This window comes from Alosa pseudoharengus, unplaced genomic scaffold (genome assembly GCF_046254945.1).
Source record: "Alosa pseudoharengus isolate Yale_2024_CS ecotype anadromous, Long Island Sound unplaced genomic scaffold, YU_APseudo_1.1 YU_APseudo_1.1_scf_25, whole genome shotgun sequence".
NCBI lineage: Eukaryota > Metazoa > Chordata > Actinopteri > Clupeiformes > Clupeidae > Alosa > Alosa pseudoharengus.
The window spans coordinates 3,099,780-3,171,868 of record NW_027468696.1 but is presented as its reverse complement, the minus strand read 5'-3'; the positions used below and the strand labels follow the sequence as shown (position 1 = coordinate 3,171,868).

Genomic DNA, 72,089 nt, shown 5'->3' with positions numbered 1-72,089 from the left:
AATTGCCAAAAGGTCCTTCTCGGCAGCCATCAGAACAGCCACGCATTCATATGGTTGTAACTGACATTCGCTGCTAGTCAACAAGTCATGCCTATGACAAAACACATCAACTGTATTAACAAATAATATTACAGAGAGAGGACTACCAGTTCTGTAGTGTAATAATTTGCATGGGGTACAAACACTTCAACTAACCTCTTTTGGGTGATGTTTTTGCTCACCAGCTTAGAGGTGACTTTTTTCAGAGAATCAATGAAGGCAATAAAGTCCTGGCACTGTTCCTGGAGTGTAATATTCTCCATCCTCAGATCTGATAAATTAGCGTGGTAAACCAGGAATCTTTTCAAGCTCTTCAGGTAGTTCAATTGTGTTGCCTCAGAAAGGTCACGCAGGTACTGTCGGAGCTTCTCTCTGTCATTGACAAACTCCAGGGATACTTGCTCAGGGTTGACATAGTAGAGATACCGGGAAACATTTTCAACCTGAAAATAAAAGCAACAATGTTAAATTACCTTCTAATCATGACCGTTGCTTCATCTTTTATTAACTTTCTAATGAATGTGCCTAATAAACACAGAGTGTGTATTGATGATCCTCACCTCCTGTTTGTAATTTTCTTTTAGGAGATCTATCCTTAGGTGTTCGGCAAAGTCTTTCAGCAGTGGATTTTCCAGTGGATGTTTGTTATAAAGCTCCTTCTTAAGCATGAGTTGCTTGGTCTTCCGGGAATAATTCACATCTCGGCCACTGCAATGTGGGATAAGACTTTTGTTATAATAGTGCATTATTATGATTTAATGTGAACCACACTGAAAAACACAAATCACAGATAAGTTGTGAAAACTGAGACTCTCACCATTGAAACAACTTTCCACTGCTGTCAGATGCCACTTCGGCTGACTTTCCCCGGTCTCTGGTGGATGGTCCGGCCTCAGAATTAGTCTGCCTGGTAGATGGTCCGGCTTCAGAATTAGTCTGCCTGGTGGATGGTCTAGCCACAGAATTAGTCTGCCTGGTGGATCGTCTAGCCTCAGGTGGGGGGACACCATTCTTAACCATGTCACGACGCTTCAGCTCCTCAATCAAGCTTAAGGAAAACAAGATATTTGAAAATAAGGTAAATTAACTAAAGTCTCAAACATCTAAACTCAAAGAAATAGTAAAAGGTGACTGTGATGGAAGAAAACATAGTTTTGAGTTTGGAAGCATGGTATGAAGGCTTTTCACACACACTCACACAGCAGAACAGAGCTATCAACCAGAACAATAGGAGGGTCATTAACCAAACAAAGCATGCGGCCATTGGGGGATTGGACATGAGCAGTGACATGAGCTCTGACTAAAGCAGTTACAATCAATAATCAATGACCTATTCACATAAGACTGAGAGAGGTGATAATGGAGCAATTCACTGAGATGCATTCCTACATGGCAATTAACTGAGATACATTCCTACATATATACACAAAGCATGTGTTAAGGCTTTCAAAAACAAGCGGAATGTGATAACTCTGACTAAACAAAAAGTAATGTAGAAGCCACCAACCTTTGGACTGGATCTTGAGTTTTCCTAACTTTCTGAAGGGTGCAATAGTACCATACTCGATCCAGGACTTCAGCAGCGTCCAACTTGGCCTTTTCAACCACTGCCAAACGGTCTGCTTCAGTGCTCGTTCTCATGCAGGATCTGCACAGGTGGACGGGCAGGTTATCTTGGGTTTTACGACAAAATGGGCAGAACAGAGAGTGTCCCTTTGACACTTTTCTTGGAGCCATTTCTCAGGATTGAGTGAAGCAGAATCTTCAGGTGAAAGCCTATGGAATAAATGCTTCTCAGTGTAGCAATGAAAATTGCTTTTTTTTGGCTTCAGGTGAAGACCTAAGGAATAAATGAAAAATGCAAAAAGGAAAAATCTTCTGTAGCAATGTAGATCTCCTGCACAGTATGAGAATTCCCAAAGTGTCATGCTTCTATTTATGCTTCTGTTTACAGGTTAGCCCCACCCATTAGCACGTGTATGGTTCACCTGTTGAAGATGGGTGGAGCTACACACATGTTGGCTCCACCCACAGGTTAGCCCATCTGCGGAGGGCATGCTTGAGGGACAGCACTGAAGCTGCCATTGCTGAAGTGGATGAAAAGGCCAAGTTGGACGTTCGGGACGTCCTGAAGAATTGCAGAACTTTACATTTTGGAGTCTTTGCTGAAATTATGGAATGGCTTCCACATTACATGTTGTTTAATCAGAGTTGTTCCAGTGTCCAGTGTTACCCACAGTGTGGCATGTCACATGCTTTGTTTTGGTTAATGACCCTCCTATTGTTTTGGTTGATAGCTCTGTGCTGCTGTGTGAGTGTGTGTGAAAAGCCTTCATACCATTTTCTGTAGCCAGTGTGGCAAGAGTTTCTGTCAAGCGGGACATCTCAAAACTCACAAACATATTCATACAGGAGAGAGGCTGTATAATTACACTAGGTGTGGCAAGGGTTTCACTCTCGAGGGAAATCTCAGAGTTCACCAAAGAATACATAGAGAGGCCATATACTGTAGATGCAATCAGTGTGGCAAGAGTTCCTCTCAAGAGGAAGATCTCAAAAGACACTAAATACATACAATATATGTATATATAATATACTATTTTGATCCTGTTAGGGAAATTTGGTCTCTTCATGTATCCCAATCCATGAATTAATGAAACACAGTGAACACACAGTGAGGTGAAGCACACAATAATCCCAACGCAGTGAGCTGCCTGCTACTGCGGCGCTTGGGGAGCAATCAGGGGTTAGGTACCTCAAGGGCACTTCAGCCATTCCTACTGGTCAGAGTTCGAACCGGCAACTGGTTACAAGTCCAAGCGCTAACCAGTAGGCCACGGCTGCCCAGTAGGCCACGGCTGCCCACAGGAGAGAGGCCGTAGAAATGCACTCAAGTGTGTTCTTGATTATAATTGACTGAATCACGTTTTTTTGCTGCTGCAAAACTGCAACCCCCCATGTTCACCACATTTCATTCTATATTACTGTGCTACGAATTGAATCAAAAGTCAAGAGTTTCTACATCTCAACGTTTCTTTCTTAACGACTTGTTGCTATGTTTAAATGTTATGAAATCTAGACAGGGTTATGTAGTAAACGGAACCGTTTTATAAACGCAATAACCCCTACTAGAGGTGTCACAATCTCGGTTTGAAGACAAACAGAAATGACATCACAAATCTTGAACTTTGAAATCAAATCATCAACCAAACTAAAACCTCTTCCTGTTTCTCTGAAATCACAAATTCATTCATTCACATCAGTTAACGCTAACATAGGCTGCTCAAATTTGAAATGATTCAAATGAAGTTCTAGACAGAGTCCAACAAAAGTGTAATATTCTGTGAACACTAAAACACTAGCTTTGTGTCTCTTCGGATTGTTCTGTGAAAATCAGATTATCATTCCGTGTGATTTCATGTTGCTACTGCAATCACATCTATGTTTATGCCTGTTCTGTTCAGTAGCTTGGTAGGAATGGTTTTAAAATAAAAGCCAAGCAAAACATAACTGGAAATAGGACAAAAAAGTAAACAATATAATACATGCATTGATAGTAATATATTTTTTAAAAGATGGAAAATTGAATCGAATCATGACTTTAAAATGGAAGATTAAATTGAATCAAGGTAAATCGAATCAAACCGATTAAATCAAATCAAACTAAAGTATGAACAATCTAAACTCAAATAGTATAAAGGGACTGTGATGAAACAAAACTTGGAAGCAAGGTATGAAGGCTTTTCACACACACTCACACAGCAGAACAGAGCTATCAACCAACAATAAGAGGGTCATTACCCAAACAAAGCATGTGGCCTATGGGGGGGGGGGGGGTGGACATGCGCAGTGACATGAGCTCTGACTAAAGCCCTAAAGTACCTATTAACATAAGACTGAGAGAGGTGATAATGGAGCAATTAACTGAGATACATTCCTGCATGGCAATTAACTGAGATACATTCCTACATAATCCTCTAGTTAGGCCTACTCAGGTAAGACACCCAGCATGTTTTAAGGCCTTAAAAAACAGCTGAATGTGACAACTATGACTGAGCAAAAAGTAATTATTATTATTGGATAAGTGGTCCTTGGTCTGAAAAGGCTTGGGAAACACTGGCCTAGGCCTATAGGTAAGTAGATATAGTAAAATGAAATTGAGAACCAAATGGCTGCATCTATAGGCTAGGCATTTTTTTACCTATAATTCTCATCCAGGACTGCAGAGGGCGATAAGATTAAGGCATTAATTGAATACCGAAAGCGTCAATCTATTAGGTATAAGGAATGTACATTCTGAATCCAGGCAGGATATTATATATGAGATAGTGCATTTGGTAAATAGGTTAACCAATTCAGGAGTCAGCATCCTTCTGGGGTGGGTTCCAGCCCATGTAGGAGTAGTGGGGAATGAAGTGGCAGACAAGTATGCTAAACAGGCAACAAAACAAGACAGTATAGGTATTCAGGTACAATATAGCAAAGCTGAAATTAAAAACATGATTAAAGCTAAGAATAAGGAAATATGGCAATATGTATGGGATAATGTAGTTACAGGCAGGCATCTGCATTCAATTCAAAAGAATGTAGGATGGAGTAGGAGTACCAGCAGAAACAAACAGAAGGAGGATATTGTGTCAAGAATGAGGTATGGGCATACAGGGTTGAACAGCACACTAGTTCTAATGAGAAAGCATGCTGATGGTTACTGTGAGTGTGGCATTCAAGAAACCGTAGAACATGTCATAGTACAGTGTCCTAAATTCCAACAGGAACGACAGACACTTATAGAGCAGCTAGCACAAGAAAAAATAAGTCTGGACATAACAGATATACTGCAAAGAAATTCTGGGGAACAATGTTTTAGATGTGTTTTTCAATATTTGAAAACAACAGGTTTATTCCATAGAATTTAGAGGGATGTAGTATTCAGACCCACACTCCTATTCAGAAGGTGGCGGTAATGCACCTAAAAGCTGTTTGTCAACCGCCAAAGAAAAAAAGAAGAAGAAGAAGAACGCGTCAATCGCTGACGCTGAAGCTTCAGAGAGCATCTAAACAAATCCACGTGTCTGTCGCCTTTCAACTATGGAAACCTGAACATTGGTCAAAGAAGATAACTGAGGTCATTCGTACACAAAATAATGCAGAAACTGACAGGCGATACACTGAGCTTTGCCTCGAGCCCCGAGGGTTTAAAGTTACAACACACCTAATATTGTTGAGAATTGCTCTAAAACTTAAACTGTTTACCATGTTGTTAGTCGCTTTGGCTAAAAATGCGTCAGCCAAATGTAATGTAATGTAAATGTAATGTAATGATAGCTCTGTGCTGCTGTGTGAGTGTGTGTGAAAAGCCTTCATATAATTTTCTGTAGCCAGTGTGGCAAGAGTTTCTGTCAAGCGGGACATCTCAAAACTCACAAACATATTCATACAGGAGAGAGGCTGTATAAATACACTAGATGTGGCAAGGGTTTCACTCTGGAGGGAAATCTCAGAGTTCACCAAAGAATACATAGAGAGGCCATATTCTGTAGATGCAATCAGTGTGGCAAGAGTTCCTCTCAAGAGGGAGATCTCAAAAGACACCAAATACATACATATAGTATAAAATAGTATACACATACATATAGTATAAAATAGTACATATAATATACTATTTTGATCCTGTGAGGGAAATTTGGTCTCTTCATTTATACCAATCCATGAATTAATGAAACACAGTGAACACACAGTGAGGTGAAGCACACAATAATCCCAACGCAGTGAGCTGCCTGCTACTGCGGCGCCTGGGGAGCAATGAGGGGTTAGGTACCTCAAGGGCACTTCAGCCGTTCCTACTGGTCAGGGTTCCAACTGGCAACTGGTTACAAGTCCAAGCGCTAACCAGTAGGCCACGGCTGCCCACTAGGAGAGAGGCCGTATAAATGCACTCAAGTGTGGCAAGGACTTCAAAGTAAAGGGACATCTCAAAAGACACCTGTTTACACTAGGGCTGTCAATCGATTAAAAAAATGAATCAAATTAATTACATACTCTGTGATTAATTAATCTAAATTAATCGCATATATAATTTTTGCTGTGAATATATTTTAAATATTTTAATTCAAATGAATCATTGAATAATCAGCATTAGTGACATTAAAGTTTAAAAACTCTTTCATTATTATTTTCACTGTTCAAATGATGGCCATAATAATCTATGATATGACGTAATATGATGAGGAAATCAATTCAAAAGTGCTTCGGGAAGAAAATTTTTTTTCATACAGGCATTTCAGGCCACAGATATAACCCAGGGGACACAATGAAAATAAATTAACACTCCCTTGAATGTCAACACTATTTCTTTGCATTGATGTGCGACTTTAGAGTGGACAAACTCCGTTGATATGCAAATTCCTTGCTGCAGACATTGCAGAGGGCTTTATTCTAATCAACACTTCATTTTTATCAACATCAGGCCGTTTTTTAAAAGTAAATGTTCCAATCAATGATCTAGGCAGCACATTTTTCTCTTTCCTTCATTTTACAGTCTAATGGTTACTGACTAGAATGGCTCGGGGTCAAAGGTCATACGGAATCGGTTAATCTGCGTTATTTTTTCTAATCAGTTATTTTTTCTCAAATTAATTAATCGAAATTAATCAGTTATTTTGACAACCCTAGTTTACACAAAAGAGAGGCCGTACCACTGCAGTTAGTTTGGTAAGAGTTTTGGATGCAACACCAACTTGTTCTTGATTATAATTGACTGAATCACGTTTTTTGCTGCTGCAAAACCTACTGCAACCCCCCATGTTCACCTCATTTCATTCTATACTACGTGCTACGAATTGAATCAAAAGTCAAGAGTTGCTACATCTTTATAAACGCAATAACCCCTACTAGAGGTGTCACAATCTCGGTTTGAAGTCAAACAGAAATGACATCACAATCTTGAACTTTGAAATCAAAGCTAGAATCGACGATGCAGCCACACCCCAAATGTCACGTCCAGCATGCATGTCAAGAGGGAGAAAACAAGCATACAATCGATGCTGAAGTGCAGCACGGCAACATTATCTACTTAAACTTTACGCTGTAGCCACTTAAAAAATGCATCAACCAAACTAAAACCTCTTCCTGTTTCTCTGAAATCACAAATTCATTCATTCACGTCAGTTAACCCTAACATAAGCTGCTCAAGTTTGCAAATGAAGTTCTAGACAGAATGAAGCTCTGAGCACATACGCAGCACGCAAAACGCTTACTGCCAAAAGGAAACAACATTAAGAAAGCCGGATCTCAGTGCAAATACCGTGTCCTATCTGATCACAGCCTAAGTTAGCTATGTTCTCTCCCTCTCTCTCACCTTGAATCATATTGCGATGACTCGAGCAAGGCTTGTTCAAAACATTTAGCTTTATTTATAGGTCAGGAGTGGGGAATACAGACGACAATACATGGCTCACACTAGGGCAGTCAACAACACTCATACAGTACACAGAAAGGGTGGTCACACTCATACTGACAAGAAGGGCTACACGAGAGGCAGAATTAAAGATGGTTACACGCTACACTAAAACACATCCATAATGTTAGTCACTTTTAAGCGTGATGCTTAGACCACTGGTCTAATCCTATTCATGATCTAGGCTAGAGCTAAGTGGTATCGCCAGACTCAGCGAACAGCTGGAAGAACTGGAGTAAGATAAAACTCAATTTTTTAATTTTTACATTACGTTGGCATGTGTCAGGTAATCGGCCAAGAGGTCTGTGTAACACCTGCTGGAAGTCTGTGGAAGGGCCGTAAGGGCTTGAAATGTTACCAATAAAAAATGCTTCAATGGGAGCACTCCAGTGTGAGGATCTTCACTTTTTGTTTGAACCGTATCTTCGATCCTGCACGCGTATTATTTGGATGCGCGTGATTAAACCGTGCTCATTCAACCCATGTAACCGGCCAACATTGACTTCTCAGCTTCCGGCCAGCTCTCAGCTGCTGTCTGAAACGCTCTCCGCGCCATCTGGCTGGTCACTGACGGGAGGTTGTATCTAAAATGCAAGTTTAAACAGTATGTTAGAAATGCATCAAGACATCTCATCTGAGGCACAATGAACAACACATGGGCAAATATATAAGAGGGCAAATGGTTCACTTACTTTGAATGCAGCCGCAACAGGTCATTGGATGGGTTGTGAATTGCCCTCCCTGTTGAGGAGACAAAGAACCTGTCTTCCACGTCAACATCTTTACTCCTCTTGCGTTTCTTGTTGGATCTAAGGAGCTGTGGACGCACCCGTCTATGGTATAGATCAAACCACTGTTGGCAGATGAGAAAAGGTAATTAAGATTAATTTCTGCTGTTGAACACACAGCTGACTAACCCACAGACAGGCAGGTTACAGATGGACTGCTCATCTAAGAATACACTGTCCCTGCTTCTCCTATACAGGATTTCACTCATTCTTCAAATGACATTTGCTTTGGTTTATCCATTTTCTCTGAGGAAATGTGATATCTCTGAATTGAACTTACGCGCGCCTCCTCCTCTGACAGGGCAAACGATGCCTCTTCCTGTGGTGCTGTCTTGTGCTCGTGTACGTCAATGATGTAACGTGATTGATGTTCTCTCCTGGCAAGCCACTCCGCCACAGTCATGTGTGCCACCACGCCCGGTTGTTGGAGGTGTTGCAGAATGATAACAGCCTCGAGGTAGTACACCACAAAGGTGCACTCGGCCAACTTCAATGAGGCAGAACAACTGTCCGACAGTTTGTTCATAATTGCCAAAAGGTCCTTCTCGGCAGCCATCAGAACAGCCACGCATTCATATGGTTGTAATTGACGTTCGCTGCTAGTCAACAAGTCATGCCTATGACAAAACACATCAACTGTATTAACAAGTCATATTACAGAGAGAGGACTACCAGTTCTGTAGTGTAATAATTTGCATGGGGTACAAACACTTCAACTAACCTCTTTTGGGTGATGTTTTTGCTCACCAGCTTAGAGGTGACTTTTTTCAGAGAATCAATGAAGGCAATGAAGTCCTGGCACTGTTCCTGGAGTGTAACATTCTCCATCCCCAGATCTGATAAATTAGCGTGGTAAACCAGGAATCTTTTCAAGCTTTTCAGGTAGTTCAATTGTGTTGCCTCAGAAAGGTCACGCAGGTACTGTCGGAGCTTCTCTCTGTCATTGACAAACTCCAGGGATACTTGCTCAGGGTTGACATAGTAGAGATACCGGGAAACATTTTCAACCTGAAAATAAAAGCAACAATGTTAAATTACCTTCTAATCATGACCGTTGCTTCATCGTTTATTAACTTTCTAATGAATGTGCCTAATAAACACAGAGTGTGTATTGATGATCCTCACCCCCTGTTTGTAATTTTCTTTTAGGAGATCTATCCTTAGGTGTTCGGCAAAGTCTTTCAGCAGTGGATTTTCCAGTGGATGTTTGTTATAAAGCTCCTTCTTAAGCATGAGTTGCTTGGTCTTCTGGGAATAATTCACATCTCGGCCACTGCAATGTGGGATAAGACTTTTGTCATAATAGTGCATTATTATGATTTAATGTGAACCACACTAAAAAACACAAATCACAGATAAGTTGTGAAAACTGAGACTCTCACCATTGAAACAACTTTCCACTGCCGTCAGATGCCACTTTGGCTGACTCTCCACGGTCTCTGGTGGATGGTCCGGCCTCAGAATTAGTCTGCATGGTGGATGGTCTAGCCACAGAATTAGTCTGCCTGGTGGATCGTCTAGCCACAGAATTAGTCTGCCTGGTGGATGGTCTAGCCACAGAATTGTTCTGCCTGGTGGATGGTCCCGCCTCAGGTGGGGGGACACCATTCTTAACCATGTCACGACGCTTCAGCTCCTCAATCAAGCTTAAGGAAAACAAGATATTTGAAAAAAGGTAAATTAACTAAAGTATGAAACATTTCAACTCAAAGAAATAGTAAAAGGGGACTGTGATGGAAGAAGAGTTTGGAAGCAAGGTATGAAGGCTTTTCACACACATACTCACACAGCAGAACAGAGCTATCAACCAACAATAGGAGGGTCATTAACCAAACAAAGCATGTGGCCTATTGGGGATTGGACATGCGCAGTGACATGAGCTCTGACTAAAGCAGTTACAATCAATAATCAATGACCTATTCACATAAGACTGAGAGAGGTGATAATGGAGCAATTCACTGAGATGCATTCCTACATGGCAATTAACTGAGATACATTCCTACATATATACACAAAGCATGTTTTAAGGCTTTCAAAAACAAGCGGAATGTGATAACTCTGACTAAACAAAAAGTAATGTAGAAGCCACCAACCTTTGGACTGGATCTTGAGTTTTCCTAACTTTCTGAAGGATGCAATAGTACCATACTCGATCCAGGACTTCCGCAGCGTCCAACTTCGCCTTTTCAACCACTGCCAAGCGGTCTGCTTCAGTGCTCGTTCTGATGCAGGATCTGCACAGGTGGACGGGCAGGTTATCTTGGGTTTTACGACAAAATGGGCAGAACAGAGACTGTCCCTTTGACACTATTCTTGGAGCCATTTCTCGGGATTGAATGAAGCAGAATCTTCAGGTGAAAGCCTATGGAATAAATGCTTCTCAGTGTAGCAATGAAAATTGCTTTTTTGGCTTCAGGTGAAGGCCTAAGGAAGAAATGAAAAATGCAAAAAGGAAAAATCAGTAGCAATGGAAATCTACTATAGCAATGTTGTCTGTAGATCTCCTGCACAGTAAGATAATTCCCAAAGTGTCATGCTTCTATTTATGCTTCTGTTTACAGGTTAGCCCCACCCATTAGCACGTGTATGGTTCACCTGTTGAAGATGGGTGGAGCTACACACAGGTTGGCTCCACCCACAGGTTAGCCCATCTGCGGAGGGCATGCTTGAGGGACAGCACTGAAGCTGCCATTGCTGAAGTGGATGAAAGGTCAAGTTGGTCGTTCGGGACGTCCTGAAGAATGGCAGAACTTTACCTTTTGGAGTCTTTGCTGAAATTATGGAATGGCTTCCACATTACATTTTGTTTAATCAGAGTTGTTCCAGTGTCCAGTGTTACCCACAGTATGGCATGTCACATGCTTTGTTTTGGTTGATGGCCCTCCTATTGTTCTGGTTGATAGCTCTGTGCTGCTGTGTGAGTGTGTGTGAAAAGCCTTCATACAATTTTCTGTAGCCAGTGTGGCAAGAGTTTCTGTCAAGCGGGACATCTCAAAACTCACAAACATATTCATACAGGAGAGAGGCTGTATAAATACACTAGGTGTGGCAAGGGTTTCACTCTGGATGGAAATCTCAGAGTTCACCAAAGAATACATAGAGAGGCCATATTCTGTAGATGCAATCAGTGTGGCAAGAGTTCCTCTCAAGAGGGAGATCTCAAAAGACACCAAATACATACATATAGTATAAAATAGTATACACATACATATAGTATACAATAGTACATATAATATACTATTTTGATCCTGTGAGGGAAATTTGGTCTCTACATTTATCCCAATCCATGACTTAATGAAACACAGTGAACACACAGTGAGGTGAAGCACACAATAATCCCAAGGTTAGGTACCTCAAGGGCACTTCAGCCATTCCTACTGGTCAGGGTTCGAACCGGCAACTGGTTACAAGTCCAAGCGCTAACCAGTAGGCCAAGGCTGCCCACAGGAGAGAGGCCGTATAAATGCACTCAAGTGTGGCAAGGACTTCAAAGTAAAGGGACATCTCAAAAGACATCTGTTTACACTAGGGCTGTCAATCGATTAAAACAATTAATCAAATTAATTACATACTCTGTGATTAATTAATCTAAATTAATCGCATATATAATTTTTGCTGTGAATATATTTTGAATATTTAAATTCAAATGAATCATTGAATAATCAGCATTAGTGACATTAAAGTTCAAAAACTCTTTCATTATTATTTTCACTGTTCAAATAATGGCCATAATAATCTGTGATATGACGTAATATGCTGAGGAAATCAATTCAAAAGTGCTTCGGGAAGAAGTTTTTTTTCATACAGGCATTTCAGGCCACAGATATAACCCAGGGGACACAATGAAAATAAATTAACACTCCCTTGAATGTCAACACTATTTCTTTGCATTGATGTGTGACTTTAGAGTTGACAAACTCCGGTGACATGCAAATTCCTTGCTGCAGACATTGCAGAGGGCTTTATTTTAATGGTACAATTAGCAGTGTATGCTATTCGTACCCTGGTGCGCACTCTGTTGTTACATAACAGAGTGTGAATAGCTCAGCTGTGTAATAGACACTCTGAATAAGGTATGCTGTTTGCATCAATGTACAATTAGAAGTGGATGCTATTCGTACCCAGGTATTTATAGTACTGCATGCTATTTACACCCTGGTACATGAACTAGCTAATTGTTGCAATCAAAACTTCCGTTTGACAACCGATTTCTTGTTCAAATTGCGCGCCTTCTCTCCAGAGACGTTGGTACACATTCACACTCACTCCGCCAAAACGCATCACACGGGAATCGAACCCAGGTCTTCCGCGTACCAGCCCTTGCATGTGACCACTGCATCTGCTTAGACAAGAAGATAAAGTTTGCAGGTAAACATATAGTTTATAGGCCTGAACGTCATATTCACGAAATTTCTGTTAGCTAACAAACTGACGGTTGTATGTGTTCACTGAACAAAGATTATTAACACAACTTTTCCATCTCAACTTTAATTTGAACAGATATTAGTGCTGAAACCGTTCAGAATTCTTCACTTTCTGCTGACGAAAAAACGAATGTCGGCCATGTTTTTTGGGCACGCAAGCAACATGTTTTTGTTGTTATGTAACAGGGTGTGAATAGCCCAGTTGTGTGGCCAAGGCTTTAATCAACACTTTATTTTTATCAACATTGTTTTGAAACGGATAGTTCTAGTTCTTGATTATAATTGACTGAATCATGTTTTTTGCTGCTGCAAAACCTACTGCAACCCCCCATGTTCACGTCATTTCATTCTATATTACTGTGCTACGAATTGAATTAAAAGTCAAGAGTTGCTACATCTTTATAAACGCAATAACCTCTACTAAAGGTGTCACAATCTCGGTTTGAAGTCAAACAGAAATGACATCACAATCTTGAACTTTGAAATCAAAGCTAGAATCGACGATGCAACCACACCGCAAATGTCACGTCCAGCATGCATGTCAAGAGGGAGAAAACAAGCACACAATCGATGCTGAAGTGCAGCACGGCAACATTATCTACTTAAACTTTACGCTGTAGCCACTTAAAAAATGCATCAACCCAACTACAGTAAAACCTCTTCCTGTTTCTCTGAAATCACAAATTCATTCATTCACGTCAGTTAACCCTAACATAAGCTGCTCAAGTTTGCAAATGAAGTTCTAGACAGAATGAAGCTCTGAGCACATACGCAGCACGCAAAACGCTTACTGCCAAAAGGAAACAACATTAAGAAAGCCGGATCTCACTGCAAATACCGTGTCCCATCTGATCACAGCCTAAGTTAGCTATGTTCTCTCCCTCTCTCTCACCTTTAATCATATTGTGATGACTCGAGCAAGGCTTGTTCAAAACATTTAGCTTTATTGTGGGGAATACAGACACCAATACATGGCACACGATAGGGCAGTCAACAACACTCATACAGTACACAGAAAGGGAGGTCACACTCACACTGACAAGAAGGGTTACACGAGAGGCAGAATTAAAGATGGTTACACGCTACACTAAAACACATCCATAATCTTAGTCACTTTTAAGCGTGATGCTTAGACCACTGGTCTAATCCTATTCAATGATCTATGCTAGGATAGAGTTAAAAGTGGTATCGCCAGACTCGGCGAACGGCTGGAAGAACTGGAGAAAGATAAAACTCAATTTTTAATTTTTACATTACGTTGGTATGTGTCTGGTAATCGGCCAAGAGGTCTGTGTAACACCTGCTGGAAGTCTGAGGAAGGGCCGTAAGGGCTTGAAATGTTACCAATAAAAAATGCTTCAATGGGAGCACTCCAGTGTGCGGATCTTCACTTTTTGTTTGAACCGTATCTTCAATCCTGCACCCGTAATATTTGGATGCGCGTGATTAAACCGTGCTCATTCAACCCATGTAATCGGCCAACATTGACTTCTCAGCTTCCGGCCAGCTCTCAGCTGCTGTCTGAAACGCTCTCCGCGCCATCTGGCTGGTCACTGACGGGAGGTTGTATCTAAAGTGCAAGTTTAAACAGTATGTTAGAAATGTATCAAGACATCTCATCTGAGGCACAATGAACAACACATGGGCAAACATATAAGAGGGCAAATGGTTCACTTACTTTGAATGCAGCCGCAACAGGTCATTGGATGGGTTGTGAATTGCCCTCCCTGTTGAGGAGACAAAGAACCTGTCTTCCACGTCAACATCTTTACTCCTCTTGCGTTTCTTGTTGGATCTAAGGAGCTGTGGACGCACCCGTCTATGGTATAGATCAAACCACTGTTGGCAGATGAGAAAAGGTAATTAAGATTCACTTCTGCTGTTGAACACACAGCTGACTAACCCACAGACGGGCAGGTTACAGATGGACTGCTCGTCTAAGAATACACTGTCCCTGTTTCTCCTATACAGGATTTCACTCATTCTTCAAATGACATTTGCTTTGGTTTATCCATTTTTTTTTCTCCGAGGAAATGTGATATCTCTGAATTGAACTTACGCGCGCCTCCTCCTCTGACAGGGCAAACGAGGCCTCTTCCTGTGGTGCTGTCTTGTGCTCGTGTACGTCAATGATGTAACGCGATTGATGTTCTCTCCTGGCAAGCCACTCCGCCACAGTCATGTGTGCCACCACGCCTGGTCGTTGGAGGTGTTGCAGAATGATAACAGCCTCGAGGTAGTACACCACAAAGGTGCACTCGGCCAACTCCAATGAGGCAGAACAACTGTCCGACAGTTTGTTCATAATTGCCAAAAGGTCCTTCTCGGCAGCCATCAGAACAGCCACGCATTCATATGGTTGTAACTGACATTCGCTGCTAGTCAACAAGTCATGCCTATGACAAAACACATCAACTGTATTAACAAATAATATTACAGAGAGAGGACTACCAGTTCTGTAGTGTAATAATTTGCATGGGGTACAAACACTTCAACTAACCTCTTTTGGGTGATGTTTTTGCTCACCAGCTTAGAGGTGACTTTTTTCAGAGAATCAATGAAGGCAATAAAGTCCTGGCACTGTTCCTGGAGTGTAATATTCTCCATCCTCAGATCTGATAAATTAGCGTGGTAAACCAGGAATCTTTTCAAGCTCTTCAGGTAGTTCAATTGTGTTGCCTCAGAAAGGTCACGCAGGTACTGTCGGAGCTTCTCTCTGTCATTGACAAACTCCAGGGATACTTGCTCAGGGTTGACATAGTAGAGATACCGGGAAACATTTTCAACCTGAAAATAAAAGCAACAATGTTAAATTACCTTCTAATCATGACCGTTGCTTCATCTTTTATTAACTTTCTAATGAATGTGCCTAATAAACACAGAGTGTGTATTGATGATCCTCACCTCCTGTTTGTAATTTTCTTTTAGGAGATCTATCCTTAGGTGTTCGGCAAAGTCTTTCAGCAGTGGATTTTCCAGTGGATGTTTGTTATAAAGCTCCTTCTTAAGCATGAGTTGCTTGGTCTTCCGGGAATAATTCACATCTCGGCCACTGCAATGTGGGATAAGACTTTTGTTATAATAGTGCATTATTATGATTTAATGTGAACCACACTGAAAAACACAAATCACAGATAAGTTGTGAAAACTGAGACTCTCACCATTGAAACAACTTTCCACTGCTGTCAGATGCCACTTCGGCTGACTTTCCCCGGTCTCTGGTGGATGGTCCGGCCTCAGAATTAGTCTGCCTGGTAGATGGTCCGGCTTCAGAATTAGTCTGCCTGGTGGATGGTCTAGCCACAGAATTAGTCTGCCTGGTGGATCGTCTAGCCTCAGGTGGGGGGACACCATTCTTAACCATGTCACGACGCTTCAGCTCCTCAATCAAGCTTAAGGAAAACAAGATATTTGAAAATAAGGTAAATTAACTAAAGTCTCAAACATCTAAACTCAAAGAAATAGTAAAAGGTGACTGTGATGGAAGAAAACATAGTTTTGAGTTTGGAAGCATGGTATGAAGGCTTTTCACACACACTCACACAGCAGAACAGAGCTATCAACCAGAACAATAGGAGGGTCATTAAGGCGAGACACGGCAGGTGGAAACATCGTTTTTTCATGCACTGGTCAATTTCGAGATTTTGAGCTAGTCTGTTACCTTAGCATGTATTCTATCACACTAATACAACAAAAAAGTCCGATTTACACATTTAGGTGTTTATTTCATTATATTGTGTCTACTCGCGCCTGTATATTTATCCTAAATTCAGCAAAAGTTAGCATTCTAACCTTGCATGCACTCCCGCGACTGTGACCCAAAACATATCGTGTGTAGTACCGTTGGAAAGCTCTGTTTTTCCTGTATCACGCTATGTGATCCATATATGGACACTTCCTTTGTATCAGCAACCAATCGCGAAAGTTTAAAGACGAGTCTAGGCTGAGAACGGAATCTCATTGGCTGTCTTTCAAGGCTGTTTTCTCAAAACGAGTTTCCTCTCCCACTCTGAGCAAGGAAACTCCACTTCAGAAGCACTTACATACACCAAACTTTCTAGACTTATGCCTAACTATATTTCGAAGATATTTACAGAGGGGTTTGTTGATATATTATTCCTAGCCTGACTTACATGACATTTTATGCCTAAAAACATGGCAAAAATCGATTTTTTAGGGCTATTGACATTATATTCTGATTTACAGGATAACTAAAGTAGATATTCATAAATCCCTCTGTAAATTTTTCAACATCTATTATCTGAACACAATGAAAACATAATTTTTAACCTGGCTGTATCCAATGCTCAGGTTTCTTGTTTTAAAATGTATGCAAATTAGCACATATTTAATTAGATAATGCCTAATTTGCATATGTAAACATTAAATTACAGAAAACTTGTAATACATTTTTTTCTCATATTAATGTAAGTAATCAACTGGGTAAGTTTCATAGTGATATCTGCTTGTTAAAATTTTTACCCTATTCACCTGTAGTGTCTCGCCTTAACCAAACAAAGCATGCGGCCATTGGGGGATTGGACATGAGCAGTGACATGAGCTCTGACTAAAGCAGTTACAATCAATAATCAATGACCTATTCACATAAGACTGAGAGAGGTGATAATGGAGCAATTCACTGAGATGCATTCCTACATGGCAATTAACTGAGATACATTCCTACATATATACACAAAGCATGTGTTAAGGCTTTCAAAAACAAGCGGAATGTGATAACTCTGACTAAACAAAAAGTAATGTAGAAGCCACCAACCTTTGGACTGGATCTTGAGTTTTCCTAACTTTCTGAAGGGTGCAATAGTACCATACTCGATCGATCCAGGACTTCAGCAGCGTCCAACTTGGCCTTTTCAACCACTGCCAAACGGTCTGCTTCAGTGCTCGTTCTCATGCAGGATCTGCACAGGTGGACGGGCAGGTTATCTTGGGTTTTACGACAAAATGGGCAGAACAGAGAGTGTCCCTTTGACACTTTTCTTGGAGCCATTTCTCAGGATTGAGTGAAGCAGAATCTTCAGGTGAAAGCCTATGGAATAAATGCTTCTCAGTGTAGCAATGAAAATTGCTTTTTTTTGGCTTCAGGTGAAGACCTAAGGAATAAATGAAAAATGCAAAAAGGAAAAATCTTCTGTAGCAATGTAGATCTCCTGCACAGTATGAGAATTCCCAAAGTGTCATGCTTCTATTTATGCTTCTGTTTACAGGTTAGCCCCACCCATTAGCACGTGTATGGTTCACCTGTTGAAGATGGGTGGAGCTACACACATGTTGGCTCCACCCACAGGTTAGCCCATCTGCGGAGGGCATGCTTGAGGGACAGCACTGAAGCTGCCATTGCTGAAGTGGATGAAAAGGCCAAGTTGGACGTTCGGGACGTCCTGAAGAATTGCAGAACTTTACATTTTGGAGTCTTTGCTGAAATTATGGAATGGCTTCCACATTACATGTTGTTTAATCAGAGTTGTTCCAGTGTCCAGTGTTACCCACAGTGTGGCATGTCACATGCTTTGTTTTGGTTAATGACCCTCCTATTGTTTTGGTTGATAGCTCTGTGCTGCTGTGTGAGTGTGTGTGAAAAGCCTTCATACCATTTTCTGTAGCCAGTGTGGCAAGAGTTTCTGTCAAGCGGGACATCTCAAAACTCACAAACATATTCATACAGGAGAGAGGCTGTATAATTACACTAGGTGTGGCAAGGGTTTCACTCTCGAGGGAAATCTCAGAGTTCACCAAAGAATACATAGAGAGGCCATATACTGTAGATGCAATCAGTGTGGCAAGAGTTCCTCTCAAGAGGAAGATCTCAAAAGACACTAAATACATACAATATATGTATATATAATATACTATTTTGATCCTGTTAGGGAAATTTGGTCTCTTCATGTATCCCAATCCATGAATTAATGAAACACAGTGAACACACAGTGAGGTGAAGCACACAATAATCCCAACGCAGTGAGCTGCCTGCTACTGCGGCGCTTGGGGAGCAATCAGGGGTTAGGTACCTCAAGGGCACTTCAGCCATTCCTACTGGTCAGAGTTCGAACCGGCAACTGGTTACAAGTCCAAGCGCTAACCAGTAGGCCACGGCTGCCCAGTAGGCCACGGCTGCCCACAGGAGAGAGGCCGTAGAAATGCACTCAAGTGTGTTCTTGATTATAATTGACTGAATCACGTTTTTTTGCTGCTGCAAAACTGCAACCCCCCATGTTCACCACATTTCATTCTATATTACTGTGCTACGAATTGAATCAAAAGTCAAGAGTTTCTACATCTCAACGTTTCTTTCTTAACGACTTGTTGCTATGTTTAAATGTTATGAAATCTAGACAGGGTTATGTAGTAAACGGAACCGTTTTATAAACGCAATAACCCCTACTAGAGGTGTCACAATCTCGGTTTGAAGACAAACAGAAATGACATCACAAATCTTGAACTTTGAAATCAAATCATCAACCAAACTAAAACCTCTTCCTGTTTCTCTGAAATCACAAATTCATTCATTCACATCAGTTAACGCTAACATAGGCTGCTCAAATTTGAAATGATTCAAATGAAGTTCTAGACAGAGTCCAACAAAAGTGTAATATTCTGTGAACACTAAAACACTAGCTTTGTGTCTCTTCGGATTGTTCTGTGAAAATCAGATTATCATTCCGTGTGATTTCATGTTGCTACTGCAATCACATCTATGTTTATGCCTGTTCTGTTCAGTAGCTTGGTAGGAATGGTTTTAAAATAAAAGCCAAGCAAAACATAACTGGAAATAGGACAAAAAAGTAAACAATATAATACATGCATTGATAGTAATATATTTTTTAAAAGATGGAAAATTGAATCGAATCATGACTTTAAAATGGAAGATTAAATTGAATCAAGGTAAATCGAATCAAACCGATTAAATCAAATCAAACTAAAGTATGAACAATCTAAACTCAAATAGTATAAAGGGACTGTGATGAAACAAAACTTGGAAGCAAGGTATGAAGGCTTTTCACACACACTCACACAGCAGAACAGAGCTATCAACCAACAATAAGAGGGTCATTACCCAAACAAAGCATGTGGCCTATGGGGGGGGGGGGGGGGTGGACATGCGCAGTGACATGAGCTCTGACTAAAGCCCTAAAGTACCTATTAACATAAGACTGAGAGAGGTGATAATGGAGCAATTAACTGAGATACATTCCTGCATGGCAATTAACTGAGATACATTCCTACATAATCCTCTAGTTAGGCCTACTCAGGTAAGACACCCAGCATGTTTTAAGGCCTTAAAAAACAGCTGAATGTGACAACTATGACTGAGCAAAAAGTAATTATTATTATTGGATAAGTGGTCCTTGGTCTGAAAAGGCTTGGGAAACACTGGCCTAGGCCTATAGGTAAGTAGATATAGTAAAATGAAATTGAGAACCAAATGGCTGCATCTATAGGCTAGGCATTTTTTTACCTATAATTCTCATCCAGGACTGCAGAGGGCGATAAGATTAAGGCATTAATTGAATACCGAAAGCGTCAATCTATTAGGTATAAGGAATGTACATTCTGAATCCAGGCAGGATATTATATATGAGATAGTGCATTTGGTAAATAGGTTAACCAATTCAGGAGTCAGCATCCTTCTGGGGTGGGTTCCAGCCCATGTAGGAGTAGTGGAGAATGAAGTGGCAGACAAGTATGCTAAACAGGCAACAAAACAAGACAGTATAGGTATTCAGGTACAATATAGCAAAGCTGAAATTAAAAACATGATTAAAGCTAAGAATAAGGAAATATGGCAATATGTATGGGATAATGTAGTTACAGGCAGGCATCTGCATTCAATTCAAAAGAATGTAGGATGGAGTAGGAGTACCAGCAGAAACAAACAGAAGGAGGATATTGTGTCAAGAATGAGGTATGGGCATACAGGGTTGAACAGCACACTAGTTCTAATGAGAAAGCATGCTGATGGTTACTGTGAGTGTGGCATTCAAGAAACCGTAGAACATGTCATAGTACAGTGTCCTAAATTCCAACAGGAACGACAGACACTTATAGAGCAGCTAGCACAAGAAAAAATAAGTCTGGACATAACAGATATACTGCAAAGAAATTCTGGGGAACAATGTTTTAGATGTGTTTTTCAATATTTGAAAACAACAGGTTTATTCCATAGAATTTAGAGGGATGTAGTATTCAGACCCACACTCCTATTCAGAAGGTGGCGGTAATTCACCTAAAATCTGTTTGCCAACCGCCAAAGAAAAAAAGAAGAAGAAGAAGAACGCGTCAATCGCTGACGCTGAAGCTTCAGAGAGCATCTAAACAAATCCACGTGTCTGTCGCCTTTCAACTATGGAAACCTGAACATTGGTCAAAGAAGATAACTGAGGTCATTCGTACACAAAATAATGCAGAAACTGACAGGCGATACACTGAGCTTTGCCTCGAGCCCCGAGGGTTTAAAGTTACAACACACCGATTGGTACCAGAGGGATGTACGAAGTAAGGTGAGTGTTTGACTGAGGACTGGTAGGCTAGTCTACAAATTAGTTAACGGTGTATCTGTTGGTGTAGCCTACAACTTCTGGGGATTAGGCTATATAAATCTCCAGATTTAACAAACCTTGAGATAAAAGCTAACCTCTGAGTTGTCTGAACCTGTGGCGACTAAACCTGAGCTGTCGGCTCCAAAACACCGGTTCCAATTAGTTCCACCTAGAGTTGTGCGTTGACGGCGAACTTAAAGTTAAAGTTGAAAGACATCTTCTATTGAGAGTCGGAACCATGAGTAAACCGGCGAAACAAAGAGCACCGTATTTTTCACTTTTAGTGTTAGACAGAAATGGGCAGAATTGCAAGATTCGCGTTTTGCGGTTCAATAGCCTAAGTCATAGGCGAAACGTTTTCATGACATAATATACAGCTATATCTAACCGTAGTATGGTAGACAACAAGCTACAACCCGTTTTTATCCGAAAGCACCGTATAGCATATGTAGATAAACAAGGGGCGTCGTAGTGGGGGGACAAGTGGGAATAAATTACCCGGGCCCCAAGTGGGGGGAGGGCCCCTAAGGAGTTGAATTTTATTTTCCTTAATAATACATAATTTCCTTAATTTAAAGATCTTCATAAATATTATTAAATAATATCGATGCAAATATTTCGGGTAAATGCATCAGTTGATTGATGTATTAAATTGTGTCCAAGCCAACATTGTTTGAGGGCAGGCACCCTCTCCCCTGCACGAAATGGTTCAGTCCGCCTCCCCCTGCTAGGCGCATTTTTGAAGTAACGTTACGTTCATTCTGCCGAAGCGGCAATGCAGAGGGTCACGGTATGAAGATGTCTAAGAAAGTCTAAGAACGCTAAATCCGGTTCCCAGAAAAGAAAAGGGAGAAAAAAAACAAGTCCTAACAGCCTTCTTTCCCAAGAAAGGTGAGCCCAATGTGAAAGCAATAGTCTACAAATGAAATGAACTCCTGAAGGTTACAAAACACTTCAATGCCACCGCGAATCCGCGATTATCAGTGCTAAAACAGCATTAACACAAAATTAGAAATAACATGATGCCTGATTTATAGCCTACCACAACATTTCAATAGCCTACTAATTCGAAAATTATTATGAGCTAATAGCTTAACTTAGTAGGCTCAATGTTATATAGGTTCATGAGGAAAGGCTGTCAAATTAGTAGCAAAGCTAACTTGTGAAACGCATCACACTCAGTTAGCTATAGATAGCTGTTCTCTCAACCAAAAGTGTTCAATTTGTATAGATAACTGTTCTCTCAGCCAAAGTGTTTTTATTCATTTCATGTTCTAGCTTAACATTCTTCAAATAAAACAGAAATTCAGTGAAGTCTTGGGTAATAACTAAGATTATTTTCTGTTATACAGTACATATAAGAGTTGTTAGATTAATTCAATGTGTGATTAGATAGTAGTTAGTTGTGAACCTCATGCTTACAGCCGGTGGTTGGTTGGTTGGGGAGGGGGGGGGGCATGGCCACCACTTGTGCATAGGGCCCAGAATTTGGTGCTACGCCCCTGTAGATAAATAAAATGCGTCCCTTGAGCATTCTGCTTCCAGCGTCTAGGGACCGTCTACAAAGTGCAAAACCTATAATGGATAGGCCTACAAAGATACATTTTAAAATAGCTTCACTATTATTGAGCCTAGTGCTTCCGAAATCACAACACCCAGCTAGGGCCTCCCTAGCAATGTAGGCTACTACACCTCCTAATTATTGAAAAACTGACTCACCCTATTTATAATATATTTTTATCGGGGATACAATTCAATAGCTTCACTCTCATTGAGCCTAGTGCTTCCAAAATCACAACACACATTCTACGGCCTCCCAGGCAACATACTACATCTGGGTCGTTCCACGTCAATTCAACCAGGGCCCACGCACTTAGGTCTCAAAAAATTCTGAAAAAATGACCAGGTGTAGGCCTACCTATGTTTCCCAGGAGACACACAAACATGTAGCCTCGTGAGACCATCCTGATCTCGCGAGCTTCAGGGTTTCACTCGCAGATCAGTCTGGATACTTTCCGTTAAAGAGAATTTGGAGCAGTTCACCAAACGAACGTCCAATCAGCGTTGGCTTTGAGGCGGGTTGAGGTGTGACGCAACGAACAACATGACGGCATCCACAGAGATGAGCATAGCTATCGCGCAAGTTTTATTCAAATTAGAAAGTATTCCTGGGTAAGCTGTGAAGCTATGAGTCTCAGCCATGCAGCTGGGAGGAATGAAAGACACAGACATCCTCCACGGCTGATTCCAGTTCACAATGGAGGAATATACTTTCTTCAGAAGTGTAGGGCCTACCGTGAAAACTTGATGGGAATTGTCGTTGATTAGGTTCATGTCACATACAAATTCTTAACGTCTTAACGTTAGTCACGTTACCTAACTTAATTGTATGTTAAACGAAGGCATTAGAAGAACACTTTGTTCATCTAATTGGTTGATTTGGCCCGTCGATAACCAACAAAGGTAGTGATAGACAGATGGTTTATCCAATCAGCTATCCAGTATTTCCACCCCTTCCCAAAAGTTCTTCAATGAAAAGTTCCCAGATGGATATGCGGAGCAAATCCATCTGGCGGAGTCAGGTTAACAAACATGTATTTTATGTAAGATCAATACTTTCCAAGATACAGCCAATTTTATAGGGGGAAGGGGGTGTCGATTTTGTCATTAAATTAAAGTTAACCTCCTCCTCTTGGTTTTTAATCGACTTCCATTCCTGATTGAGTCACCTATGACTGACTATCTATTATGATATAATAATTAATCTTGACATGTCGACATTAAACTCGAAATTTCGATAATTAAGTTGAAATAGCATGTCGACTTTTATCTTGATGGTCCAGATTTTACTGTCGAGATTAAAGTTGAAATTTCCAAAATTATATCATCACATACGATATTTCGTCTTTATTCTAGATTTGTCCATCAAAACTAGTTTGGAGACATTAGCTGCCAGTGAGTCCGGACAGTCAGTCAGCAACAAAATACCTTGTATAGAGGATTTGGTGAAATTGACTATTTCAAAATCGGGTTTAGCAACAAGGAAATCCTTGTTTTTTTTTTGTTTTTTTTAGCCCAGAAACACAGTGTGCTGTGGAGCAGTTGAGATTAAAGTCGACATGATGGGCTATGTCAAATTTATATTTGAAATGTCAACTTCGACAAGTCTACTTTAATCTGGACATTTCAAATTTAAAGTTTAATCTTGTCATGACAAAATATTTCTTTTTTTCTTAATGTTTGGCCCTTATAGGCTACTCTAGGCCTAGTCTCCTCTTTATGGAAAATTTATATTTTAACATTTTAGGCTAGTTTGTGTGGACGTCTACTTATTGGCATGGTTGTCAGTTGATGGACCGTGCGTGAAGTGCTGTTGTGTCCTCTGTGTAGATCATGGATGAAAGTGGTCAGCAGCAGCATGTTGATATGATGAGTCACAAGCAAGCCTGCATTGACCTGGAGAAGGCAACTCAGTTTATCACTCAAGTATTGCAGGTAAGACATACACACACACACACACAGACACACAAGAGTGAAGACAATCAAACTCACAATTGATTTCAAACTCATTGTTGTTTAAATTTATGTTTTCATTATTCTCCAATTTATGTAGGCAACCATCTCATTTTTTTTCTCTTGATCTTCAATTTGATGACTTTCGATGGAAATTCTGTAGATCAGGGGTATTCAATTAATCTTCAGCGAGGTCCAGTTACGGAAAATTTCCTCAAGCAAAGGTCCGGAGCATCATAATGTTTAACTTGCGTGTTTAAGCTATGTAGGCTATATGTATGTATGTATAATATTAGGATGGATGGATGGAGCCTAGTTGTAGATAGATAGATAGATACATACATACATACATACATACATACATACATAATTGATCCCCAAGGGGAAATTCAAGAAATAGAAGATTGTAGGCCTAGGCCTAATGTTTAATGTGAAATAAAATAAGTAGCCTAAAAGGCAACATTCGAAATGAGGAGAAATAAGGCAAGATAAGAGTAATTGGGGAGAAAAACTGAGTAGCCTTGGCTATTTTTAAGATCTTAACGGGAACTTAAAATAAGCTGAGACAAGGATGGATATTCCACAGCTGGTTCCTTGAACCCATTAATCAGCAAGTTTAATTAAATTAATCAATCAAAAATCAATCGATGTTTTGAAAATAACTTATCTGATTGTTTCTCGTCCCGTCTCCTCTCCTTGCTCGTTTCAGGCTATCAGTCTCTTCTCCATAGTAGGCTGCTTTACTCACTGACTCGTAGCAGCAAGCAAAATGATGGTTCCTGAAGCTCCTGAAGTAAATGCTGTTATCCTAACCAACGAAACATTTAGCACAGCTTTGAAATCTTACGTGAAAATCTAAATTAGGCTATTATGGTCTGGGTCCGAATAGGATCACATCACGTCACGGTCCGGACTCGGACCGCGGTCCGCCATTTGGTGATCCCTGCTGTAGATGAAGCTTGTAAATCAAACAGAAATCATCTAGTATCGCCTTAATTTTATGACCTATCCTCTTTTCGTCAATCTACTGTTTGTGTCTACTTTTCTACCTCATGCACGAGCAGACATGAAGCTGACCTAAGCCTCGCTTGAATAAACGAAGGCTAGATGCAGCTAACTTCAGTGAATGGAACGGCTTCAGCCCCAAGTGAAAGTCTACGCTAGTTCAAGCCAAGCTATTTCTGTTAGGCGCCGCCTTCATTAGCGAGGATGATGGAATACCCCTCTAGGCAATTCTTCAGAATGTTAATAAGTGTGTGTGTGTGTGTGTGTGCGCAGCATGCAGTAGGTCGAAACCGGGAGCTTTGTGTATTGATTCGTCGTCTGGAGGAGAAGGATGTGGAGACTGGGCGGAGTCTAACAGAACTGGCAGAGTCAAACCGCCAGCTGCAGGCGAAGATTGATGAACTACAGAAACGCCTGGAGGAAAAAGACCGCTCCCTTACACAAGCCAACCAGGTGTGTGTGTGTGTATGAGGAAATTGCCTTATTCACCCAGCGGCCATTACGAGGCTGAGGGGTACACTTGCCATTACACCTCAGTCCAGCAGATGGTGGTGGTAATGCACTCCGTTTGCAAACTGCTAAAAAAAAGCTCACCGAAAAAGAAGAAGGGTTCACTGGCCTGTTCTTCTTCTTCAGTGAGTTTTTTTTTGGCAGTTTGCAAACGGAGTGCATTACCACCACCATCTGCTGGACTGAGGTGTAATGGCAAGTGTACCCTATAGCCTCGTAATGGCCGCCTGGTGAATAAGGCGAATTGAGGTGATTCAGTCACCACATTCACTAAATACAATTTCACTCATTGCAAAACACTACATGAAAACGGGAGATGGCAGCACAGCAAGAATGAAGAAAACTGTAAAATGATGGAACAAATTGTTTTATTTACAATAACAGCGATTGTCGGACGAGGTAGGGGAAGCCTGGCTTCCCTTGGCCTCCGGGAGAAAACGCCACTGCTGTAGCCTGGGTGTTCCCATGCTGCCTTGCGCGCGATTTGATTCACGCTGCTAAGGCAGCCTGGAGACCATGGAGCAAATTTTCGCCTGAGATAGGGGATGAGTTATGCACAGACGCATTTGATAAGACATCCGTGGCACCCAATAAACGGATCTGGGCATTTTTTTTTTCAAATACGAGAAAATGAACGTTTGGTTCCCAGACCACGTCTCATTGAGAAGTGGTGGCGCTAGCCAGGCTACCACTGCTGGGGAATTGCCCCAATTACTAATTGCATGCATTGTAAGTGTGCATTGACAGGACAGGACAGTATATAAATTATTATGTGATATAAAAACTACTGATATAAAAAGAAAAGTGATGCATTTCTGATTATTTATTCATGACCGCAAACATTATGCAGGTATAATAGCCTGTTTAAAGTAGCCTACTTCTATACTCTTAAAAGTTGCACTTAGCTCTGCAACAAAAGAGTTATAAAATGATTATTGATTTATTTATTTTTGGACTGTATTTATCTGTTGGGTGATTTCAGCAGTCTTTGTGTGTGTGTTTACAGACTGTGGTTTTACTGAGGAATGAACTGAGGGACTTGTGTCAGCAGCTTCAGATGCAGCAGCGTAAAGAGAGGTACAGTGAGAGAGAGAGAGAGAGAGAGATGGTGGGGGGGTGTTATGACTGCCGTTATTCATGACTTCCACACACATGGACATGGCACACACACAAACACACACACACTCATAAGTTAACATAGACAAACACAGAAGCACACATACCCACAACAGCAAACACACACACACACACACACTCATAAGTTAACATAGACAAACACAGAAGCACACATACCCACAACAGCAAACACACACACACTCATAAGTTAACATAGACAAACACAGAAGCACACATACCCACAACAGCAAACACACACACACACACACACTCATAAGTTAACATAGACAAACACAGAAGCACACATACCCACAACAGCAAACACACACACACAAACACACACACACTCATAAGTTAACATAGACAAACACAGAAGCACACATACCCACAACAGCAAACACACACACACACACACACACTCATAAGTTAACATAGACAAACACAGAAGCACACATACCCACAACAGCAAACACACACACACACACACACTCATAAGTTAACATAGACAAACACAGAAGCACACATACCCACAACAGCAAACACACACACACACACAAACACACACACACACATAAGTTAACATAGACAAACACAGAAGCACACATACCCACAACAGCAAACACACACACACACACACAAACACACACACACTCATAAGTTAACATAGACAAACACAGAAGCACACATACCCACAACAGCAGAAACACACATACCAACAAAAGGGATGGAGACATATTGACATGCGTGAATTATTTTTGCAGAGAGAATATGCAGAGCTGAGTGGCAGTCATATTTTGTACCGCTATGTGGTACATCTAGTTTATAACTTATGTAGCCTTTGATCTCTTCTGACTCCTACAGGGTGTTACAGGAAGGGCAAGAATGGCTGCAGGGTGTTGAGAGGCAACTTCAGGTTAAGGTACACACACACACACACACACACACATACACAAACGTGCACATAGTATACTAACACACACACACACACATTAACAAGCACATACACACACACACACACAGACACACACACACACACACTTGCTGTCAGTGTTAATCACATGTTAATCGCGATGAGATTATGGACCATAACATGTTATTTTTTTTTAAAATTGCGTTCATGGTGTGCCGCCAAATGTTTTTTTTATTTGTATTTTTTTTACACCGTCACTTGTGCTGTTATCAACGATTCTCTTTGGCTGCTTTCTATTCATGACCCTTTCTTGTCCTGAGACTGGCACAGACCACCAACATTTCCCAGCACAGACACTTCCTAGTGGGCTTCTGCCTGGTCCTCCTGCTGAGGTCATAGAGATAACTATAGCACAACAGATAACAGCAACACAGCTGTGAATGACACATTTTTTAAAATAAAAAAAAAACAACTCCCGATAGGCTGAAAGGCCCATTTTTTACTTTTTAAATAAGTTGACTCAATAGACATGGAATTAAATGATCCTCAAAGCACTTCAGGTATAGCTATGATCTACAACAGAGGTGGGCAAACTACGGCCCGCCACGCACTTTATGCACTTCATTAAAATGTGTTGAAGGACTAGGCTACATTTTGCTCATGCACTGGTGCATATTTCTCAATATGACAAGTTCTTTTCAACTGAACTTAAAGGTCCCATGTGGAAGAACTTCTCCCATCTAGTGTTTAGGGATTATATTGCAACCTAATAGAACTACGGTAGCCGTTGCACATCAAAAACATAACACCCAATTCACACCAAAGATCCGCATCGAGACGAAACCATCGCAGAAGGAGTTGCAGCTGTGTAAATTAAATGGCGCACGTCGTTGCCAGCTGTCGCAAAGCATTTAACGTTACCATATCTAGTCGCAGCTCATCTCGTTGCAAATCTACCTAGATGACTGCCCTAGTTCCGGACTCTTAAATAGGTGTGTCAAAACATTAACTGTTTTCTTTTGTCATTGCTTGTGTGTGATGCCAATGAAACACACTTTCGGACATGGAATAAATCATTTAATTTTGCCTGTTAACTGAGCTAGTTAGCTAACGTTAGCACAGTAAACTGAAAGTGAATGGGAATGGCTAGTGATCTTCGCTAGCTTGGTAGCAGCTAAGGACTTTGGTTAAACGTGTACATTGTTGCAAACTAACCTGAAATAGCATACAAGCATGAAAACTCCTCACCTTTCGGCGAAATTCGCCATTTTGAATCCAAAATGGGGGACTTAAGTGGTTTGCGCAGATCTGATGAAAAAAATATTGTGGGGGGGTGGGGTAGGCTATTAAGTTACAACTGAGTTTACAAACCATGCGCAGACGGGAACGCATCTTGATGCGTTGTCAGAGCCCCATTACAAACTTGTCTGATCCAGCAAGGAATATGTGAATGCAGCCCCTATGCATTTAGCCTATTAAACAGTGGAAGCTAATTTTTGCCGCGGACGCATCGCGAATAGCGCTGGAATAGCCTCTATGTCTGTGTGACTGCAGATAGATGCGTCTGAAATGTCAGCTGGAATGTGAGCCCGGCGAGGAGAGATGCTTAATTGATGTCACAGGTGGGCTAGTTGAAACTTTCAACTTCTGTCAGAAAAAGACGTTGAGATTGGCAACGTAGCATAGGCTGTTTGTTGTTAAAGTTAGCGATATTGGACAGAAATATAGACATAACAAGTTCATTTGATGAAGAATACGTGCAGTTTGAGCCATCTAGATCGACAAAAGGTGAAGCAAATAGGCATACTGTATCAGTCGCCTATAGCAAAGGGACAAAAAAATGTGAATAGCTAAATAGTTGAATTAAAAGCTCCTAAACTGGGCTGGTGCGTTTTGTCGAGTTCAGAGACAAAAGCAGTGTTTGACATGGTAATGCTGTCTTTTAAGAAACGTTCAGTAACCTGATCAGATCACTGTCCTGTGTCTACAGGGTACAGTTTAACATGTGAACACTGTTCACACAACTTTATTGGTTGGTTAAACACACTAGCACAATGCCACAATCTGTATGTAGCCAAGGCTGAAGGTTAAAACATTTAAAACCAATTTTACAAATTAAAGCCTACCCTACATAAGTTTATTTATTACCTGGTTTGGTCCAACAAATATTCAGACTTATCTTATTCAGACTTATTCTAATAGTCTACAATGAAGTGTCCCTTAGGCCTATGAAATCTATAATTAGTCATTTTGTAGTTTGTTTTCTTTATAAATCTCTGGTTTTAGGCAACTTCATACTCCATGGAAGCTATGCAATATTGGCAACAATGTCACTCGCGCTTGTTTTGCTATGAAACGGCCATTTCCCTCTTTGCGCGCCCTTCTCACCTTTTTCACCCCTGACACGTTTTCATGCCTGAACATACATTCAGCAACGTTGTGGTAGTCGTTAAGGGTTGTTTTAAGGACATGTTTGTGCATGCCCATAGCCAGCCACTCTGAAACAGTCAAAGGCGATTCAAAACGAGTCAGAAAGTCAAGACAGGACCCATTGTCAAAATTTCGGTTTCCACCACTCTAGTTCATCCAAAACAAACCAGAAAAGGGACTCAAAGTACTAAATACTGGAATTATCCTTTAAGGTGAACATATTGCATAGTGTACCTTTAACCACCCGCTCACTCACACCTATTAACACTCAATTTTGATGGGTTGTCTCGTACTCGTCTCGTGTTCACCTATTAACACTCAATTTTGATGGGCTTGTCTCATACTCGTCTCGTGTTCAGAGTCAGATGGTCTCTCCTGAGGGTCAGAAGCTGTTTGAGGCTCCAGTCTCTTGCAATAAAGAAGAAGAAGAGGCTGAGGAAGAGGAGAATGAGGAAGAGGAGGAGGAGGATTATGGCCATGGAGAGTCCAGTCAGTCTGGTAAGCAGACACACACACACACACACACACACACACACACACACACAGACACACACACGCACCACACACACACACACACACACACACAGACACACCCACATACACACACAACACACACACACACACACACACACACACACACACACACACACACACACACCACACACAACACACACACACACACAAACACACACACACACACACCACACACAACACACACACTAATGTCCTGTGTTGAATATCCACTGAGTGCAACACAATTGTACTGTATTATGCTGGAGGATTAAATGTGAATACGTTTCCTTTTTTTCTGCTTTTGCAGTAACGTTAGAGATAACTGACCCCAGATCAGAACTGTTCCAGGTACGGTGTTTGTTACATATACACATCATGTCAAACACATGGATATGTGTCAGCTTGCTTGGCACACACACAATCACACGCGCACACACACACTCTGATGGTTTTGTTTACTTCTCAGACTCAGCAGGAGCCGTGTGGTGGTCTGGTCCTTGCAGTTAAAGAAGAAGATGGTGAAAGTGGATGTGGGGAGCGGAGAGGCTCTGGCAAGGAGAGCATAGGTGAAAAGAGCAACACACATACACAACACACAAACACACACACACACACACACACATACACACATATGACTAATATGACGTCAGAGTTAAAATGTATCATCATATTCATTTGTGTAGATAGACTGGACCTGTCCCAAATTTTCTGGCCAGCACGTGTCTTTATTGCAGTGGTTTCAAAAACTAGCATGTTAGCTACCATTAACTCATTATTATTGCACATTATGGCAGTAAAAACTCCCTTAACTGTTTATTTATTTATTTATTTTTTTTTTTTTTTTTTTTGCTGTGAGTTATTTTTCAAATAAAAAAACCGCCCTGGCCAACTATTCTTGTCAAAAAGGAAGCGTAGTCTGTTCACACTAAGTGTCTTCTTTGTTTGCGTCTGCAGTAGAAGAATCCGCCCTCAGAGCAGAATACCCTGTCTCTTCAGCTGAAGACATCAAAACTGAACAGGTCCAGGTACAGTGGTGAAAGTCTATGATGTTTGTAATGTCTAGTATAGTTATCCACTGTTAAAATCACATCTTTATTTAATTTGCCAAACTCGTACTAATATTACAGTAAAATCAAATGAGTAAAAGGTACAATATACAGGTTTAGGTATTTGTGGCAAGTGTAAAGCTCCCTCTAGAGTCGCAATGTATTGATATGTTACTCTGCTATTGTAAATAGCAAACTTCTCGTGACTTATCCCCTATACACAATGCAAATGCTTTTGTTGTGGAGGTGAAGGATTAGCAACAGGCAAACACTATCTCCAAAGAGCTAGATCTACTGACAAGATAATGTTTCACGATTCTCGCGAGATTTGTTGGGCACCGCTTTTGGATGTTGCATGGTTGGTTTTCTCGGTAGGGACTCGCTACGTCTATGCTGTATAGCTATGCTAGACATAGGCCCAGTCCCAATTCTCTTCCCTTCACCCTACCACTTCATTGAAGTGCCCTTCACTGGGGAGTGCCCCTTCACAACGGAGTGAGAAGTGTTAAGGGATTGAAATCTTTACCTACGAAATGGGATACCACTCCATGCGTCATTGCGTCATTAGTAGCTAACGAGTTCTCCTACGTCACACGCATCAACGAAAGTAGCCTAGTAGTAGACGTTTCATTGATGAAAATGCCTGCTCCAGGTGTTATGTTAGCTTTTATCATCCTTCTCCGTTTAACCAACCAACGGAGAAGAAATGAGATGAACAGAAGACGTCTTCGACGCCTACTAGCGATGTCGGATGTCTTTCAGGTATGTGGATTTTTTTTTTTTAAATGTAAGGTTGTCCTGAACTTGGATGTAACGTTAACGTTGGTCTTACCTGCTCGAGAGGTGCGTGCGTTCACATCAGTCTATGGTTCAAAATTTGCGAACGTTTCTGTTGAACAAGTTTTCTCTGTAGCCTACAGTTAAATGTAACTTTTGTTTAAACAGTTAGCCTCCCTGTTTAGTAGTAGCCTAGTATAGTGACGCTCATGGTTAAAGCATAACTTTCGCCAAAATGCAGGGTGTTTTTGTGAATGGGAATCGTAGGGGCACTAGTCCTACTATTTTGATACATGATCGCGTCAAAATCGCTAAATTAAAACAAAAAGTTAATTGTTCTTCTATGTTATTATTGCCATTTCCTGTGATTAGGCCTACTCAAGCTCTATGTAACTCAGTTGAATGTTTGATTTGCTTTTTAATTTTTCGTTTGTAGGCTATTTTAGAGGCATCACAAAGCACACTCATTGTGAACTGAATTGGTAAAAACAGTGAAGTTTAGCCTAGGCTACTGTTTGTGCCTGTTAAAGCTGGTGACTTTTGTCCAATAATGTTTATTGTTTGTTCTTCAGAGTGGCCGTATTATGACCTACTGTCATCTGAATATCCACGTACCCATCCTGCAGTTGTGGTTGAATGAAGAGCTGGAGCTAAAGGAGGACTTCAGACTGAGTAGACGGGCCATACATGCTCTGCAGAGACTGCTGAAAAGCGAGCAGGATCATGGCTGGGGCCATGAACTGGAGGTCCTCATGTATCTTTACTGGCTTGCTCATGGACTGTCGTATCGTGTGGTGCCACGGGTATTCAGTGTACCCCGATCAACAGTCCACCGTGTCATTCACAAAACCGCTCAAAACATCTGGAACAATTTACATCGAGCCATCTCTTTCCCAAAGCCTGCAGATCTAGACAATATTGGACTTAGATTTGGCCAGATATCTAAAAATCCAGTGTTTGATAAAGCTGTGGGTGCCATTGATGGCTGCCACATTCAAATCAAGCCCCCATCACTACACCGGTTGGACTATCTGAATTACAAGGGCTTTTTCTCTGTAAACATGCAGGCCATTTGTGATGCATCTGGGAGATTTCTAGATATATTTGTTGGATATCCAGGATCTGTACATGACACCCGAATTTTAAAAAATAGCCCCTTTTACCTGCCTAAAAGGTACCCTCCCGATGTATACTTTCTGCTTGGTGATGGTGGATATCCTTGTTTGGAGACTCCAATCTGCTTAATCACGCCATACAAGGAGCCAGTGAATGGACGGGAGCGGAAACGATTTAATAAACATCAATCAAAGGGGCGTTCAATAGTCGAGAGAGCTTTTGGTGTAATGAAGACCCGATGGAGGAGTACACTTTTCAAGGCCTTGGAGGTGAAGCCCACATTTGCGCCGCAGGTTATCGCATCGTGTGCCTTCCTGCACAATGTGTGCATAGATAATGGGGATTTCCTTGAACCTGATGATGATGCTGTGGCACAGGACGACCTGGATCCATAACCTCTGCAGGAAGCCCCTGCACCACATGAGAGGCCAGGGAATGCAACAAGGGACAGGCTTGCTGCCCTGATCACTGGCAATATAGAGGTGCCTCAGTAGGAATGCCTCTACAAACTTGTAAATAGTTCATATGCACATGTCCTCATTCTATAATTTTGTGCTGTATTTTCTTATTTATTGTTTTTATATTTGTTCTAGATAAAATGTATGTAAATAATATGTAATTACTATGATGTTTGGACAACTTCTTTGAGATTTTGGGTCTCCTATGTCCATACACAGGTTTTTACACATCTACAATAAGATATATAAATAAATAAACAGAATAGAACAAAGAAATTACTGCTCTGGCATTTTATTTACTAGCTTCTCAAATAGGCTGAGGAAACGTTCAGTTTTGGCTTCAGTCTCTTCGTGCCTCTTCTGCTCCTTTGCAGATTCCTGTTTCAGAAATTCCAGGACATGATTGCTCTTTGTGCGTTTCTTCCTGGGAGAGGGTGTTGTGGGAACAGGAGCAGTGGGAGTAGTTTGAAGACCAGGACTAGAGGCAGAATCTTCTCTTGGTTCAACAATGTTCTGTAAATAGAAAAAATAATAACCATATTGGCTCAGTACCATACAGTACACCGTAACATCCTGTACACACTGTAAGCGTGCTACAGCAGTGAACCAGGGCCTGAAGGTCTATTCAGACTGAATGTTTTGGAGATCTACAGACATGGCATGTACTTCAGGCTTTAGATATGTAAGTGTCATTGAAGTTTTACATTGGTTAAATGTAAGTGATCAATTTTAGTTTATTTTCCTTACAACTTACCATCAGTAATGTTGTGGCATCACTGCATTCATTAAAAGATGCCACTAATACAGGGGGCTCTATGCATGGTCTGGCACCGAGAACTTCATGCATGTCCTCATAGAATGGCCAGTTGGCAGCTGTTTTCTCCCCGCTTTCGGTCCCTGAACCAGTCTTTGGCGTTTTCAGATCCTGCAATAGCAAACATACAGATACATATACAAGATATATAGATTATGCATTCATTTGTAAAGGAAGATGGCAATAACATGCAGCATATATCTAACCAAATAATTATTACCTTATATTATATTACTTTTTTAAAATTTTCCCATTTCTTTCCAACCTGCTGTACATTGACCTTTCCCTCCAGGCCCAGCTGTTTGATTAGTGTCCTGACTCAGACAACAAACAGTGATGAAGATTAGGCTCTGGTTACAGGAATTATCAGATATTCATGGTTCATTAGAAAACAACAACCGTCACTCACTCATATAGCTGCTTGGATGCATATTTCTTTTTTGTAAATTGCTCCTCATTTTCTGTCCTGAACCTAATGAGTGCTCTGGTCTGTTCGGGAGTCCCTAACATTGTAACATAGACACAGTTTGTTATCTTGCGATAAACTTATCTTTCAACCGTTACATTTAAACTATTTTAGTTACATTCCATTGTAACGGCAGCAGCTAACGTTAACATTTCATCCAGCTCCTGTCCAGCTCCACTGTAGGCTACGTTTGCCAAAAGCTCAAGGCAAACAGCTTATGTTTGCAAATATGAACACACGTCAGGTTTTCAGGTTTTGACAAACATTATTAACGTTATCCACATGACATAGGCTAATAAAATAGCGTTTTTTGACATCCTAACGTTAACGTTAATCAGCTAGGCTACTCTCAGCAGCATAGACAGGCGTTCATTTACATGTCGAAATAGCGATTTTTTTCTGACAACCATATTCAACTCAACTGTAAGGAATACTATTTTGCATGATGATCAGCTAGATATCCCGATGTGTTTCACAATTTTTAAATCTTTATTTGCGAAGATATACTTACATTTGCAAACTTCTTTTTCCGCACTGGCAGCCATCTTTCTTCAAAATGTTTGGAGTCAATCGGTTACCAAGGTGTTCGCAAGGTATCCTGGGAAATGTAATCTTTCCCTTCAGCCGTAGTCTGCCTCTGATCGCACTCCGTGTGAAGTGGTAGTTTGAAGGGTTGAACAACACTTCTACTTCGTTCTAAAAGAATTGGGATACCCTACCCCTTCACATGAACGCGCAAACGAAGGGAAAGGGCGAAGTGCTAGGGTGAAGTGGTAGTATTGGGACTGGCCCATAGGCTCTGCAAGAGGAGAAGAACTACCAGAATGTTCTGCAGGTGGTGGAAGCAGACAGAAAGAAAACACCAAACCTGAGGAAGAGGAAGGGAAACATGTAAAGAGTGTGTGTTCTTTGTAGCGGTTCGGAGTTGTAACCGGAGGGTTGCCGGTTCAAACCCCGACCAGTAGGCACGGCTGAAGTGCCCTTGAGCAAGACACCTAACCCCTCACTGCTCCCCGAGCGCCGCTGTTGCAGGCAGCTCACTGCGCCGGGATTAGTATTGCCATCTTCCTTGACGGATCCTCGGAAACAGGAGAACCCGCACGTTTACCAGAGAAAAAACGACAACGGGCTTCCCATGTGTGCGTAGGCATAATTAAACAATTCATGCACTACTGGGGGGCGTCCCTTGCCAAGAAAGCATGTTGGTGGCCCAAACACAACACACGCTTATCAGGCCATCCAAATGTGCATGATCAGTTAGTGCCACAGCTACTATCTCTCACCAATTCCAAAAGCTTGTAAGGAGATCACCTCCTGTGGTTGCGTCAAGGGATGTCTAAGCCAGCGCTACAGTTGCAGGAAAAGTTGCATGTTATGCATGGAGTCATGCAGCTGCAGCAGCACCTGTCAGAACACTGCTGGAGAGGAGGAGGATGAGGATGATTAGGATAGCCTAAGTGTGTAGCCTACCTCTTCATACCAAGAAGTTTAAAGAATTGATTAGAACAGAATGGATTAATTACTAAATAAATAGGTAAATATGCATGATTAAATAAATAGTTAAAATACAGATAAATAGATAAATACAGATAAATAATATAAATATATAATTGAAATATGGTAATCAACCTTGCTTCTAAACATGTTTCAAGTAAATTCTTCAGAAAGCCATCAACCTGTTTCATGGTCCTCTTTTTTCATGAATTATTCATTATCCGAGACAACAATTTTAACCATGTACATTAATTTCAAGCATTTTCTCTAGTCTTGATCTTAAATCTGAGCATGACATTGAATTCCCTATATGTGAAAACCTATAAAAGCACATTACATTCAGGTTTTTACCTTGTACAGTTTTTTACCTTGTAAAAGATAAGTGATTAATTCGATTTTGACCTGGCGGCGGTGGCCATATTGGATTTCTCCATTTTGAGGCATTATGGGACATTTTTGAGCCTGGCATACAGAAGATTTGAATTCAGCACCCTTCAAAACACCTAAAAATGTTGTATGCCAAAAATTAACATGATTTGCCTTCGGGACTTTAAATAAGCACATTTTCCAAAATCCTGCCTAGTCTATAGTGTGTGCTTCACCTCACTGTGTGTTCACTGTGTGCTGAGTGTGTTTCACTAATTCACGGATTGGGATAAATGCAGAGACCAAATTTCCCTCACAGGATCAAAAGAGTATATATACTTATTCTTATTAATATGAAAAAATATAAGACCATGACTGGACTACCTTCACATCTGCTTTTTATAGATATTGGGACAAAGAAATGCTAAAAATAGGGGGAAAATGCAATATTTTAGAAACCAATGAAGCTAGAGACATCAGACTGGTACCAAAAGATGCGCAATAGCCACATTTATATTCAACTTTCATTGACACTGTAGGCCTAAATGCATTATTTTGGAAGTTATTTACGAAAAAACTGATTTTTCCAGAGCGGGAATATAGGCTCTGCTAAGAAGCAACTTTAGAGGCTTGGTGGACCCCTTAGATACTATTCAATCCAGCTAATATTCTACACATTTTCTTTTCATTAGTATAGTCACATTTTAAAATTGGGTACAAGTTGAATTTCCAAAATTGGGGCAAATGATGCACCTAATGGGCATGACAGGAGTTAGTTCTCCACAATTGGCAATGTGGTAGATAGTGTAGAGCAGGGACGCCGCTAGCCCCCCCCCCCAAAAAAAAAAAAAAAAAAAGATACCCGACCTTATTTACAAAATTTGCGCTTTTGGTAAATGTAGGCTACATGTAGGCCTCTCCTTATTGAGCCTCAGAAAAACATTTACATAAACTGGATCAGAAAGCCCCTCTTAGTCACGTCAACCTACCCATGTCATCCCTTATGAAATAGCCTACCGCATGAAGCGTCTAACTTTTATAACACTGGCTGTAGGCTACGTGGGCTATAGGGGTGTTTCAAGCTTTTATAAAAGTTCTGGGATGAGGGAGATTTCTCCCCCGAGAAATTTTTTTAATTTTGGTTGCTAAACACACTATTTTAACAGAGTTTGGGAAGGACAGAAATACCGTTACAGAGCAAGCGACTCTGGCTCAAATTAGGTGAACATACCTTATGCGCATTATAACTTCACTGCCCATCCCGCGAAAAAGGGAAAGAAAAGAAAAAATTTTGCGATTTGTGATAGAGAAAAACACAGTTAAGGTAACCTACTAACAATAACGATTTGCTCACAACACTCTAAATACATTGCACTGCTGTTTTGGTTGTCCCAAACTTTTAGATGATAGGCCTATGCACAGTCAAGGACTTTTTAACACCCGCACCAACCAGACTCGTCATGACGTGCCTTAGCCCCAAAAAGGTTGAGAACCTCTGTTCTACGCATTAACTGAATCCCTGTTCCAAACAGTGCTTTATTTTTTTTTAAATAAGCCTACAGAGGAAAGCAAACAATTCAACATTTTAAACATGTGTAGGCCTACACCGTAACCGTGACCGAGGACAATCTCTCACTGCTGTCAGTGTCAGCATCACTGCTAAGAACAGTAGCTACGTCTTTTAACATTACGGTTAAACGCCTGAAAAATATTAAGCTGCTGCTGTTTTTTTCTTTAATGACTGAATGATTTAGGCTATATCCTATGAATGAATGAAACTTTGTGTTTTTAAGCGCCAGAATTGACCCATCCAAAGCCACGCCCGAAAACCGCCACAGGCCAATCGTTATCATGACAATGCTACGTTTTCATATTTTATAGTCTATGATTTCCATGCACATCGTATTCCGGTTTTATTCGGAATAATGCCAATATTCAGATTGCACATGATTACTTTTACATTAATACACAGGATTAGATGTTAAAATCCCTTGTGCCAAAATCCAAGGTAAAAACACATTCAGAAGCCCCTGCTCAAGTTTAACTTTAAAAAGCACACTACCCACAAATCCGCCAACAAATGGTCACAAGCACAATACAAATGGCCCATCCAACAGCAGTAGCCTATACAGTATGCGGCATTTCATTGGGGTTATCAAGTGGGCACCCTCATTCACCGATGTTTCGTTAAGTTAGGCCCACGACACCTCATGAAGGCTTAACAGTGAAACCAGCGTCCTGGAGACACTCCCCTCCATGCTGCCACCATATTATCACATTGAAATATTCAATACCCAAAATGCTCTTAACCAGCCCAGGCATGGTCAAGGTTGGCTAGGTTGGTCCGTCCCGTTGATGTGGACTGAACCATAACCATAAAAACCTTGGCCAACCAACCATCACCCTAGGCACAGCCCATCACAAACACAAAACAAATTAGCCAGTTAGCTTAGCCCATTAGCTTAGGTCCCATCCCAAACACAAAACAAAATAGCCAGTTAGCTTACGCCCCATGATGCCACCATATTACCACAACAAACATCCAAATACCCTTAACCAACCTAGGTATGGTCTAAGTTGGCTAGGTTGGTCCGTCCCGTTGATGTGGACTGAACCATAACCATAAAACCTTGGCCAACCAACCATCAACCTAGGCACAGCCCATCACAAACACAAAACAAATTAGCCAGTTAGTTTAGCCCGTTAGCTTAGGCCCCATCCCAAACACAAAACAAATTAGCCAGTTAGCTTATGCCCCATGCTGCCAAAAACCTGTTTCGTTAAGTTAAAGGTTAAACAGTTAGCTTACCTTAGCTTGCGCCCCAGGAAGGGTAACTTCTCCTTACCCACAACCAAGACAAATGAGCCAGTTAGCTTACCTTAGCTTGCGCCCCAGGAAGGGTAACTTCTCCTTACCCACAACCATTCGCTTGCCCGTTCTGCTGCTAAAGACATGTTACTAACCACCTGCCTTAGACTTTGACCACAAATGCCCAATTCAGACAGCAAGCCAATAGCAGATCTGGCCACAAACCCACGTGCACCGATTTCAATAGGTCTTAATCGTGCACTACAAGCTCGCTTAGCTGCCTCCTCTGCTATTTCAGTGTATTTAGCTCTCTTCAGCTCATTGGCCACTTCCACTCTGTCTTCCCAAGGAACAGTGAGTTCAATGAAGTAAACTATCTTCTCTGAATCCGACCATAAAATTACGTCGGGTCGTAGCTTAGTACTCACTATATGTGGAGGTACCGCCATCTGCTGGCCAAGATTAACCTTCATTTCCCAGCCCGCCCCATTTTTCAACTGGCCGGTTTTACACCTGGCCTTCGCGGAACAAGGTTTATCCCCCTGACGTACAAAGTTAATTTGCCTTACCCCTTTACTAGCTGCTAATGAATTGACTTCTCTCCTTTTATCCTCTATTGCCGCTGCCACACATTTCAATACCTGGTTATGATGCCACGTATACCGCCCCTGGGTGAGACTTACCTTGCATCCTGATAGGATATGGTGGAGACTGCCCACACACGAGCAAAGTATGCATTTATCATCCTCACCAAACCATTGACTTAAATTATTGGGAGATGGGAGCACATCATATGTAGCACCTAACATAAATCTGATCTTACCAGCTTCCATGCCCCATAGATCTTTCCATTTAATCCGTCTTTTTTCCACCCCTTCCCAGTTCACCCACTGCCCTTGTTTTGCCTGCGACACTGCCTTAGTACATCTTACAGCCTCCTCCTGTCTATGCATTTCCTCCACTACCATTTTCCTCTTTTCTCCTGCAGAAGCCTTACTCCACAAGGGTTTACTTGCACCCACCCCTAGACCCCGCCGCCCGTGCTGCACATGGCCCATTATATCCCTATGCTTCAATGCCGATTGAGCTTGCTTAACTGCCTGCTCTGGGTCCCACTTCCTCCCTGCATTAACTGTGGGTGCAACTTTCCTCACCACTGGGTCCTTGGACTGAGTAAGAGTCAATTCCAATCTAGCCTTAGCACACTTAAATTCCTCTGTCAGACTAGATATTGGCAACTCTATAATACCCTTCCCATACAAGGCTACACTGCTTAAGCAGCGTGGGACTCCGAGCCATTTTCTGACAAAGGAGTTGATCATTTTTTCCAACCTCTCTACCTTTGACAGAGGAACTTCATAAACTGTCAATGGCCACATTAGCCGAGGCAACAAACCAAACTGCAAAGTCAATAACTATAGGCTAGTTATCACAAGTTTTTTTTTATTGTTGTAGGCTAATATTGAATGATTTCACAAATAAAGCTGTGAAAAATGGTACGCACAGTGCGTACAGGATTACGCCTGCCGGCGCCACTAGTGTAGAGATACAAGCTGGGCTACATTTGAGGTATTTTCAGTACCCTCCAGAATTATTAGTACCTTTGGTAATATTGACTAAAAACAGGCATAAAAAATAATCTTTTGATGATTCATTGTACTCTCACAACGAAAACAACAAGGAAAAATCCACCCTTGAAGGGAAGAAAACTTATTCTGAGAAAAAATAAATAAATACTTTTAACGAAAACACGTTGCTCACATTTATTGGCACCCCTAGAAAATCATACATACAAAACCTAACAGAAGCATTTCCCTATCTAATTTTAACTTTGTTAAATTAATCAGAGTGTCTGTGAACTTTCAGAGGTAGTTCATTACTTTGTTTTTCACTAAGGTATGAAAATAAAGTGACACAGAGGCTAAATCCTCTTCTCATTTTTCAACATCAGAAAGACAAGAGAATACACTAAATTTAAATAAAAAGAAAGTGTGTTGACATTTGTAAGTCAGTGAATGTCTATAAAAACGAGGTACTTTGTTGAAAATGCCTATATTTACAGTTCTAATCAACTGGAATCAAGTAGGTTCTAATCAACTGGAAATGTAACAAACATGCTTGGACAAAGACCCATGGTTATCTCGCCCCCACCTACAGTATGGAGGATGGTAAGATAGGCAAAAAATTCCATAAGGACCACTATTGGAGAGTTACAGACAAAGGTGTCATCTTGGGGTCACCAAGTCCCCCAAACAATCTTCAAAAGTGACCTCACTGCTGATAGCTTATTTAGAGGGCATGCTAGGTAAACGCCTGTCCAGTCATTTTATTACCAATGTAAACGGCAGGAGTTACCGAATGGTACAGTGACTTAGTCTGGAAGTGTGGTCTATTGTCAGATGACATGAAAACTGCGCTCTTTGGCTAGGTACACTTTAGGTGTGTTTGGCGTACATAGAAGAATGACTTTACTGAAAAGAACCCCATACTTAATGAGAATTATGGTGGAGAGGCTGTGCTATTGTGGGGCTGTTTTTATTCCCAAAGGCCTTGGGAATATAATTAAGGTGCCTGGTATCACAAACAACATGAAAAACCTTTTTTAAAGGAAATCTGTCAATCTCTGCCAAGATACTAAACGTTGGTCATGATTGGATTATATATCAGGTCAATGAACCACAACAAACGTCCAGATCAAAACAAATATGGTTTACTGAACGCAAAATCAAGCTTCGGCCATTGCCATCTCAGTCCCCTGATTTAAACTCCACAGAAAAACAGTGGGGTGAGTCAAAGAGGAGAATGCACAAGTGTGGACCTAGGAATCTGGGCGACCAGACAGTAAAGACCAACAGTCTTAAATCTCTTGCTTTGTATTCTCCAACTCTATGGGGTGTCATAGGTGAATATTACAAGCTGTTTTATTGGAAAAGGGAGGCTTAAGAAGGTATTATAAGCAGGGGTGCCAATAATTGTGAGCAATGTGTTTTTGTTAAAAATATTTATTTCTTTGTGATATTTTCCTTTTTCCAACAGATTATTTTTTATACCAGATTTTAGCATGGGGTGCCAATAATTCTGGAGGGTACTGTATGTAAGATGAATACGGTACATGTCTTTGAAGTATTTATTTAGGATGAGTTCTTAAGGGCCAGTTATCAGACAACCTAATGCTAACAGTAAGGCGCTGCATTTAACCAACTGGCTCAAGTTACCTCTTTTTCTCCTTCTGTGTGTGTTAGGAAGAGGAAGATGAATCACACTTGGCTCCAGTGTTCAGCTCTGAAGCTGCCTCATCCACCCTGTCCCTTGCAGACCCCCTGCATCTGGTCCAGTTAAGCAGGGTGTCCGTGAAGTTGGTGGACTGCTGCAGGACAGGACAGCATGGGACAGAGAAGAACAGAGATGGAGAACAGCAGAAGAGGCGTAAGATAATTCAAAAAAGAAACATTTCACTTCATTGTTAGTCTATGTCAAAAGTGGTGGTTCACTTTGTGCGAATTATGCTCTTTTCTGAAAATAGAATAAGCCTACAATCAAGTAATTTTACACCACAACCTACCACTCATACAAATGTAGTTCAAAACGAAGGCTAAGTTTCTGCCAGTGACTGCCATAGAAGGCCATTTCCCTTGTCAGGCCAGCTATCGCTAGGAAAGGTGGCTGACAATTTGAGTCTGAAGCTAATTATTACTTAGCTGCTAACACTACCGCCACCACTGCACACAACTGCGAATCTAGAAACATACCTGACGTCCTACTAAATCCTCGGTTATCGCTTAATCAAGTTATGAACTTACTCGACGTAATACCAATCTTATCAAACTAGCTAGAGTTAAACTTAACGTCCTCTCTATACGTAGCAGCTATGAGTTTGTTGCTAATCGATGACAGGTAAAGCCAGCTTGGTTGCTTACTTGATTAACTAGCCAAGTCGTTAAAAACAGACTTCACACAATCCATTTGAATAAAAAACACAAGTTAATTGTAACTTACTTTGGGTGTGGTAGGAAAATGTCCATTTCGTCATAGTTTGTTGGATGAAGCAGACGCCAAGAATGTAAACTTTCTTGAAAAGAATTGAGATATGCTTGAAAGCAGTGTGGTCGAAAGCGATTAGTCATAGGATGTGTAGTTTAGGGAGCGCCAGATTGTATGCTTAGAAGCTGACGTTGCAGGTGGACCCACACCTGATTACTTTACGACCCTTCTAAATGAGCCCCCTTTGTGATGTCATAGACATCCCCCATTTCTCAAAAAGTATAAACTTTTCAAAAAATCTAAAAAGATTACTCTTGGCCAATTCCAGACCTACACAACGGTTATTTCAACAAGTCTGTACGTTAAGCAATTATAGCCGCATTTATTTTTGAAAAGGTAAAAAGAAAAGGTAAAAAGAAGAAGCCAGATATCAAGATAGTGGATTCCATCCACTATAATTAGTGGGTCACACAGTCACATTGATTTGAGGACTTAATTTATTTGTAAACATATGTAAGTACAGACGTGTACACACATTTGGTTCCATTTCCATTCCATTTATGAATTATTTATTCAATTTTCCATTCCATTTATGACAGACGTTTATTAAAACATGACTAGTACTAGACATGATCTTCAGATATATATCCGGACATCGGACCAGCATGAGAAAAGGAAACCATGAAAACCCTGGTATGGATCGATCTATTTCATGGCCTATTTCATGTGTTGTGTTTTCCCAGTGAAACGGACAGGACTATGCACCTCATCCTCCATGGCCCCTTCAGAGAGTCCCACGTCCAGCTTGACCCTGCAAAAAGAGCCGAAGGAGTCTGGAAGATTGTCCCGCCCTCTAAGTAAACACAGCTCCCAGCTCAAGTTGTGTAATTACACTCACACAAGAGAGAAGCTACACTGCTGTAAACTGTGCGGCAAAAGTTTCAGTCGTGCGGGAAATCTCAGAGTTCACCAACGAATACATACTGGAGAGATGCCGTATAAATGCAGTCGGTGTGGCAAGAGTTTCAGTCAAGTAGGAAATCTCAAAGTTCACCAGCGAGTACACACCGGAGAGAGGCCGTATAAATGCACTCAGTGTGGCAAGAGTTTCAGTCGAGTAGGTAATCTCAAAGATCACCAACGAATGCATACTGGAGAGAGGCCGTATAAATGCACTCAGTGTGGCAAGAGTTTCAGTCGAGTAGGAAATCTCAAAGATCACCAACGAATGCATACTGGAGAGAGGCCGTATAAATGCACTCAGTGTGGCAAGAGTTTCAGTTTAGTAGGAAATCTCAAAGTTCACCAACGAATGCATACTGGAGAGAGGCCGTATAAATGCACTCAGTGTGGCAAGAGTTTTTTTCAAAAGGGAGAGCTCAAAAGACACCAACGAATGCATACCGGAGAGAGGCCGTATAAATGCACTCAGTGTGGCAAGAGTTTTATTGAAAAGGGAGCTCTCAATAAACACCAGCGAGTACACACCGGAGAATGCAGTCGGTGTGGCAAGAGTTTCATTCAAGCGGGACATCTCAAAGTTCACCAACGAATACATACTGGAGAACATCAGCGAATTCACATAGGAGAGAGGACGCACCAATGCACTCATTGTTAGTTGAGTTATGCCTCAGGCCTATTAATTCTACTAGTTTGTTATTTGTCAATAAATCTTCATCAATACATGATATAAGCAGCCTTATATGTGAAAGGGGAATTGTATAATACTACTAATTAAGAAGACCTGGGGCCTCATGTACAAAGCTTGTGTACGCACAAAAATGTTGCGTACGCCATCTTTCACGCTCACGGTTGGCTGTATCAAGAGTAAATGAGCGTGAGAATGTGCGTTCCTCCCGGGTTTCTCCACGGCAACTACATCTGTGGCGTACGCACATTTCCGATGTGTATCGTCAGTTGGCGACACTTAGAGGCAATGCAGCGCAACAACATTAGTTGATCACGACTAGGCCTTTATTTGCATAGCATATTGTGAAATGTGGGCTATTAAAAATGACAACATTTCAGACCAGAACTGTCACATTTTGCTCCCATAGTAACGAATTACATTGCTCTATCTTGCTAGTAATCAAGAATCTTTGCCCTCGTCTGACTCTGCTTTTTCTGACAGCCGTTTTCCTGAGACCTTAGGCCTACTCATTTTTATCTGATGTCTGCAACCTGACTCTGATAACTGTTTATCTGAGACCTTTTAGTCTGACTCCGCTTTTCCTGAGACCTGACTCCTTTTCATCTGATGTCTGAAACCTGACTCTGATAACTTTTCATCTGAGAACTTTTCGTCTGACTCCGCTTTTCCCGAGACCTGACTCCTTTTCATCTGATGTCTGAGACATGAGTCTGAAGCTGAGAATGTCTTAAAATGTACACCGTACAGGGGTCATTCACAGAACTAGATAGTGTCCACAAGCCTCACACCTGCAGGGTTCATTCACAGTACTAGGGAGTGTCTACAAACCTCAATTCTGAACAGGTCGAGTCAAGTCAACTTTATTTATATAGCGCCTTACATACACTGAGGTCATTCAATGTGCTTTACATAAACAAAAGCAAACAGTAATAGCTGATAAAAGCATAGAAGGGCAATAATCAAAGAATAGCTTAAGAAGTAAAGAATAATAATAAAGATAATAAAAAGAAAAAAGAAAATGCACAAGGTAAAATCATTTAAAAATAAAGAATAATTAATAAGCAAAAAAACAAAGGCAAAAGTAGTACAAAAGTAATAAAAAGACAAGGTAGAATAATTTCCAAGGCAGATTCAGAATTTGTAACTCAGTGCAGTTAGCATAAAGCATCTGAGAACAGTTTGGTCTTACCGGTAAGTTATAAAAGAAGATTTAAGGTTTAAGGTAAGATTTAAAACTGGCTACAGTTGGGGCCTTTTTGATGTAATCCAGGTCATTCAGAGTACTAGACTGTCCACAAAATTCTTGTTATGGTAGCTGTGCTGCCTATTTAGTTCAATCTACAAACTAAGCAACAAAGTCAATTTATAAACATTGGTAACATTTTGTTCCTAAAGCCAAAAAAATTATTTAATGTGATGTTGTGTCTTCATTTACATTAACATGTTCTCATAAACATCAACAACTTCTTACAAATAATATAGGTGTTGCATTTAAACATATTGATAATGTAACAAGAAAAGATATATGAAATTATACTTCCACTCCATAAGCTAAATATATTATGGCATCACCTTCACTTTGTTTGCTCATGGTTGATGTCATATTGCTTCACATTCTCATCTTTAGACTGCTGTAGATCACAGAGGGCTCCCCCTCTGGTGGGTCAAGTGAACTACGGGACAACAGAGATGAGCACAGCCATAAGACAAAAGTAGCAGTGAGGTGACACCACTGATCTATAAAGAACACTGGATAGCGCAACTACGTCACAAACCTGAAGCCTCCGTGAAATCGGCGCGGCGGCCATATTGGGACCACTTGCGAGTCCGAACTACGCTGCTCCGTTCTGAAACCTCACCAAAATGATCTAGCCTAGGCTACTGTGTGCTGCACCCACGGAGAAAATCACTGTAGGCTTTTAATGTTGTCAATGTAGCCTGTCTGGAAGAAGTTTAGTGGGCGTGATAATAATATGAATAATGCTTTAATCATGTATATAAAACAGACAGAGGTCTCCATTCAAAGAGACCAGTATCCTATTTATTATGACCGCCGCGCAGCGAAGCGGCGGTCATATAGGTTTAGTCAGATTTTGTTTTTTTTTCTTTTTTTTTCTTTCTTTTTTTCTTTTTCGCATGCCCAAATTTCCGTCAATGAGTCCCGGGACACTGAAAGACCATGGTACACGAAACTTGGTGGGCATGTAACCCCACATGGATAGCATGGAACCATCGTTTTTCGTTTTGATCTGTAGCCCCCCCGCTGGACTGGACCCCCCGAAAGGAGGGTAGGGCAGACACAGTTTTCTGTGAATATCTCGAGAACCGTAGGGTTTAGGAGGACCATTTTTTTTTGTATGTTGATCTCAAGGGGCCATGTCAACCCATTCCATAACCACTCATTTCATGTATAGCGCCACCTAGTTAAACACAAAAAAGTAAAAATGAGGTGTTGTAATTGAAGGTATCTGTGACCTAACATAGTCAAAACTGCACAAAATTGGAAGTGTATGATCATTATGACACCCTCTGTATGCACGCCAAATTTTGTGGAATTCCGTTCATGGGGGGCCACACAATAAATTAATTTATGTTACTATACACCAACTGGCCTGTAGGTGGCCGGAGACAGTTTTCTGTGAATATCTCGAGAACCATAGGGCCTACGAGGTCCACCTTTTTTATGTATGTTGGTCTTAAGGGGGCATGTCAACCCATCCCATTACCACTTATTTCATGTATAGCGCCACCTAGTTAAAAATTAAAAAGCAAAAAATTAGGTGTTTTCATCACAATATCTCTGGCTGACAAGGTCAAAACTGCACGAAATTAAAAGTGTAGGATCATTATGACACCCTCCGAATGCATGCCAAGTTTTGTGTACTTTCGTTCATGGGGGGCCTTACAATAAAATAATTTAGTGACGTACACCAACAATGATTCCCGGGACACTGAAAGACCGGGGTACACAAAACTTGGTGGGCATGTAACCCCACATGGAGAGCATGGAACCGTCGTTTTTCGTTTTGATCTGTAGCCCCCCCGCTGGACTGGACCCCCGAAAGGAGGGTAGGGCAGACACAGTTCTCTGTGAATATCTTGAGAACTGTAGGGACTAGGATGACCATTTTTTTCCGTATGTTTGCCTCCAGGGGTCAGGTTAACCCATTTCATGTACACACATGTGCACAAACAGATACACACACACACACATACATTCACAGTAATCATACGTATGACACATACTCACACAGTAGACATATGTACGCTTGCACAGGCACATACGCAGGCACACACACAAGCGCACACGCACACACACACACACACACACACACACACATAACATAAACATGAACATGCACACAATTCAAGAATTTCTCAGAATTATGAACAGGCAAGGTGGAGGTGGGGTTGTATAAAATGAATTTTACATGTGAAATCTATGAACTAATCATGTTTTGGTACTTGTTGTCTAGCAGATATCAGTGAGAATTGAGTACGTGTGGATAATGCAATTTAGTGAGACAGTTAGAATCATATAGGCCTTTCAGCGTGATTTATTTTTGTGGAAAAAATGTGCTGGACTGGGCGGCGGTCATATTTTGTACCGCTCTGCGGTACATCTAGTTTCTATAGGTTTTTTCACTATTTTTTTTTATTTGTGCGATCGACCTAGCATGGAGGGGGGAGACAAACAATGTTAATAGGCCCATATCTATATTTCAGTATGCAATAGCTCTTACAAATACGAATAGTTTTGTCATATCATAGGCTAGCCTACATTGGGGATTTGAACTATTTGTTCAACTTCTTCCGGACGTAGTCCCGTCGCTTTTCTGCCTGCATTCTTTCCCCGGGTGATATAGCCTTATTTTGCTGTATGATTTCGTAATCAATTTTATCAAATTGAAAACATGATTGTCATTGATTGCAGTGTCCATCATAGCCTATGATTAGGCCTATTCAGATCAGAGAAGATGCGTGCAAGGCCAGCTCTGGCAAGCAGCACGTTGCTTGTTACAGATGGCTGATAACGATTTATTTAAAAAAATGTATCAAAAGTTCCCCATCCCCAGTGGGGAATAGGCTAGCCTAGGCTACGTTAGCCTATCTGCAAGTATCAAGACGTGAGATCAAGAGATGTTCTCGGTAGGCTAAACTAGGGGGAAATGTCTGTTAACAAATCTGGTAGCTAGAAAAAAAGAACATTAACGGAGGATAGAAAATACAAAAAAGGAGGCAGAGAACGGTTCTTGGCTTAATGTTTGGGCAGCAGACGAGTTTGAGGATAGCATAAAGTTTTAAGGTAGGAGAATGAGGACGTTAATAACCTGTGCCCGCTGTGGCATATGGTCGCTTGCAATTGTACTGTAGGACTGATCTATAGGCCTAATATTATTTGATAATTAATTAATTAATTAATATTAATTGATATGAATTGTTGTTTCTCCTGGTAGGCTGTGCTGCGTGCGTAGAGTGAATAGAGAACGGCCTTGTCATCACATCACATAGCCTATAAAGAACTGACTCCACATTTCACTTTTGATTTGAGGTTTGTTTATAAAGAGTCAAGACATAATTTAACAACTCACTGTTGAGAAAGAACGTTTCAATGGCAGCTGCATTCTCATAGTATAGACCCACGGTTGTCAAACTGGGGTACGCGTACCCCACATTAAAAACGTATTTTCTCCGCATTAACAAAATATTCGAGAGTGGAGACATGGAGGGTAAAACGACGTTTCTCAAACTGTGGGTCGCGGAGACATGCCAGGTGGGGCGCGAACTGACGTGAGTTTTTTTTTATTTATTTTTTATCTGTAGCCTAGGCCCAGGTAGCACCTGATGCGCAATGGACGCACTGTGTTATTCATAGGGAAGCGCTCGTGTCAAGGCAGCTTAGTTAGTCCCGACCTGAATGAGATTTTGAACGAGGTTGTGAGAGTGGTGAATTTCATCAAGACCCGGCCCTTAAAAGCGTGTCTATTCTCCGCACTTTGAGAGGAGATGGGAGCTGACCAAAAGGCTGTAGGCTACTGTTTCACAGCGAGGCAAGGTGGCTTTCCCGAGGTAAAGTGCTGTCGCGTGTTTGAGCTCCGAGTCGCCTCTTCTTGGAGGAATTAGCGCATGTTTGAATCTGCAAGCACGTTCACTAATGAACATTTCTTGACGAAGCTGGCCTATCTTAGCGATATATTTGGAAAGCTCAATGAGTTAAATCTCCAGTTACAAGGCAAAGACAAGCACCTAGCCGATAAGATCACTGCATTCAACAAGACGAGTGTGTGTGAGATAGCCTAGGTGCAGATCTATTTAAAATCATTATATTCAGCACATTTGTAGACTATTGATGAGACTTGTATCATATGTTTATGATCCTATTCACTATTCTCGACAAAATTGATCAAAATAAATATTAATAAAACAATTAAAAAAAAACTTGTTAACAATTGGTGGTGGGGGTACTCCGGAAGATCATAATGTCTCAGGGGGTACATGCCTATTAAAAGTTTGGGAACCACTGGTATAGACGGACACCTGCAGTTTTGATTAGTAGAGAACATATAGGCCTACTCTATTAGCCTACAAACAAATCGAGACAGCAGGAGAATATAAACTCTGCTACGTGCTCGACAATATATGTCTGTGCAAATGTTTGGGATGACTTGGTTAAGTTGGAAAGAAATGGGCAGATTCGAGCTATGGGATTATGACTTCACGTCAAGTTAAAACTAAAGATAGGCCTACCGACTGTAGCCTAAGCGCCAATATCGAAAGTGGGTGATTATAACAGTGTTTTCACTATTTAAAAATGTAGCCTACCAATGGATAAGGTAATGTCGGGTAATATGCCACTCTGTCACACTGTAAGGGGAAAACACGAAGCCGTAACAGCATAGCCTATTAAGCACCAAATGTGAGACTGTAATGTTCATTTGTAACGTTCTGCAACCTACATTTAGATTGAGGCATAGGCTACTGACGTCGAGCAATATGCTGTTTCACCTTTCGACCTTAAAACAGCCCTCCGGAGTGAAATTTCCTTTGAATAGGCTACGTTAATTGTATTGAGATACTTTACACATTTTAGTATAGATGAATAATTTAAGTAAATGCCCATGGTTTTTTAAAGACTATATATTTAAAAATAATAGGTTTATATTTCCCCCCTAATATTTTCGAGTAATTAAGTTGCCTCACTTTTTTCATGCATTTCTACTGTAAGCCTATCATTTTCTACAGTGCAGTGGTCCCAATATGGCGGCGGTGTTCCAATTCCATTGGCTTCATTGTTGATGGGGCGGCAACAATGGGATAGTCTATCCAGTGTTCTTTATAGATCATTATCACCCGGAGAGAAGAAATACTTTTCTGATTGGCTGGCGGGTGGCCTTTAATTCTGAATAACAGGACACCGTTCCATATCAATGCTTATGAATGGTAACTATAACAACCATAGTAGGACGACGGTTGCAGCGCTCTAGAATCTTTTGGTTGCAGGCTTCCCAACAATGGAATCAACTGTAAACAAGCTAACTGTCCATGCTAAAGTTGTACAACAAGCTGAACTAGTGAGCTTCTTTTTAAACAGAACCGCGTGTTTACAGTGTTTACAGTGGCAACCGGGTGATAAGCGGGATAACGGCCTTCGAGGTGTGTCCAGTTATACGGAATTAATGGACTTGGGCGGAGGCAACTCCCCTCCGCTGCGCGTCGGGGAGTTTTTGCCCCTCGCCCTCGTCCATTAATTCCGTATAACAGGACACCTCGGCGGCCGTTATCCCTTACTTATCACCCGGAGAGAAGAAACACTCTTTTCTGATTGGCTGGCGGGTGGCCTTTAATTCTGAATAACAGGACACCGTTCCATATCAATGCTTATGAATGGTAACTATAACAACCATAGTAGGACGACGGTTACAGCGCTCTAGAATCTTTTGGTTGCAGGCTTCCCAACAATGGAATCAACTGTAAACAAGCTAACTGCCCATGCTAAAGTTGTACAACAAGCTGAACTAGTGAGCTTCTTTTTAAACAGAACCGCGTGTTTACAGTGTTTACAGTGGCAACCGGGTGATAAGCGGGATAACGGCCTTCGAGGTGTGTCCAGTTATACGGAATTTATGGACTTGTCCAATGGACTCGTCCATTAATTCCGTATAACAGGACACCTCGGCGGCCGTTATCCCTTAGGTGGGTGACACAGCAAGTTAGGGGTCAAGTGAAACAATGTTAACGCTTCCAGGTTGTGATGCCCTCGGTGGCATATTTCAGTGATGTCATCAACATGCTATTATAACGCTGTTTATAACCCGTGATTACTGGGTAACAGAATGATACCTTTTTTGTGCACCATCTGTCTTGAAGTGGACACTGGCGTACAGGACATCGTCCCCTTGACCTCCTGCAGTCTGTCTGTTGTCCTGGAGCTGGACACTGGCGTACAGGACATCGTCCCCTTGACCTCCTGCAGTCTGCCCGCTGTGCTTGGGTTGGACACTGGCGTACAGGACATCGTCCCCTTGACCTCCTGCAGTCTGCCCGCTGTGCTTGGGTTGGACACTGGCATACAGGACATCGTCCCCTTGACCTCCTGCAGTCTGCCTGTTGTGCTTGGGTTGGACACTGGCGTACAGGACATCGTCCCCTTGACCTCCTGCAGTCTGCCCGCTGTGCTTGGGATGGACACTGTCATGCTGAACGCCATCCTCTGTTCTTCCTGCTGCCTCGGCACTGGGGGGAGCAAGAGCTCCGCTCATCGTTCTGATTCTGCAGGGATGCAAACCTCAGTCATAGCAGTCACACGAGGATCAAGTTAGGAACCTCATTGTTAGGTCAAAACAGTCATGAGAAGAGCAAGTTTGGAACGTGTAATGCTCTTCAAATTCAGAAACGTCGTAGATTATGTTTCTGAATTGGAGAGCAATACAGATCTGATAATCAAGGTAAATTAGAGAAGCATTTTGTACACAGTGGGAAGAGGCATCTCACCTCTGTGCCTATTTTCTCTGTCCTACTGTTTCCCTTGTTTTATCTTCATTGTAAATCAAAAACACTTGATAAAGTCATGTTCTCCAGGAGAGTATATTTTATGACAGTCAACTGTTTTGGAATAGACTCACCCACATCCTCCCTCATGTGATCTCCTCACCTCAGCCAATAGAGGACACACAGTAGACCCACAACTCCACAGAATTGTTCATAATTGCCAAAAGGTCCTTGGCAGCCACCAGAACAGTCATGCATTCATATGGTTGTAACTGACATTCGCTGCTAGTCAACAAGTCATGCCTATGACAAAACACATCAACTGTATTAACAAATCATATTACAGAGAGAGGACTACCAGTTCTGTAGTGTAATAATTTGCACGGGGTACAAACACTTCAACTAACCTCTTTTGGGTGATGTTTTTGCTCACCAGCTTAGAGGTGACTTTTTTCAGAGAATCAATGAAGTCCTGGCACTGTTCCTGGAGTGTACCATTCTCCATTCTCAGATCTGATAAAAAAAAAAGCGTGGTAAACCAGGAATCTTTTCAAGCTCTTCAGGTAGTTCAATTGTGTTCCCTCAGAAAGGTCACGCAGGTACTGTCGGAGCTTCTCTCTGTCATTGACAAACTTCAGGGATACCTGCTCAGGGTTGACATAGTAGAGATACCGGGAAACATTTTCAACCTGAAAATAAAAGCAACAATGTTAAATTACCTTCTAATCATGACCGTTGCTTCATCGTTTATTAACTTTCTAATGAATGTGCCTAATAAACACAGAGTGTGTATTGATGATCCTCACCCCCTGTTTGTAATTTTCTTTTAGGAGATCTATCCTTAGGTGTTCGGCAAAGTCTTTCAGCAGTGGATTTTCCAGTGGATGTTTGTTATAAAGCTCCTTCTTAAGCATGAGTTGCTTGGTCTTCTGGGAATAATTCACATCTCGGCCACTGCAATGTGGGATAAGACTTTTGTCATAATAGTGCATTATTATGATTTAATGTGAACCACACTAAAAAACACAAATCACAGATAAGTTGTGAAAACTGAGACTCTCACCATTGAAACAACTTTCCACTGCCGTCAGATGCCACTTTGGCTGACTCTCCACGGTCTCTGGTGGATGGTCTAGTCACAGAATTAGTCTGCATGGTGGATGGTCTAGCCACAGAATTGTTCTGCCTGGTGGATGGTCTAGTCACAGAATTGTTCTGCCTGGTGGATGGTCCCGCCTCAGGTGGGGGGACACCATTCTTAACCATGTCACGACGCTTCAGCTCCTCAATCAAGCTTAAGGAAAACAAGATATTTGAAAAAAGGTAAATTATCTAAAGTATGAAACATTTAAACTCAAAGAAATAGTAAAAGGGGACTGTGATGGAAGAAGAGTTTGGAAGCAAGGTATGAAGGCTTTTCACACACATACTCACACAGCAGAACAGAGCTATCAACCAACAATAGGAGGGTCATTAACCAAACAAAGCATGTGGCCTATTGGGGATTGGACATGCGCAGTGACATGAGCTCTGACTAAAGCAGTTACAATCAATAATCAATGACCTATTCACATAAGACTGAGAGAGGTGATAATGGAGCAATTCACTGAGATGCATTCCTACATGGCAATTAACTGAGATACATTCCTACATATACACAAAGCATGTTTTATGGCTTTCAAAAACAAGCGGAATGTGATAACTCTGACTAAACAAAAAGTAATGTAGAAGCCACCAACCTTTGGACTGGATCTTGAGTTTTCCTAACTTTCTGAAGGATGCCATAGTACCATACTCGATCCAGGACTTCCGCAGCGTCCAACTTCGCCTTTTCAACCACTGCCAAACGGTCTGCTTCAGTGCTCGTTCTCATGCAGGATCTGCACAGGTGGACGGGCAGGTTATCTTGGGTTTTACGACAAAATGGGCAGAACAGAGACTGTCCCTTTGACACTTTTCTTGGAGCCATTTCTCGGGATTGAATGAAGCAGAATCTTCAGGTGAAAGCCTATGGAATAAATGCTTCTCAGTGTAGCAATGAAAATTGCTTTTTTGGCTTCAGGTGAAGGCCTAAGGAAGAAATGAAAAATGCAAAAAGGAAAAATCAGTAGCAATGGAAATCTAGTATAGCAATGTTGTCTGTAGATCTCCTGCACAGTAAGATAATTCCCAAAGTGTCATGCTTCTATTTATGCTTCTGTTTACAGGTTAGCCCCACCCATTAGCACGTGTATGGTTCACCTGTCTGTTGAAGATGGGTGGAGCTACACACAGGTTGGCTCCACCCACAGGTTAGCCCATCTGCGGAGGGCATGCTTGAGGGACAGCACTGAAGCTGCCATTGCTGAAGTGGATGAAAAGGCCAAGTTGGACGTTCGGGCCGTCCTGAAGAATGGCGGAACTTTACCTTTTGGAGTCTTTGCTGAAATTATGGAATGGCTTCCACATTACATGTTGTTTAATCAGAGTTGTTCCAGTGTCCAGTGTTACCCACAGTATGGCATGTCACATGCTTTGTTTTGGTTGATGGCCCTCCTATTGTTTTGGTTGATAGCTCTGTGCTGCTGTGTGAGTGTGTGTGAAAAGCCTTCATACAATTTTCTGTAGCCAGTGTGGCAAGAGTTTCTGTCAAGCGGGACATCTCAAAACTCACAAACATATTCATACAGGAGAGAGGCTGTATAAATACACTAGGTGTGGCAAGGGTTTCACTCTGGATGGAAATCTCAGAGTTCACCAAAGAATACATAGAGAGGCCATATTCTGTAGATGCAATCAGTGTGGCAAGAGTTCCTCTCAAGAGGGAGATCTCAAAAGACACCAAATACATACATATAGTATAAAATAGTATACACATACATATAGTATAAAATAGTACATATAATATACTATTTTGATCCTGTGAGGGAAATTTGGTCTCTACATGTATCCCAATCCATGACTTAATGAAACACAGTGAACACACAGTGAGGTGAAGCACACAATAATCCCAACGCAGTGAGCTGCCTGCTACTGCGGCGCTTGGGGAGCAATGAGGGGTTAGGTACCTCAAGGGCACTTCAGCCGTTCCTACTGGTCAGGGTTCCAACTGGCAACTGGTTACAAGTCCTAGCGCTAACCAGTAGGCCACGGCTGCCCACTAGGAGAGAGGCCGTATAAATGCACTCAAGTGTGGCAAGGACTTCAAAGTAAAGGGACATCTCAAAAGACACCTGTTTACACTAGGGCTGTCAATCGATTAAAAAAATTAATCAAATTAATTACATACTCTGTGATTAATTTATCTAAATTAATCGCATATATAATTTTTGCTGTGAATATATTTTAAATATTTAAATTCAAATGAATCATTGAATAATCAGCATTAGTGACATTAAAGTTTAAAAACTCTTTCATTATTATTTTCACTGTTCAAATGATGGCCATAATAATCTATGATATGACGTAATATGATGAGGAAATCAATTCAAAAGTGCTTCGGGAAGAAGTTTTTTTTTCATACAGGCATTTCAGGCCACAGATATAACCCAGGGGACACAATGAAAATAAATTAACACTCCCTTGAATGTCAACACTATTTCTTTGCATTGATGTGCGACTTTAGAGTTGACAAACTCCGGTGATATGCAAATTCCTTCCTGCAGACATTGCAGAGGGCTTTATTTTAATCAACACTTCATTTTTATCAACATCAGGCCGTTTTTTAAAAGTAAATGTTCCAATCAATGATCGATCTAGGCAGCACATTTTTCTCTCTCCTTCATTTTACAGTCTAATGGTTACTGACTAGAATGGCTCGGGGTCAAAGGTCATACGGAATCGGTTAATCTGCGTTATTTTTTTTAATCAGTTATTTTTTCTCAAATTAATTTATCGAAATGAATCAGTTATTTTGACAACCCTAGTTTACACAAAAGAGAGGCCGTACCACTGCAGTTAGTTTGGTAAGAGTTTTGGATGCAACACAACTTGTTCTTGATTATAATTGACTGAATCACGTTTTTTGCTGCTGCAAAACCTACTGCAACCCCCCATGTTCACCTCATTTCATTCTATACTACGTGCTACGAATTGAATCAAAAGTCAAGAGTTGCTACATCTTTATAAACGCAATAACCCCTACTAGAGGTGTCACAATCTCGGTTTGAAGTCAAACAGAAATGACATCACAATCTTGAACTTTGAAATCAAAGCTAGAATCGACGATGCAGCCACACCCCAAATGTCACGTCCAGCATGCATGTCAAGAGGGAGAAAACAAGCACACAATCGATGCTGAAGTGCAGCACGGCAACATTATCTACTTAAACTTTACGCTGTAGCCACTTAAAAAATGCATCAACCAAACTAAAACCTCTTCCTGTTTCTCTGAAATCACAAATTCATTCATTCACGTCAGTTAACCCTAACATAAGCTGCTCAAGTTTGCAAATGAAGTTCTAGACAGAATGAAGCTCTGAGCACATACGCAGCACGCAAAACGCTTACTGCCAAAAGGAAACAACATTAAGAAAGCCGGATCTCACTGCAAATACCGTGTCCTATCTGATCACAGCCTAAGTTAGCTATGTTCTCTCCCTCTCTCTCACCTTTAATCATATTGTGATGACTCGAGCAAGGCTTGTTCAAAACATTTAGCTTTATTTATAGGTCAGGAGTGGGGAATACAGACGACAATACATGGCTCACACTAGGGCAGTCAACAACACTCATACAGTACACAGAAAGGGTGGTCACACTCACACTGACAAGAAGGGCTACACGAGAGGCAGAATTAAAGATGGTTACACGCTACACTAAAACACATCCATAATGTTAGTCACTTTTAAGCGTGATGCTTAGACCACTGGTCTAATCCTATTCATGATCTAGGCTAGAGCTAAGTGGTATCGCCAGACTCAGCGAACAGCTGGAAGAACTGGAGAAAGATAAAACTCAATTTTTTAATTTTTACATTACGTTGGCATGTGTCAGGTAATCGACAAAGAGGTCTGTGTAACACCTGCTGGAAGTCTGTGGAAGGGCCGTAAGGGCTTGAAATGTTACCAATAAAAAATGCTTCAATGGGAGCACTCCAGTGTGAGGATCTTCACTTTTTGTTTGAACCGTATCTTCGATCCTGCACGCGTATTATTTGGATGCGCGTGATTAAACCGTGCTCATTCAACCCATGTAACCGGCCAACATTGACTTCTCAGCTTCCGGCCAGCTCTCAGCTGCTGTCTGAAACGCTCTCCGCGCCATCTGGCTGGTCACTGACGGGAGGTTGTATCTAAAATGCAAGTTTAAACAGTATGTTAGAAATGTATAAAGACATCTCATCTGAGACACAATGAACAACACATGGGCAAACATATAAGAGGGCAAATGGTTCACTTACTTTGAATGCAGCCGCAACAGGTCATTGGATGGGTTGTGAATTGCCCTCCCTGTTGAGGAGACAAAGAACCTGTCTTCCACGTCAACATCTTTACTCCTCTTGCGTTTCTTGTTGGATCTAAGGAGCTGTGGACGCACCCGTCTATGGTATAGATCAAACCACTGTTGGCAGATGAGAAAAGGTAATTAAGATTAATTTCTGCTGTTGAACACACAGCTGACTAACCCACAGACAGGCAGGTTACAGATGGACTGCTCATCTAAGAATACACTGTCCCTGCTTCTCCTATACAGGATTTCACTCATTCTTCAAATGACATTTGCTTTGGTTTATCCATTTTCTCTGAGGAAATGTGATATCTCTGAATTGAACTTACGCGCGCCTCCTCCTGTGACAGGGCAAACGATGCCTCTTCCTGTGGTGCTGTCTTGTGCTCGTGTACGTCAATGATGTAACGTGATTGATGTTCTCTCCTGGCAAGCCACTCCGCCACAGTCATGTGTGCCACCACGCCCGGTCGTTGGAGGTGTTGCAGAATGATAACAGCCTCGAGGTAGTACACCACAAAGGTGCACTCGGCCAACTCCAATGTGGCAGAACAACTGTCCGACAGTTTGTTCATAATTGCCAAAAGGTCCTTCTCGGCAGCCATCAGAACAGCCACGCATTCATATGGTTGTAATTGACGTTCGTTGCTAGTCAACAAGTCATGCCTATGACAAAACACATCAACTGTATTAACAAGTCATATTACAGAGAGAGGACTACCAGTTCTGTAGTGTAATAATTTGCATGGGGTACAAACACTTCAACTAACCTCTTTTGGGTGATGTTTTTGCTCACCAGCTTAGAGGTGACTTTTTTCAGAGAATCAATGAAGGCAATGAAGTCCTGGCACTGTTCCTGGAGTGTAACATTCTCCATCCCCAGATCTGATAAATTAGCGTGGTAAACCAGGAATCTTTTCAAGCTTTTCAGGTAGTTCAATTGTGTTGCCTCAGAAAGGTCACGCAGGTACTGTCGGAGCTTCTCTCTGTCATTGACAAACTCCAGGGATACTTGCTCAGGGTTGACATAGTAGAGATACCGGGAAACATTTTCAACCTGAAAGTAAAAGCAACAATGTTAAATTACCTTCTAATCATGACCGTTGCTTCATCGTTTATTAACTTTCTAATGAATGTGCCTAATAAACACAGAGTGTGTATTGATGATCCTCACCCCCTGTTTGTAATTTTCTTTTAGGAGATCTATCCTTAGGTGTTCGGCAAAGTCTTTCAGCAGTGGATTTTCCAGTGGATGTTTGTTATAAAGCTCCTTCTTAAGCATGAGTTGCTTGGTCTTCTGGGAATAATTCACATCTCTGCCACTGCTATGTGGGATAAGACTTTTGTCATAATAGTGCATTATTATGATTTAATGTGAACCACACTAAAAAACACAAATCACAGATAAGTTGTGAAAACTGAGACTCTCACCATTGAAACAACTTTCCACTGCCGTCAGATGCCACTTCGGCTGACTCTCCACGGTCTCTGGTGGATGGTCTAGTCACAGAATTAGTCTGCCTGGTGGATGGTCTAGCCACAGAATTGTTCTGCCTGGTGGATGGTCTAGTCACAGAATTAGTCTGCATGGTGGATGGTATAGCCACAGAATTGTTCTGCCTGGTGGATGGTCTAGTCACAGAATTGTTCTGCCTGGTGGATGGTCCCGCCTCAGGTGGGGGGACACCATTCTTAACCATGTCACGACGCTTCAGCTCCTCAATCAAGCTTAAGGAAAACAAGATGTTTGAAAAAAAGGTATATTAACTAAAGTATGAAACATTTAAACTCAAAGAAATAGTAAAAGGGGACTGTGATGGAAGATAGTTTGGAGTTTGGAAGCAAGGTATGAAGGCTTTTCACACACATACTCACACAGCAGAACAGAGCTATCAACCAACAATAGGAGGGTCATTAACCAAACAAAGCATGTGGCCTATTGGGGATTGGACATGCGCAGTGACATGAGCTCTGACTAAAGCAGTAACAATCAATAATCAATGACCTATTCACATAAGACTGAGAGAGGTGATAATGGAGCAATTCACTGAGATGCATTCCTACATGGCAATTAACTGAGATACATTCCTACATATATACACAAAGCATGTTTTAAGGCTTTCAAAAACAAGCGGAATGTGATAACTCTGACTAAACAAAAAGTAATGTAGAAGCCACCAACCTTTGGACTGGATCTTGAGTTTTCCTAACTTTCTGAAGGATGCAATAGTACCATACTCGATCCAGGACTTCCGCAGCGTCCAACTTGGCCTTTTCAACCACTGCCAAACGGTCTGCTTCAGTGCTCGTTCTCATGCAGGATCTGCACAGGTGGACAGGCAGGTTATCTTGGGTTTTACGACAAAATGGGCAGAACAGAGAGTGTCCCTTTGACACTATTCTTGGAGCCATTTCTCGGGATTGAATGAAGCAGAATCTTCAGGTGAAAGCCTATGGAATAAATGCTTCTCAGTGTAGCAATGAAAATTGCTTTTTTGGCTTCAGGTGAAGGCCTAAGGAAGAAATGAAAAATGCAAAAAGGAAAAATCAGTAGCAATGAAAATCTACTGTAGCAATGTTGATCTCCTGCACAGTAAGATAATTCCCAAAGTGTCATGCTTCTATTTATGCTTCTGTTTACAGGTTAGCCCCACCCATTAGCACGTGTATGGTTCACCTGTTGAAGATGGGTGGAGCTACATACAGGTTGGCTCCACCCACAGGTTAGCCCATCTGCGGAGGGCATGCTTGAGGGACAGCACTGAAGCTGCCATTGCTGAAGTGGATGAAACGGCCAAGTTGGACGATCGGGACGTCCTGAAGAATTGCAGAACTTTACCTTTTGGAGTCTTTGCTGAAATTATGGAATGGCTTCCACATTACATGTTGTTTAATCAGAGTTGTTCCAGTGTCCAGTGTTACCCACAGTATGGCATGTCACATGCTTTGTTTTGGTTGATGGCCCTCCTATTGTTTTGGTTGATAGGTAACAGCACTCACTGATGCACTTATTCTTACTGTTCTCTAATGTTTTTTAAATTGTCCTAATATTGTTGAGAATTGCTCTAAAACTTAAACTGTTTACCATGTTGTTAGTCGCTTTGGCTAAAAATGCGTCAGCCAAATGTAATGTAATGTAAATGTAATGTAATGATAGCTCTGTGCTGCTGTGTGAGTGTGTGTGAAAAGCCTTCATATAATTTTCTGTAGCCAGTGTGGCAAGAGTTTCTGTCAAGCGGGACATCTCAAAACTCACAAACATATTCATACAGGAGAGAGGCTGTATAAATACACTAGATGTGGCAAGGGTTTCACTCTGGAGGGAAATCTCAGAGTTCACCAAAGAATACATAGAGAGGCCATATTCTGTAGATGCAATCAGTGTGGCAAGAGTTCCTCTCAAGAGGGAGATCTCAAAAGACACCAAATACATACATATAGTATAAAATAGTATACACATACATATAGTATAAAATAGTACATATAATATACTATTTTGATCCTGTGAGGGAAATTTGGTCTCTTCATTTATACCAATCCATGAATTAATGAAACACAGTGAACACACAGTGAGGTGAAGCACACAATAATCCCAACGCAGTGAGCTGCCTGCTACTGCGGCGCCTGGGGAGCAATGAGGGGTTAGGTACCTCAAGGGCACTTCAGCCGTTCCTACTGGTCAGGGTTCCAACTGGCAACTGGTTACAAGTCCAAGCGCTAACCAGTAGGCCACGGCTGCCCACTAGGAGAGAGGCCGTATAAATGCACTCAAGTGTGGCAAGGACTTCAAAGTAAAGGGACATCTCAAAAGACACCTGTTTACACTAGGGCTGTCAATCGATTAAAAAAATGAATCAAATTAATTACATACTCTGTGATTAATTAATCTAAATTAATCGCATATATAATTTTTGCTGTGAATATATTTTAAATATTTAAATTCAAATGAATCATTGAATAATCAGCATTAGTGACATTAAAGTTTAAAAACTCTTTCATTATTATTTTCACTGTTCAAATGATGGCCATAATAATCTATGATATGACGTAATATGATGAGGAAATCAATTCAAAAGTGCTTCGGGAAGAAATTTTTTTTTCATACAGGCATTTCAGGCCACAGATATAACCCAGGGGACACAATGAAAATAAATTAACACTCCCTTGAATGTCAACACTATTTCTTTGCATTGATGTGCGACTTTAGAGTGGACAAACTCCGGTGATATGCAAATTCCTTGCTGCAGACATTGCAGAGGGCTTTATTTTAATCAACACTTCATTTTTATCAACATCAGGCCGTTTTTTAAAAGTAAATGTTCCAATCAATGATCTAGGCAGCACATTTTTCTCTTTCCTTCATTTTACAGTCTAATGGTTACTGACTAGAATGGCTCGGGGTCAAAGGTCATACGGAATCGGTTAATCTGCGTTATTTTTTCTAATCAGTTATTTTTTCTCAAATTAATTAATCGAAATTAATCAGTTATTTTGACAACCCTAGTTTACACAAAAGAGAGGCCGTACCACTGCAGTTAGTTTGGTAAGAGTTTTGGATGCAACACCAACTTGTTCTTGATTATAATTGACTGAATCACGTTTTTTGCTGCTGCAAAACCTACTGCAACCCCCCATGTTCACCTCATTTCATTCTATACTACGTGCTACGAATTGAATCAAAAGTCAAGAGTTGCTACATCTTTATAAACGCAATAACCCCTACTAGAGGTGTCACAATCTCGGTTTGAAGTCAAACAGAAATGACATCACAATCTTGAACTTTGAAATCAAAGCTAGAATCGACGATGCAGCCACACCCCAAATGTCACGTCCAGCATGCATGTCAAGAGGGAGAAAACAAGCACACAATCGATGCTGAAGTGCAGCACGGCAACATTATCTACTTAAACTTTACGCTGTAGCCACTTAAAAAATGCATCAACCAAACTAAAACCTCTTCCTGTTTCTCTAAAATCACAAATTCATTCATTCACGTCAGTTAACCCTAACATAAGCTGCTCAAGTTTGCAAATGAAGTTCTAGACAGAATGAAGCTCTGAGCACATACGCAGCACGCAAAACGCTTACTGCCAAAAGGAAACAACATTAAGAAAGCCGGATCTCACTGCAAATACCGTGTCCTATCTGATCACAGCCTAAGTTAGCTATGTTCTCTCCCTCTCTCTCACCTTGAATCATATTGCGATGACTCGAGCAAGGCTTGTTCAAAACATTTAGCTTTATTTATAGGTCAGGAGTGGGGAATACAGACGACAATACATGGCTCACACTAGGGCAGTCAACAACACTCATACAGTACACAGAAAGGGTGGTCACACTCATACTGACAAGAAGGGCTACACGAGAGGCAGAATTAAAGATGGTTACACGCTACACTAAAACACATCCATAATGTTAGTCACTTTTAAGCGTGATGCTTAGACCACTGGTCTAATCCTATTCATGATCTAGGCTAGAGCTAAGTGGTATCGCCAGACTCAGCGAACAGCTGGAAGAACTGGAGTAAGATAAAACTCAATTTTTTAATTTTTACATTACGTTGGCATGTGTCAGGTAATCGGCCAAGAGGTCTGTGTAACACCTGCTGGAAGTCTGTGGAAGGGCCGTAAGGGCTTGAAATGTTACCAATAAAAAATGCTTCAATGGGAGCACTCCAGTGTGAGGATCTTCACTTTTTGTTTGAACCGTATCTTCGATCCTGCACGCGTATTATTTGGATGCGCGTGATTAAACCGTGCTCATTCAACCCATGTAACCGGCCAACATTGACTTCTCAGCTTCCGGCCAGCTCTCAGCTGCTGTCTGAAACGCTCTCCGCGCCATCTGGCTGGTCACTGACGGGAGGTTGTATCTAAAATGCAAGTTTAAACAGTATGTTAGAAATGCATCAAGACATCTCATCTGAGGCACAATGAACAACACATGGGCAAATATATAAGAGGGCAAATGGTTCACTTACTTTGAATGCAGCCGCAACAGGTCATTGGATGGGTTGTGAATTGCCCTCCCTGTTGAGGAGACAAAGAACCTGTCTTCCACGTCAACATCTTTACTCCTCTTGCGTTTCTTGTTGGATCTAAGGAGCTGTGGACGCACCCGTCTATGGTATAGATCAAACCACTGTTGGCAGATGAGAAAAGGTAATTAAGATTAATTTCTGCTGTTGAACACACAGCTGACTAACCCACAGACAGGCAGGTTACAGATGGACTGCTCATCTAAGAATACACTGTCCCTGCTTCTCCTATACAGGATTTCACTCATTCTTCAAATGACATTTGCTTTGGTTTATCCATTTTCTCTGAGGAAATGTGATATCTCTGAATTGAACTTACGCGCGCCTCCTCCTCTGACAGGGCAAACGATGCCTCTTCCTGTGGTGCTGTCTTGTGCTCGTGTACGTCAATGATGTAACGTGATTGATGTTCTCTCCTGGCAAGCCACTCCGCCACAGTCATGTGTGCCACCACGCCCGGTCGTTGGAGGTGTTGCAGAATGATAACAGCCTCGAGGTAGTACACCACAAAGGTGCACTCGGCCAACTCCAATGAGGCAGAACAACTGTCCGACAGTTTGTTCATAATTGCCAAAAGGTCCTTCTCGGCAGCCATCAGAACAGCCACGCATTCATATGGTTGTAATTGACGTTCGCTGCTAGTCAACAAGTCATGCCTATGACAAAACACATCAACTGTATTAACAAGTCATATTACAGAGAGAGGACTACCAGTTCTGTAGTGTAATAATTTGCATGGGGTACAAACACTTCAACTAACCTCTTTTGGGTGATGTTTTTGCTCACCAGCTTAGAGGTGACTTTTTTCAGAGAATCAATGAAGGCAATGAAGTCCTGGCACTGTTCCTGGAGTGTAACATTCTCCATCCCCAGATCTGATAAATTAGCGTGGTAAACCAGGAATCTTTTCAAGCTTTTCAGGTAGTTCAATTGTGTTGCCTCAGAAAGGTCACGCAGGTACTGTCGGAGCTTCTCTCTGTCATTGACAAACTCCAGGGATACTTGCTCAGGGTTGACATAGTAGAGATACCGGGAAACATTTTCAACCTGAAAATAAAAGCAACAATGTTAAATTACCTTCTAATCATGACCGTTGCTTCATCGTTTATTAACTTTCTAATGAATGTGCCTAATAAACACAGAGTGTGTATTGATGATCCTCACCCCCTGTTTGTAATTTTCTTTTAGGAGATCTATCCTTAGGTGTTCGGCAAAGTCTTTCAGCAGTGGATTTTCCAGTGGATGTTTGTTATAAAGCTCCTTCTTAAGCATGAGTTGCTTGGTCTTCTGGGAATAATTCACATCTCGGCCACTGCAATGTGGGATAAGACTTTTGTCATAATAGTGCATTATTATGATTTAATGTGAACCACACTAAAAAACACAAATCACAGATAAGTTGTGAAAACTGAGACTCTCACCATTGAAACAACTTTCCACTGCCGTCAGATGCCACTTTGGCTGACTCTCCACGGTCTCTGGTGGATGGTCCGGCCTCAGAATTAGTCTGCATGGTGGATGGTCTAGCCACAGAATTAGTCTGCCTGGTGGATCGTCTAGCCACAGAATTAGTCTGCCTGGTGGATGGTCTAGCCACAGAATTGTTCTGCCTGGTGGATGGTCCCGCCTCAGGTGGGGGGACACCATTCTTAACCATGTCACGACGCTTCAGCTCCTCAATCAAGCTTAAGGAAAACAAGATATTTGAAAAAAGGTAAATTAACTAAAGTATGAAACATTTAAACTCAAAGAAATAGTAAAAGGGGACTGTGATGGAAGAAGAGTTTGGAAGCAAGGTATGAAGGCTTTTCACACACATACTCACACAGCAGAACAGAGCTATCAACCAACAATAGGAGGGTCATTAACCAAACAAAGCATGTGGCCTATTGGGGATTGGACATGCGCAGTGACATGAGCTCTGACTAAAGCAGTTACAATCAATAATCAATGACCTATTCACATAAGACTGAGAGAGGTGATAATGGAGCAATTCACTGAGATGCATTCCTACATGGCAATTAACTGAGATACATTCCTACATATATACACAAAGCATGTTTTAAGGCTTTCAAAAACAAGCGGAATGTGATAACTCTGACTAAACAAAAAGTAATGTAGAAGCCACCAACCTTTGGACTGGATCTTGAGTTTTCCTAACTTTCTGAAGGATGCAATAGTACCATACTCGATCCAGGACTTCCGCAGCGTCCAACTTCGCCTTTTCAACCACTGCCAAGCGGTCTGCTTCAGTGCTCGTTCTGATGCAGGATCTGCACAGGTGGACGGGCAGGTTATCTTGGGTTTTACGACAAAATGGGCAGAACAGAGACTGTCCCTTTGACACTATTCTTGGAGCCATTTCTCGGGATTGAATGAAGCAGAATCTTCAGGTGAAAGCCTATGGAATAAATGCTTCTCAGTGTAGCAATGAAAATTGCTTTTTTGGCTTCAGGTGAAGGCCTAAGGAAGAAATGAAAAATGCAAAAAGGAAAAATCAGTAGCAATGGAAATCTACTGTAGCAATGTTGATCTCCTGCACAGTAAGATAATTCCCAAAGTGTCATGCTTCTATTTATGCTTCTGTTTACAGGTTAGCCCCACCCATTAGCACGTGTATGGTTCACCTGTTGAAGATGGGTGGAGCTACATACAGGTTGGCTCCACCCACAGGTTAGCCCATCTGCGGAGGGCATGCTTGAGGGACAGCACTGAAGCTGCCATTGCTGAAGTGGATGAAACGGCCAAGTTGGACGATCGGGACGTCCTGAAGAATTGCAGAACTTTACCTTTTGGAGTCTTTGCTGAAATTATGGAATGGCTTCCACATTACATGTTGTTTAATCAGAGTTGTTCCAGTGTCCAGTGTTACCCACAGTATGGCATGTCACATGCTTTGTTTTGGTTAATGGCCCTCCTATTGTTTTGGTTGATAGGTAACAGCACTCACTGATGCACTTATTCTTACTGTTCTCTAATGTTTTTTAAATTGTCCTAATATTGTTGAGAATTGCTCTAAAACTTAAACTGTTTACCATGTTGTTAGTCGCTTTGGCTAAAAATGCGTCAGCCAAATGTAATGTAATGTAAATGTAATGTAATGATAGCTCTGTGCTGCTGTGTGAGTGTGTGTGAAAAGCCTTCATATAATTTTCTGTAGCCAGTGTGGCAAGAGTTTCTGTCAAGCGGGACATCTCAAAACTCACAAACATATTCATACAGGAGAGAGGCTGTATAAATACACTAGATGTGGCAAGGGTTTCACTCTGGAGGGAAATCTCAGAGTTCACCAAAGAATACATAGAGAGGCCATATTCTGTAGATGCAATCAGTGTGGCAAGAGTTCCTCTCAAGAGGGAGATCTCAAAAGACACCAAATACATACATATAGTATAAAATAGTATACACATACATATAGTATAAAATAGTACATATAATATACTATTTTGATCCTGTGAGGGAAATTTGGTCTCTTCATTTATACCAATCCATGAATTAATGAAACACAGTGAACACACAGTGAGGTGAAGCACACAATAATCCCAACGCAGTGAGCTGCCTGCTACTGCGGCGCCTGGGGAGCAATGAGGGGTTAGGTACCTCAAGGGCACTTCAGCCGTTCCTACTGGTCAGGGTTCCAACTGGCAACTGGTTACAAGTCCAAGCGCTAACCAGTAGGCCACGGCTGCCCACTAGGAGAGAGGCCGTATAAATGCACTCAAGTGTGGCAAGGACTTCAAAGTAAAGGGACATCTCAAAAGACACCTGTTTACACTAGGGCTGTCAATCGATTAAAAAAATGAATCAAATTAATTACATACTCTGTGATTAATTAATCTAAATTAATCGCATATATAATTTTTGCTGTGAATATATTTTAAATATTTAAATTCAAATGAATCATTGAATAATCAGCATTAGTGACATTAAAGTTTAAAAACTCTTTCATTATTATTTTCACTGTTCAAATGATGGCCATAATAATCTATGATATGACGTAATATGATGAGGAAATCAATTCAAAAGTGCTTCGGGAAGAAATTTTTTTTTCATACAGGCATTTCAGGCCACAGATATAACCCAGGGGACACAATGAAAATAAATTAACACTCCCTTGAATGTCAACACTATTTCTTTGCATTGATGTGCGACTTTAGAGTGGACAAACTCCGGTGATATGCAAATTCCTTGCTGCAGACATTGCAGAGGGCTTTATTTTAATCAACACTTCATTTTTATCAACATCAGGCCGTTTTTTAAAAGTAAATGTTCCAATCAATGATCTAGGCAGCACATTTTTCTCTTTCCTTCATTTTACAGTCTAATGGTTACTGACTAGAATGGCTCGGGGTCAAAGGTCATACGGAATCGGTTAATCTGCGTTATTTTTTCTAATCAGTTATTTTTTCTCAAATTAATTAATCGAAATTAATCAGTTATTTTGACAACCCTAGTTTACACAAAAGAGAGGCCGTACCACTGCAGTTAGTTTGGTAAGAGTTTTGGATGCAACACCAACTTGTTCTTGATTATAATTGACTGAATCACGTTTTTTGCTGCTGCAAAACCTACTGCAACCCCCCATGTTCACCTCATTTCATTCTATACTACGTGCTACGAATTGAATCAAAAGTCAAGAGTTGCTACATCTTTATAAACGCAATAACCCCTACTAGAGGTGTCACAATCTCGGTTTGAAGTCAAACAGAAATGACATCACAATCTTGAACTTTGAAATCAAAGCTAGAATCGACGATGCAGCCACACCCCAAATGTCACGTCCAGCATGCATGTCAAGAGGGAGAAAACAAGCACACAATCGATGCTGAAGTGCAGCACGGCAACATTATCTACTTAAACTTTACGCTGTAGCCACTTAAAAAATGCATCAACCAAACTAAAACCTCTTCCTGTTTCTCTAAAATCACAAATTCATTCATTCACGTCAGTTAACCCTAACATAAGCTGCTCAAGTTTGCAAATGAAGTTCTAGACAGAATGAAGCTCTGAGCACATACGCAGCACGCAAAACGCTTACTGCCAAAAGGAAACAACATTAAGAAAGCCGGATCTCACTGCAAATACCGTGTCCTATCTGATCACAGCCTAAGTTAGCTATGTTCTCTCCCTCTCTCTCACCTTGAATCATATTGCGATGACTCGAGCAAGGCTTGTTCAAAACATTTAGCTTTATTTATAGGTCAGGAGTGGGGAATACAGACGACAATACATGGCTCACACTAGGGCAGTCAACAACACTCATACAGTACACAGAAAGGGTGGTCACACTCATACTGACAAGAAGGGCTACACGAGAGGCAGAATTAAAGATGGTTACACGCTACACTAAAACACATCCATAATGTTAGTCACTTTTAAGCGTGATGCTTAGACCACTGGTCTAATCCTATTCATGATCTAGGCTAGAGCTAAGTGGTATCGCCAGACTCAGCGAACAGCTGGAAGAACTGGAGTAAGATAAAACTCAATTTTTTAATTTTTACATTACGTTGGCATGTGTCAGGTAATCGGCCAAGAGGTCTGTGTAACACCTGCTGGAAGTCTGTGGAAGGGCCGTAAGGGCTTGAAATGTTACCAATAAAAAATGCTTCAATGGGAGCACTCCAGTGTGAGGATCTTCACTTTTTGTTTGAACCGTATCTTCGATCCTGCACGCGTATTATTTGGATGCGCGTGATTAAACCGTGCTCATTCAACCCATGTAACCGGCCAACATTGACTTCTCAGCTTCCGGCCAGCTCTCAGCTGCTGTCTGAAACGCTCTCCGCGCCATCTGGCTGGTCACTGACGGGAGGTTGTATCTAAAATGCAAGTTTAAACAGTATGTTAGAAATGCATCAAGACATCTCATCTGAGGCACAATGAACAACACATGGGCAAATATATAAGAGGGCAAATGGTTCACTTACTTTGAATGCAGCCGCAACAGGTCATTGGATGGGTTGTGAATTGCCCTCCCTGTTGAGGAGACAAAGAACCTGTCTTCCACGTCAACATCTTTACTCCTCTTGCGTTTCTTGTTGGATCTAAGGAGCTGTGGACGCACCCGTCTATGGTATAGATCAAACCACTGTTGGCAGATGAGAAAAGGTAATTAAGATTAATTTCTGCTGTTGAACACACAGCTGACTAACCCACAGACAGGCAGGTTACAGATGGACTGCTCATCTAAGAATACACTGTCCCTGCTTCTCCTATACAGGATTTCACTCATTCTTCAAATGACATTTGCTTTGGTTTATCCATTTTCTCTGAGGAAATGTGATATCTCTGAATTGAACTTACGCGCGCCTCCTCCTCTGACAGGGCAAACGATGCCTCTTCCTGTGGTGCTGTCTTGTGCTCGTGTACGTCAATGATGTAACGTGATTGATGTTC

The 72,089-nt window shown here is 41.3% G+C and overlaps 1 protein-coding gene across 1 annotated transcript; it reads left to right on the top strand.

Annotated features, from left to right (window-relative positions):
• Window positions 1-21,007: 21,007 nt before the first annotated feature.
• On the top strand, window positions 21,008-54,098 carry LOC143099236 (uncharacterized). Its single transcript, XM_076262334.1, has 12 exons — window positions 21,008-21,223; window positions 24,653-24,757; window positions 26,054-26,233; window positions 27,297-27,367; window positions 28,268-28,325; window positions 31,106-31,244; window positions 31,567-31,607; window positions 31,726-31,825; window positions 32,214-32,284; window positions 43,848-44,031; window positions 45,330-45,443; window positions 53,606-54,098. The coding sequence occupies exons 1-12, from the start codon at window positions 21,125-21,127 to the stop codon at window positions 54,055-54,057; spliced, it is 1,614 nt and encodes a 537-aa protein (XP_076118449.1). The 5' UTR covers window positions 21,008-21,124; the 3' UTR covers window positions 54,058-54,098.
• Window positions 54,099-72,089: the final 17,991 nt, after the last annotated feature.

Coding starts and splice junctions, on each gene's coding strand:
- LOC143099236 (XM_076262334.1), top strand. CDS start 21,125: ATGCAGAAACTGACAGGCGATACACTGAGCTTTGCCTCGAGCCCCGAG. Junction 31,608..31,725: donor CCAGATCAGAACTGTTCCAG/GTACGGTGTTTG, acceptor TTTACTTCTCAG/ACTCAGCAGGAGCCGTGTGG. Junction 32,285..43,847: donor TCAAAACTGAACAGGTCCAG/GTACAGTGGTGA, acceptor TGTGTGTGTTAG/GAAGAGGAAGATGAATCACA.